Raw genomic sequence first — 63,328 nt, 5'->3', positions numbered from 1 at the left:
CTCTCATGAGAGATAAAAGTCTTAACACAGATTTCAAGTCTCTGCAAACTTTTGATGATCTCAGTGAAATTCATTGATTTAGCCTCTGTTGCTTTTATCCTACTAATAGTATCTTGCGGTGTGATCAGTCATTGCACAGAGGCGGGGGCATGTTGGGGTCACTAGCTGTAAGGGCCATTATTAATAGTAAGCTCTTTACAGATATGCAAATGGGCAATTTAGCAAACGAACATAATTATGAACATAATTATTTCTTCTTCCTTTTTGACTTTTTATACCCTTTTAAGCCAACTTGCTAATTAACCACCCAATTTGCAAAACCTCAGGCTGCAGATGCACATTCACAGAGGCAGGGTTAACTGGTTCACGTCCACACATTGATTCCAGTTGGTTTCTTTAGGTCATTTGGCAAACTCAGTCCAAACATTTGTTTTCATTCTTGTCATGTGTTCGCTATTCATCTTAGTCAACTTTATCTGCAGTGGATGGAAAATTGACTAGTGAGAGTTAGGGGTTGAGGTATATTCAGGTATATTGGGATGTCGGGTAAACTGGGACAGCATAAGAGAACAGCATTTAACTTCTCCCCTGAAAAGTGTAAGTGAAAGCAATTAGTGCGACATATTAGTAAGACGATGGATGGATTAGGGGAAGGGGAAGGTGTGTCACATGACATAATTCTAGTACCATCACAATAAGGGTTGTGATCAACATCACACAGTTGATCTCAAAAAGCATAGCTGTATTTTCAACCCTGTCCCTGAATGAATTACCATGTTAAGTAGAGAGCACTTCCTTCCTAACCTTGGCCCTGACTCCGCTTCGTTTCATTTTTACCCACAGGAGGTCTGAGTGGGACTGTGGCTTCACAAACCGGTTTTATGGGAGACATGTTGGGTGGGCAGCTCTATGTTCACATGTGTGTCTGTGCATAATTGCACGCCTGTGTGAGTGCATGACTCCACATCTGTACACCTTTTGTTTAGATGATGGTGTGTTTGTGCGTGTGTGTATGTGGTTTAACTCTGGTACAGGGCACTCTAGCACCATCTCTCCTGAGAAATAAAACAAAAAGGCCTTCTGTGCTGTGTCAACTTTAGGTCATACCATGCCCTTTATGTAGACCCCCCCTCCTCCTCCTCCTCCTTCCTTCCTCCGAACCTCTTGCTTTCTAGGTGCGGCAGCTATTTTCAGTGAAAAAGCTCCAAAAACCCACTGTAGGTGACCAGAATAGCACCAGGCAGCAGAGAGACAAACTTTGCAAGTAGCTGGTAAACAAAGTGGAACATTTTGCAGGAGGTTACCAAAACAACCACACCCACAAAATTCCCAACACTTGCTCAAGAGTTACTGGGAATCCCATACTGAGATAATAACCATATCCCAATGTAAGTCTCTGCTTAGACACAGTTGTCATTGTATCTCAGTCAGATCTCCATTCTCTGTGCTAGTCAGAGAGGCCTGTGGTTGGACTGATTTCCTCCCATTGTGGTCAGAATATTATTATAAAAGGGGGAAAAAAAACATTTGCACAGTCTTGATTTGTTATGGATAAATGAATATATTCTGTAGCTGTCAACCATTCCTGTTCACCTGAAGGCGCATGTCTTTGCTGTCACAGCTTGTCACTTGTGATTTCCATGTGTATGGCAATTACAGTGTTTGTTGGTGGCTGTTGGTGGGTCCTCTGGGCATCTATATCGCTGTATAATTTCATTCCCCTCTCCGCAGAGTAATTCTATCACCCTCAAAACCTAGACAGTGTATGGCACAAAGTAAAGGGGACATCCATAGATAAATACATGTTAGTGTACTTTGAATCTAATTTATGATGGTCACCTGCTCACAGGATGTCAACACAGATATTGTGATTGCTGCGTGTATGTTTTTTTTTTTGTGATCAACTTATTTTATTTATTTATTTCATAACCAAACGGCTGCATGTAAAGTTTGAGTGAAAAAAATAATTATTTGGTCAGGCAAGGATAAATCACCCTAACTATCTCAGATTCTTTGTGCTCTTGCATAGACTTCATAAATAGACAAAACTGGAAGAAAAACAGATCATATAGTGCCCCTGGTGGAAGGACAGAGTGTTTAATCAACGGCTACAGAGGGCCAATACTGCCACCTGAAGGAAAAGAGTGCACCTTCTATTTTTATCTGTGTTTAAATGTAGCCGTAGAACCATTTGCTGTGTGTAATGTATTGGAAACAATTTAAAATCACATTTTAATGATTGAGTACAATGTCTTGATTAAATGGGGCAAATATAACAAAACAACAAAACAAATATGCTCAATGCAAAGCAACCTCCTCCAGTAACTACTTGATAATGATGTAACAAACTATTTACAATGTGGGGATATTAAACTCAGTAGCCTGTCTCACAGTTTTATTCAAATGTGGATGGTTAATGCTCTGAAGTCCTTCATCTTAGGCCAAAGAATGAAAGAGATTACTGTCAAGTAAAATAAAAATTACCTTCAAACTGCACACTGCATCTATGTATTGGAAAAACTGTTTGTCAGAGGATACAGAACTAAGTGAAAAGAAATATGCCATTTGCTCCTTATTAAACTTTCTACAGGTTCATTATGTTGCCTTTTAAAAAGAGATCATTTCCCACTGACTGTGGGATCAGACATCAGATGTGAATGGTGCTAACTGAAAGGTCAGTCTGACTGAGCGATGATGTGCTATTCACTACCAACTGTCCTTCAGATGCCATTGAGCTTCACCAGAAAAGCTACTTTGCTCACTGTACTAGGCCTCTCCAAATGACCAAGTATGTAACTGTGTCAGTGTGATGCAGACGACTGCTAAAATAGAGCACATGCAACCCCAAAATAGCACAATACTTTATATCTGTGCCTGTGAGTGGGTGTTCAGTAATCACCTTGATTTCCACAGAACTCGTTTGCTGTGATAGGGCGACATTAAGAAAAGAGAGGCAGACAAATAGAGAGAATGAGAAAGATCTGCCATAAATGCAGACGATGATCTGTGAAGGATGAATGAAGGTAATGTGTACATGTTGGGTTCTGTTTTTTTCATACTAAAGCCATCAGCGCCTCCCTGTGGTCAAACAGCCGTACAGCAGCAGAGACGCTGACTTTGACACTGCAGTCGACTACACTGTTTATAAAAGAACATGCTAGCACAAAACTCGAAGAATAAACAGGCTGCAGCACTTGAGTGAGGTATTTCACTTATTTTTATTTTTCCTGAATTTACATAGAGCGAATTCAAAAGAAGTTCACTGATGTTCTCAGTGTAGGTAGCCATGTTAAAAGGAAGCTTCAAGTACATCAAAGAGGCAGCTTCGAGTGAGATCTTTTTGTTTTGTTTTGCTTCTGCTGAAATCCAATTCAAGAAGCAATTTAACATCATTTTGTTGTTTTTTCCATCTGGTTTTTACAGCAACATTTTCCTATTTCACAGTGCAAGCTTAATAAGATGCATAGAAACATAATGAGCTTGTGCCGGTAGTAGAGAGTTGCATCATTTAAAATCAAGTTACAAAATTACAGTGAATCTTTGGTTTACTCAAGAATTGGGAATGACAGAAAACCTAATATGTTACATTCTAAGTATTTAATCACACAAATATTTAACAATAAATACATAAATTAACACTAAATAATTAAGTCTTTTGTACATTATTATTACTGTACACCATTTTTATATTTTTGAAGAAAAAATGATCTTTTTCTCCTTTTGTAAAAACTGCTAGGACTGTACTGTAGGTCAACATAATGCATTCTGTACAGCTCTCATAATGGAGCCCCTAAAATAACACACATTCAAAACTAGTTACATTTGAACTTCTCAAACATGAAGAAACACGAAATATGATATAAAACACGACAAATAATTAGCATGCCCTTCAATGCAGGAAGGTGAAAACCGACGCCCCACTGAGATATTTGTTTGCCAAATGATGAAACTGTTTGAAATCACTGACAAGTCTCCTTAGTGAGCGACGTGACCAGAATGTAAAATCTGAACTGTTATATTTTACTAGTGATGGTTTTTCTCTGAAACAATAGTGCGGGACATGATGAGACGTTTCTAATCCTTCTTAACCCTGTCACCTAATCTTTGGCAGAACCGTCACGTCACCTCTATGATACCTCTTCTGTTCAAGAGGCTACATCTGGTTGTCGTTGTACTGCGGGCTGGGTTGGTACTGATTCTGCATGGCTCCTGCAGCGGCCCCCATGGCGGCCTCCTGGGCCGCTGCTTGGACGTGAGGGTTCTTCCAGGCTCCTGTGGTCCACTCCTCCTGAGCTTTGGTCATGCTGGCCCCACTGCCACGGTAGAAATTATGGATCTGCAGCAAGGCGAGATTGCAAATGATCAACAACAAAAGGTGAGTGGCTTTAATTGCTTTGGTTGATAGTATCACATATATTTTAAAGGCCATGTACTTTAATTTATTTTATTTTATTTAGATGTGATTGTGAACAACATAGTTATATTTGGTATGAATCATAAAACTCTGATAAAACAACTGGCAGATTGACTGTATAGAAGATATAGAAAATGATAACATATCAATTCACTGTTGACAAAAAACATCCCATAATTCTTCACTTCATAACACCTCTATAGATAAAAATCTTACCCTGGTGAGGGCGATGAAGGACAGTGAGGCCACAGCAGTAAACATGATAGTCGGGACCAGCATGATGAGTGCGATCAAAATATTATAGCTGAAGAAGGAGATAGTTGCCAGCCAGCCACTGAAGAAGACACACATTAACCATTAACCATTAAATTTAATCAAAACATTCATCAATTTCAGACTATGAACACAACATGATCCATTATCATCTGTTATTGGATCGTCTGGTATTTTTCATGATACCACACTGAACATCTGGACGTTAAATGCCAATAACTTTGTGGACTTTGAGTGTTGTGATACCAAGTTAAAAAGTTTTATAGCTCATACATGAGGCTATCCAATTGCACATGGTGACATTTATAAACTTTATGAAGGCTTTCATAAAAGTAATTTCTGATCATCAGCCTGAGTCAGGTGACATTTTGAGGAGTTTTTTAACGGCCTCTCAAAATCTAATAATAGGACTATCATAAATGTTATATGAGGGCAATTTCTGATGGTCCATCACTGTCATGTTAATGAAAGCAGCGGACAAGGTCTTGGTCTACACAACTGTTCTCGTTGCCTCGGCTCAAAACATTCCATTCAAAAGCACATTTTTATAGCTTTATTAAAACGACTTGTGATTTTTTTATTTAATTGCTTTAACAATGACTGAGCTACTTGAGTTTAACTTGACTCGTATGAGTTTCTTATCAAGCAACACGACTTCCTTTGATTAATTTACAACTGATTCACAGTTAACTTTTTCGTCAGTGAGATCTACAGTAGCATCACTCGACAAAGAGTTCTCCTTGACAAAACACTAAAGCTGTTTTTATGTGAGTTTATTTCTCCAAAGATTTTCTTTAAAAGAACTAAACATAAAAAGAAAATTATTAATTTATTGTAATCATTAATTGAAATAAAAATCTGAATCTTATTCCCTTTGTATTCTAAATGTTGGTTGTAAAATGCAACTTTTGAGAGAAATATACTGTGTGCATTTTGATTCTCTTACCACACTCCCCATCCTGGGATGCCGATGCTTTGGATGATGCTGATGCCAACTTGAGCCATGAACACGAAAAAGAACAGCATGAAGTTGAAGGAGCTGTCACTCCTGAGACAAAAAGAAAAAAAAGGCAAAATATATTCATACTTCCCAACTCAAATATACTATAACTAGTTCGCACATTTACATTTTGTTTTGTGTCATTATAGTCCCTTTATCTTAATTTGGTTTCAAGTGCTGTTAAGTGCTGTCTTGGACACACTGTGCTAACGTCCTCTCCCGGTGCCGTGCTGTGATGACACATGTGGCAGAGTGTGGCAGCAGCTCATTTCCTCTGTGAAGGTGCACCACTTCTTCCTGACCCCTCTCTAGGTTATACAATCTGCACTGCATTTTACAGCAGGGCATCATTCACTGTACTAGACAACACGTTGGCTTCGACTGTGCATAGTGGTCAGAGAACAAGAAAAATGTCCAAGCTTCACAGATAGAAGAATGATTAAAGATGATATTTCCTTTGGCAGCCCAGACGGTGGTCACATGTTAGTGCTGTATTGTGTGTCACTTCATAAGACAAGATCTCCTTGACAGCAGGGGAATACAAATTTACACAGCCCCTGGACAAAGGGGACAAAAGGTTGTTCTGGATGATCCATTTACTATCATCTTAATCTGTCTGGACCAATTAAAGTGTCTGATGCAGGCAAAATGAGCTCAAAGCCCCAATCTGAAATTTTCATTTTGTCGCCCTCACCCTGTTTGAATGCAGGCAGTATATACAGTACAGTATACAAATACTTGTATACTCCAAATACTCAGTGAAGCATTTCAGGCTGGTACATGTCATATTTTTTGCACAAAAAGTATGCACGGTATACATGTGCAGTCTGTTTGTTCTTTCTATTTAGAAAAGTATTTGGGCCTCTAGAGGAGAGAAAGTAAAGAAGTGGACCCACTGAGCCTCAGCGTCTTCACATAAGTGGCTTCCTTGTAGGAAGATTCTTGTCTATTGTATCTGTTGTAGTCTTCTGATGTGGCAAATTGGAACATATTAGTGTGAGAGTGCATAAAGAAGGAAAATCAAGTCAACATAAAGGTAGAAATACGAACATCAAAGGGAAATACAGTGTTCATAGTGGTACTATTTCTATATCCAATTTCTGTACACAAACATAGCTACAATGGTACAATGCACTGCAACATAAGAAAACCCATGTAAACACAAACAAATTCATACATTTTGACAGCACCTACTCTGCAAAAACTCAGAACAGAAGTGACACAAACAGCTAAAGGCTAAGGCAAAGCTAACAGGATACATATTTGCAATCTTCATGACTTCTTAAGTCAAGAGTCACTGAACAAAAGCGTGCTTCACAGTCTGTCATTTTTTGTCTGTCTGGAAACACTTCTACCTAGCCTACTGTGTTGTGAGTTTGTGTAGTGCAGTCTTACAATTACAGCTAGTGTGAGTTTTTGAAACACATGCATTGTCAAGTTGTTTTCTGACTTTCTGTCTTTGTATGTGTTTTCTTAAGCTGCAGTTTGAGCTCTCAGGGCTCTCAGGGCCACTGTACATAGATTCTATTATATTATGCCTCCATAAAACACATTAATATTTCTGTGTCATATCAATAATGTGTTATTACTGATTATTTATATTTAAAACAACTACAACAAAATCAAATTGCAGGAACACAAAACACAACTTTATAATGAGCGTGTTGTCGTAGACTTACTTGAAGGCCTTGTAGATGGGCCTGAACCAACAGACATAAGAGCAGGGGGTGAACATGATGAGCCAGATAATAGCCAGTCCAAAGTTGGTCACTCCACCTCCGCCAAACATCCAAGCAAAGCAGCCAACGAGATTCACCGCAAGCGTGGCACTGTTCACTGAAAGACCCCACAACAGAGACATTTCAGGCTCTGATGCAAGGAGTGATAATGATCCATTCAGTACACATTAACGCGCACATGCATAGAAGTGTTTAGAAAAAAAAGTGGAAAGGAAGACAGCCAGCATTAACATAATGTGAAATAGAAAATTATAATGCTTGACACACAAGTTGGCCTGTGCTCCCTGAATAGTCTTTTTATGTGTGTGTCCTTCTCAATGGATTCTCAGTAACCTTATGAATGTACAGTCTGCAACACTTTAGTTGCTCTTGGTTCTAAGTGGAGCGCTGCGCTTGGGTTTCATATTTCTTCTCTAAACTAGCAAAGAAGGCCAATCAACTTTAAATCTCGGTCTATAGAGAAAATTGCCTCGTGAGGAAATCTGAAGCAAAACACAGCTGCAACATGACAGCTATTAAGTAAATACTTCAGTTTTCCAAACACACAGCAGAGGGGGAAAAATGCTGGCTTCAAATGACTTTAATGCATGGAATGAGGAAGAAATGCTTAGTAAAACTGAATAATGCTGAGGTTTAAAAGCAACATGCATGCAATACCTGCACATAGTCACCTATGGCAACACAAGAGAAATAGATACAGAGGCAGATCGGGACTTTGAATACCTGCTTATGTTTATCGATTACATAAAATAGGACACCTGCAGAAAGAAAAGAAGTAATGATGGAGAGTTCAGAGCAAGAAATATATGATCATGGCTGTATGATTTTGTTGACAACGTCCTGCAAATAAATTACTGGCGGTTTACAGCAGATATATTGGAGTGCATTAATCGTCCACCAGTACCTTTGTTTTCAACATTTTCATGTTATTCTTTTATGGTTATTCAGCTTTGTTTTATATTCCTACCTGCTAAATGAATGTAACAGCACATACATCACTTTTCTTGCCACTCTTTCTCCCACTGGCTCTCTTACAGAGTTTCATGGACGAGCAGGGAGCTTCCAGAGCAGAGCAATATCACAAATATCACTGTACTGCTTGTTTATGGTGTAATAAACTTTGATGAAAGTGCTTCTGGCAAAAAATTGTTTAACACAATTTCAAAGTTAACAGCTTTCCTCAAACCTCGGCCATCTGGTCAGCGCTATGACTCATTAGCAAATAAACCAGTCAGGGTATCACAGTCACAGCCAATAAAAATAAAAATCTTTTTTGGACCAAAAGGACCCTTGTAAAACCATTGCCCTTCTGTTACATTGTTCTTATCATGAGCTAACCCCAGAGAAGAAGAGTCGTTTATGAGACCTGGAGGTGAATTCAGATGATTTCACTCTGTTTTAAGAGCTTCTTCCTTCTGTAGCAGACTGTGGCAGATGGCCTCTGCAGAACTAAATCATACCTGGAACTCCAAAGTTTATATGGCAGTTTTGATGTGAGGACAATGTAACACAATAAGTTGAATATCCCAAAAGTCACTCACGCATCCACAGATGGTACATTTTCTTGCACATGCTGCGGTGCTGCTCAGGGATCTCATCAAAGTCCTGATAGAAACATGGCTTGAGTGGAATGAATCCAGGCAGTGGAGGGAAGTTGGGCTCTGCAACATATAATTTCACATCTGTTAGATATTGCAGGTTGCATATAGCAATCTTTCTTTTATTCCAGTATATGTCTATGTAATTACAGACCTGCCATGTGGACACTGTGTCAAGTCTACCGCTTTGATTCACTCCTTCCTCAGTCTCTTGAGCCTGTCAAAGCAGAATAAACTGCAGGTTAGAGTGACTTATTTCTATAGGCCAGTGTGGTCATTTGCCGTTTATCTCACTCCACCTATATCGCCAAACTTTATGGGAAGAAATAAACGTGTGACAGAGAGTGCTATAAGCTACACCTACAGTAGACATCCTACAGGGGGATTTAATATGTGAGCCCTACAGGCATGTCTCAGTGGTTGGTAGTGATACGATTTCAAGTAACAAGTGAAAACACACACACACACACACACGCACACTCCGGGGGACCCGGTTGCAATCACATCCAAGCTGCATTTTGTTGGATGAAACGAGGCAGCAATTTTCGCTGCATGTGCGCAGACAATTGGACAGAGAGCCGGCCACCATGGCCAGGAATTACGGATTCCGAGGGAAACCTAATCTGCTTACCTCCTCCACAGAGTAGCCGCTTCTCTCTTTGACACTGCAAAGTTTCCGGCGAAGGCCACTGGTGCGCGTTGAAAAGTCTGCGCCTGCCAATCAGTCGATACAGTACCTACGTGCAACAATTAGGCTGTTATTATATTTTCTTATGAACGGTATAGATAGAGGAACAAATCCTGACTGTCCTGTCTCTCGACCAATCAGCCCGCTTCACTCTGCTGTCACTTTGATTCAGACCAATAGGCGGATTACTCTAATCCTCGGCGGTGTGTCATTGACCCAATCAGCGTTCAGATCTCTGTCCATGGTGCTGAAAGCGACTCACCGACTGAGGTAAACCCAGCATCGTGTGTCTGACGTTAAAAGGAAAACACGTAAAAAATAAATAAATAACATTAATACAAACATGTGTTTATAATACATGCGTTGATATTTTTCATTTCTTCACAATAAACAGGCATCAATTCCCCCCAAAAAAGTGTAGGTTATATTTGTATTTTCTGTTTCCACATATGACAACAAATAAAAGGAAACATAAGTAGCTACTGTAGTGTTGGGTAACTAAATACATCGACTCAACTACTGCATGAAACTGCAATTTTAATGTATTCCTATAAACCCAGTAGGTACTCTAATTTCATGCTACTTTATATTTCCACTTTATGACATTGTGTGACTAGTTCCGATTAAGATTTATTAAATTAAATTAAATTAAAACATTATCGTTTACATACTATGATTCCATGCATCATTAATAATGATCCAATAACAACTCTGACACTGCCTCTTCTGCATAGTGATCACTTCAACAAGACTTAGTACATGATGAAGTAGCCTACATGTTTGTTCCTTACTCTTCAAGGAAGGTCAAATATTCAAAGCAGAACGTTTTTTGTGTAGTGTTAGTGAATGGTTTTATAGTGTGTGTTATTACAACTCTCACCAACAGTTAAGGGCCTCAGATGTAACATTAAACTATCCTCCTAATACTCCTAATCAGTTTGGCTAATGTTCACACCAAAAACTCCAAACTGGAATATAAAATAAGAGTTTGTAATTGACCTAAATACTTTGTGGACTCTGGCTCACCAGCGGGGGTCACTGTTTTCACTGTTGAGAGGGAGTAAAGTGTAACCAAGCAAACCGTTTCTTCTGCACTTGGCTTTTTTTTTTTAACCATGTAATTTTCAGAATGGTAATCCATCACCAGCAGGGAATCAAATAATAATACAAGTAAAATAATAAGTTAAACTTTATACTTTTTGATGCAAAAATAATATTGAAGTAAATGGGATATACCATCCTCAGTGCTGATATTGCTCAGTGAGGCATTGTTTATGTCATTATGGATGCAAATATTATAGCTCAGTATGCATACAAATGTGCAAAATGGTTTATTAATTACCACCACTGTGTCGGTCAACTTAATTTATGATGTGACAGAAGGACTAGTGCAGGCTTAATTTTATTACATTTATGTTGTGACAGTGATAATTATTTATCTAGATTTAACTAACTGACTCACTAATTATATTAATTAGTATTTAAACTCTCTTTCTGGCATCAAACCACTTAATCCTAACTGTCAAGTCCGAGCATCTTTTAATAATTTCAGATTACACCACATGAACAATTTAATACCTAGATCACAACATATTCTACTTAATTAACCCAACCTGCTGTCTGGTTTCTCACACTTATCATGTGATTTGATTTGTTACTCAGACGATGATAACCACATCTCTCTACTGATTCATCTTCCTGAAAACCCAAATTACTTTTCCTCTGGGGATCATTTACATTATCATTGCAAATTCCCGCCAACAAGACAGACACAAAGTACTGTAATCAGCCCAAACGATTTGCCAGAGACACTGTTTCAATTCAATTAATTTTTTCTCTGGGCTTTTGTCCAAATCTAACTCACAATGAGGTTTCTGTAACTTTCTGTTTTCAATTTAACTATTAGTTAGTCTTTTGGGTAAAGTAGAACTATCTTGTAAAACTGTAAACTGTGAAAATAAGTTTGTGACTTCTCAGATCTTTTCTCCACTAATAAATTAGCGCTATATCAAGTGCAATAACTAGCCTGAACCATAAAATCAAGTGAAACTGCAAGGTGCTCCTACACAGATTGAAGAGTCAGAGCAGGACATAGCAATTTGGACTGTAAGTGGCTTTCAACAACCTTGTTGCACTCTGAACTGAATTGCAGCCTGCCTGAACATGGCTGGTACAAATAGACTGGCAGGACTGCTGTGTGACAAATCAAGTTTTCATTCATCCACCAGACTCTGTTGCCACTGAGCAGCTAATCCTGAGCAAGGGTGTGTTAAACAGCTGGTTCAAGGGCATCAGACTGAAATTCAGAGGTGTTGATCTGATACCATTATATAAACGTAAATGTTGCTATTACTAAAAGGGTTTTTTTTACTCAGTAATTCATTTCATTCTAATTTCATGTTTTGTTTTGTTTTTACTGACTTTCATTATAAGTTTTTCTTTTTCATTTTCAACATGATGGCTCTGATGGAAATGTTCAGTTGGTTGAATGAATTGGTCAATGAATAGGATGAGCAAACTTATCATGGCCACTTGATGCTTTATTTGGATTCTGAGAAGCCAGTTTTAACGTGTGCTTTTATGACTTGTGTTTTCATCACTTTTTGTGACTGTCCATTGGGACCATGAATAGTGTGTTTTCATTTACTTTCACCGTTTTTAGTGAATCGGCAATGCAAGACGGACAAGTCACTTTAAAGCAACATTGTGTAGTTTTTCAACCTTAAAATAGTGTTTCTAAACTCATTTAAGTGGTAGAAAAATGGTTTATAGGATCAATGGTGCCGCTGCTGCAGCATTGAGCAGGGTCGTGTCATCTGCAACTGCAATGTAACTTTCCTGTGCGGGTAGGAACACCACGGTCCTGGTACGCTGTAGATCCACTAAGCTCCAGAGCCTGAGCTCAAGCCCAGACTCCCTGCTCCTCTCACCCACATGAGCGCCCTGTGCTGGGCTGCATGGCCGGCCAGCCTCAGGCAGCCGGCGACTGCACCAACAACAAATTTACATAGGCTACTGTGCTTCCCTAGGAACGAGGTAGCAGACACAGTTGCTCTTCTCAACCAGAGTACCAGTACCACGAATCCTACATAGTGGGGCTTTAACAAAAAACTCATCCTGACAAAGGTCTGAAACATGTTCTCATTAAATGTTTTTGATGTTTTAAAGTCAGTTGCAGTTCAGTTGCTTTTCAACAAGACATTTAAGGCTGCAATACACCTGCATATTTGAAAAGGTTCCTATCCTACAAGCTAATATATAGAAATAGATAAAATGAAAATAAACAAAGTGAATCAAGCAAAAGCCATTGTTTTTTGCAATTATTTGATTAGGGTCCCACTCTCATTGACAATGAGAGTGCAATATTGGAAAACTAATGACGAAACATTCATGTCAATCTGATTATCTGAGAAGTGGGCGGTCACTGGGCTCATATTGTAGTTGTTGTTGTTGTTAAGCTGGCCTGGCTCTGAGGTTTACTGTAGATCTGTAACAAGTCCATAATCTAAGAACTAGCCAATGCCAAAGTACCTCTAAATATCTGAGCAGTTACAGTCTGGACCGGCAGAGGGAGATTGGCTCGAAACCAGAATTAAGTGCAATGCAGTGTCATTGGGGTGAGAAAGGATGAAAGCTGCACTGTACAACCCCATAAATTATCAGGTAATAAAACAAAATACATCTTTAATTAAATGTCAAATTACAGTCTGTCAAATCAAGGTCACTGGGGAGAGAGAGCTGGGAAAGCTTTCCTCTCTCACTCCCCCTTATCGCACACTGTCACTCCCGCCACTTTCTCATTTTTCTTCTCCTTTCTCCATTAATATTTATCAGAAGTAGTTTTAGTCTAGACAAGCTTCTGACAGGTTGTTCTAAGGCCATCGTGCCTTACACATAAATCCACAGAGGAGTGGGCTTAATGTGATCTCCCTTTGTTGTTTCTTTCTTTTGTTTGTCAGTCTTTCTTACTCTTAACCAGTGAGGCCACCATTTACAGCAGCGCTGAGATGAGCGCCTTTCTTTGACACCTTGCAGTCTTCAGCTGAAACACCAATTCAGAGTCTACTCTTTAAACTAATTATAACAAGGGCTGTGTCTTTCAGGGCGTAGTGGTCCTACTCTGTATTAACAGAGCCCACCTACTCCCTCCCACTCCAGCTCCACTAACAGTGCTTCACTCTGCATAGATTAGACTGGGAAAGTCAGATTTCCCGCCCCATAAGCTTTGCCAACACATTGATGCAACACAATGAGTCTTTTCTGGGCCCTCTTTGCTGCGCGCTTTGTCATTATGTTGGATGGGGTGTAGATAGAAAGCAGGATATTAAGTATCAAGAGAGACAGTGAGAGAATGAGAAGGGCAGGGGGGAGAGAGAAGGAGGATGGAGAGGCAAAGAGAGGAAATGAAGGGTGAGGGAACATCTCAGCATCAGCATTTATTGAACATCAGATAGAGAGTCTTATTTATTGAAGTGTATAGTTTTGTTTATATTCCCTCTAAATCGGTCAAGACTTATGAAATTTAAATTAAGTAAGAAGTTGACAGTTTACCCATGAGATACAGAGCATCAAACTTCTTTATTTGTATTATCATTTTAAAGCATAACATTTTGCTTTTGCTTTGCACCTGCAACGATACCCAAAACGTCATACATTGACATCATACATCACATTCACCCATTCACCACGACCCGAGCAGACTGGTGTCACGAGGTGTCTTGCCCAAGGACACTACGGCAGCAACCGGGACAGAGCGGGATTTGAACCCGCCAACCCTCTGATCATTGGACGACCCGCTCTACCACCATGTAGAGATATTGCAGCACCACTTGTATGCATACACACACACATCTGTCCACTTGTTTCATATTATTTGCCCTCATCACTGGGTGCAAATTCACTTTAAATGAGGTAAAAATAAGTGTCTGTTGTTCCACACTCAATATCACTGCTTGATGCTCTCAATTGCGGCCCAGTGCCAGTGCACCCCAGTGTCATTGTCCTCCGAAAGAAAAACCATTTGCCCAGTCACCCTCTAAGCCCATGTGCCACCTTTGTCTTAGTTTCTATGGAGACGCTTTCCTCCGGGCCAAGTATGCAGAGGGCACCCCTCCAGCGGAAGGAGGTGGAATAACATTGTGGCAAGGCAATCATACACCAACCTCATTTACATATCTAAACATGAACCATGGACCGTAGCGTGCAGTGTTTGTTCACTAAACATTTCACAGTAGTTGATTAAACCCATCTGGAAATGAAGGACACGTGATTATTGAAGATGAGTATTTTTTTTTTTACACAAAAGTTTAATTTGGAAATTGTGTGATAATACAGAAGTTAAAGAAAAAACGTTAAAAAGAAGGAACAGGGAGGGGTGTAGAAAATATCTGTCTTTGTACACAGAGTTCATTCAGCATTCTGATCATCGCGGCTCCCTTTGTACAGTTGACATGAATGATGCATGATGTGGTGGCTCCTCCGCACCTCCAGCTGGGGGCACTGTTCTTTCTGTCTGTCAGTGAGTCTGTGGTATTTTCTTACCTATTCAGGAGACACTGTGCTGTCAGATGGAGCTAGGTGTCCCTGACCTTGAGGAAGATGAAAAGCAACCACCACATGAGCTACTGTACTCAGCATTCAAATACACAAACCTCACAGGATCACCACAGTAATACAACAAGGACAAAAACATGGGGTGGAGCAAAGTGATCACTGACCTTTTATAAAATCCCTAACCTCACCACCGCTCAAGAATCTCTTTTTTGTGACGTCTTTTTTTTTTTTTTTTTTTTTTACAGCTGACCTCCAGTTTAATCAATAAAGTTTATACAGCAATATCACAGAACAAGCTCACTCCCACGGATACTTGTAAAATTGAAAGGCTACTAATTACCAGACCAAACCGAAACAGAATGGCAGCTATGCATCATTAACATATTTTACTGGGGCAGTAATTGTGGCAGTGACTGACTGCCACACAATCACGCTGACTGCTTTATAATCCAGCACTGATTCTCAAACAGTAGGACCCACTGCTGTGAGGATGACAGTAATGAAAATTACTGTTTCAAATAGCTGAAAGGCTCTTCTCAAACTCACAAGAACACATGTGCATACATCTTTGATCATTTATTTAACAGAAAAACTGGAATGTATATGGTTATAAATGGCACACAGCAGACTGAGGCAGTGGTGTACACCCCACATGTATGGTGAAGGATGAGTCATCTGACCATATCACTTCTTATACTGACCCGTGACCACTCAACTTTGAATTGTGCATTTTTCTTTGCAACAGGGGGTTTGCTTGCTGCACCTCTACCATAATATTCCTCTCTATTCAACTGTTGATGGGCTGTTTTTGCTGACACAGTCTGATCACATCCCACACTCACATTTTCAGTCTCCTGAGGTTGAGCTGCTCCTCTTTTCCACATATATTGCATGGTGAAGTCATGAGATGTGCGGCTAATGAACCTCATAATATCTCAATATACTGTACATTTATTTACAATTCAGCATTAAAAAGAGAAAAACACTAATTTGATGTCAAAATGTATAAAGTTTGGCCAATAATCTCTCAGTACAGTTATAACTCATCACAAAGCATACAGTGTGTGGTCTTTATGGATGGTCATGAATAATAAGTATGTCATAATCATAAAGCAGGACATATAATGTGCTATTAGCTCATGGAAAGATACCAAAAGAGCAAGTAATTACAATTGAACTATTCATTTTTTAGTTTCCTTTGTTTTAAGTTCTCCTTGTATACTCTCATCTCCTTTAGTGCAGATAGTGAAAAAAGTTAGACAAACTCTGAGCACATTCGTATATTATTCAAAGAAAGGTGAGATAATTAGTGTGAAATGTGCAAGTGAGTTTTTAATAATTTAATTTAAAGGTACAGTGTGTAAAATGGGGGGAAAACCGTGACATCAAGCGTTCAGATTCTAGTTTGCAGTGCTCACTCACTCGTTCGCACTCACCCCTCCCGTCGGCCTCCGAGGACAAAAAAACTTCTTTGCCACGACTGGGAGTATTTCAGGGGCATTAAACGATGAGGTGAAGAACTAAACCATTTTACGATGTGTGCTTCTTTCCTTCCGCCTTCTTCGTTGGTTCATTTATGAACGCTAAATTCGCGAAACCCTCTCTCTGGTTGGCTAGATTTTCCGTTCGGGCTGCTGTACCAATGGCGTCGCAAGATGGCGACACTCTCTAAAGCAAGACCCTTGCTATATACAGTATAATGAATAATTTTTGAGGCTACGAAAACAAAACACATTTTATTTAAAGCCTGTATATTGATCAGGGCAGATTGTATTTCTTTATCAGCTAAGTCAAAAATATTCTTATCCCATCAACTTATTTTAAGAAAAGTGTATCTTTATAGAAACATGAACATAGCACTTAGTAAGAGAAACATTTGGAGTGGACTGGAGTGCTGCAGAATAGCTCAGCTCATCTCCAACCAATTACAATATTGTCTGTATTAGAAAAATCAAATTTGTATTTCAGTGGAAAAACAGCAATACTAACGTACCTCTTACTGCCAAGAGAAACTACTAAAACCTCTTGCTGTTTGACTCAAGCCAAACAACTTTACTGTCCTAATTGGTCTCAGTGGGCAGAGCATCAAAAGTGTAAATAATTTTCTCAGCAATTGGCCTGCTCTGCCTTGGCGCACGCAATGCCTTCTTTCTTTGACTGTGAAAAGAAAGCTGTTGGAAGGCCGTTTTGTACAGAAATTCCTGGAGCACTCTGTTTTTATGTTTTACAAAACTGTTTAAAATATGGTAATGAAAGACCAGTGTTCAATCATAAAGCCACCAATCTCATAATTCATAATAACCAGAGCGCATGGCCAGTCTCGTCTGGTGGGGGTAACCGTTTGCAGATGGGGCTTCAACTGTTGCTGCAATATGCTCAGTTGGTATATGGATTGAACTAACCAGGTTGTTCATAATTAAGAACATAACTATGAGCAGGTTGAACTCTCCACTGGATCAGCTTTTGAGGTTGTGACGGGACACCAATTGTTTAATTTCAGTCTGTCTGGACTCTTGGCACTGCAATGTATCATATCCTGCACTGCACACTTGTACCGAGACGGATAGTGGCAACCAGCCAAACTCCCGGCAAATTGTGAAGTGTCAACATTTTATGATGAAATTGAACTAAAGCTATTTCTTTTAGATGGTTTGTGCACTGATATCATGGCACTTTTCGGTGATTTGCAAGCAGCTGGTAGTTTGTGTTCATTATTTTACGGCAGCTGGGGAAGAAAAAGGAGAGGCTGGGAAACTGCAGCTTGACCACAATCACAGAGGACACAGCAAAGCTATTAGTTTTCCAATGCAATCACATAATCCAATGGCCCAGACATTTGCTTCAATCAGACACCTGGGAGAGGCATCCATCCCATTTCATTTCATCAGCTCAAATCAATCTTATATCAGCATTAATGAATACATCGAGATGAGAAATCTGGCTGGACAAGCTATTATTATCAAAGGGAAGTCCTTCATTACTGCCCTTTATGGTTGCCTCTCTTTCTTCTCTATGTTGTAGTCATAATACAGAGCATCTATGCTCTTGCATAGATCCAATTTGAAAAAAAAGGAAAAGAAGGAGAAAGGAAAAATAAACTAAAAGATGCTGTTTTCAAAAGCACAGATGTACACCGAAATTCAAATAGCACAAGATGACTGCTTAATGATGTGGAATTGGCACTCTTTTCATGCCAACAAGCAATTTATGAGTGGATGTCACATCATCAAAAAGTGGATATGGCACATTGGGACTTCAAAGAACAATTCATTACAGTGTAACAAGTAGCAGCTTTGATGGATACGTGAGCTGCTATATCTGACTGGTAAAAGCCTTCGCTTTGTGTGTTTCTCCCCTGCTCTATCTGTGTGTTGTTGATTGTGAGGATGCTGCTGATATCGGTGATGCTGAGAGTGCTGCGCGAGAAGAGTCTTTGTCTAATCTGGGAAGGCTGGGCTCCAGCTGGCTCCTGCTATGTGGTTGCATGCAAAAGTCAGCGGGTCCCTTAGCACTCAGTGCAGGAGGCAGGCCGGTTGATTGATTGGGATGCACACCACCAACGCCCCCCTCTCCTCCTCCTCCGCCTCCTTCCCTTGCCCCATACACACCCATACACACACACACACACAAACACACCTCCTCCTCCTCCTCCTCATGCTTGTTCTTGCTCAGAAAGCACATGTGCCACTCCTGCTCTCCATTTTTGTTTAACCCAGACCTGCTTTATCACATGGAGGCATTAATGCAGCCAGGCATACATGTCCATGCATGTGCATTTAAACAAAGGTGCAGACTAACTCACATGCTGTATATAGCAGAAAATCTTAGAAAAACGAGGAGAAATTACATACGTTGTAAAAATGAACGAGTGCAGATTTTGCACGTTAGGAAAATAAGCTTTTCATTAAAACATGTGTTTCTGAATCTCATAAACAAGAGCAGTGCCTCCATCACTGAGTTCATTCAGGGCAACACATTGCCAATCTTTACAGATAACCGCCCAGCTAGACCATTCTCCACACTTGGTTTTGCTCCGGCAGAGAATGAGGCATTACCCAAACGAATTCATCGTCCCAGAGAGAGAGAGAGAGAGAGAGAGAGAGAGAAAAGAGAGAGAGAGAGCGCCTGGGGTAAAATATATTTTGACAATTTTTTTATTAAGTGTTTCTCCGGCGAATCCGCTTTGAATTGATCCTCCAAGTGTTGGTGAAAAGGCATGGAGCTGAACAAAAAGGGAGAGGAAGGGGTGTGTTAGAATCACCGACAGCTTTTCAGGACTCTAGCGACGACCTGCCAGCCAGTGTCTGGTGAACGCGCGCGTGCGTGTAGGTGCGCGCGCATGCGTGCGTACATGCCTGTGTGTGTGTGTGTGTGTGTGTGTGTGTGTGTGTGTGTGTGTGTGTGTGTGTGTGTGTGTGTGTGTGTGTGTGTGTGTGTGTGGACCAGCAGCCAACACACACTTAAAATTCGTTCGCAACATGGCGTTAGAGCGCCGAGAGACACGACGGCTCTCCCCCGTCTAATGCAACCATATTGTTAGGAAAGCCAGGGGACTGTTAACCAAAGAGACCTAAACATTCACAGAGACTCTTTCACGCACCGGCGGAGACAATAGCGGATTCCAACATATGCATGTCGCTATAACGGTATAGCTGGTTGTATAGACGCACGCTGCTACCCCACTGGTGGAAATCAAAGGCTGTACATGGCGGTGGAGAGTACAATTTGGCTGTTCTGTCTTCTTTCGCTGTTTTGTGGTCCATCCAAGCAAGGTAAAGCTTACTTTAATCATTTGTAGCTTTTTTTTTCTTCCAGTGGAGTGCATGTGTGAGCGAACGGGCCACTCTTATTACACTGAAGTGCAGTTACTCACAACATTTGTGGGCTGTGATAAAAGATACGGGGGAGAGCGACTGGGTGAATTTGCACCTTGCACGGTCCTTTCGCTCTATCCCCTCCGTACTAGTCTGTGCTCACCCCATGTGGCCTCTCCAGTGCCTATGAGGTAGTGGTGTACTGTTACTTCATGGGTGCCTCTTCCAGGACGCGCTGGAAGGTTTTGGCGTTATGAAGTTGCAGCACATTGCCCAAGGAGCAGCCCTGAATGTTGCCACAGGGTGGCCACAGGGATAATGAACCGGCCCGGGGGGAAGTTTGCGATCAAACAGAGGAGATGTGCTGCTCAACACGAGTGGACGCAAACCAGTCTCTAAATGTGTGGATTGCTTTGCCAAAAACTCTTTTTCTCTGACAGTTTAATAACCCTGATCCACTGTGCGCATGGCGTTTGGGTGTAGCCACTGGCTTGTAAAGTTGACCGACAGAAATGTGTGAAAAGGACTCACAATGTCATCAAAAGGAAAATAATTTAAATACACGGCTTTTGTGAAGAAAATCTGCAGGGGGAAAAAAAAGCAAATGTGTTTGAGGGGTGGTAGTGGAAGATGCACGGTAGCTCCAGAGAGTGGAAGCGGGCTGGTTAGTGGAGGAAAGTCTGCCCACACAGGCGACGACGAGTGGCCGCAGCATTTGCATGACAAAGACCTGTGCAGAATATCAGAGAAGGTTCGACAGTTAAATGCTCCTGGGGGGTCAGGATAAAGAAGATATTAGAAACAGTGAAGCTGTCATGTGGTCCTTTCCCTGAAACTCTTTCATGCAGGATTCCTGTAGAACAAAGGCTGCACATGTGTTTTGTCCCATCATCATCCCTGAGAACTTTTCTGCATTGGTGTTTGAAATCACAGCAGAACAAGCTACAGGTGAAGAGGAAGCAGGGGTGGTGGTTGGTTGTTGTTTTTATGCATCATTTTTCTTTTTTTGTTACATTGCTTTAAGGTGTGAAATGTGACCACCTGTCAGCAGACTGCCATACATACGTGAACTGTCATATTGTAGCTGTGTTGCTCTGCCTCCACGTTTAAGCATTGTGGTGGACAGGTTTGAAGTACTAAGCAGTAACATGTTTCCATGAGGACCAGTCAAGTGGGAGTGTGTCCTATATAGCAGTGTGCTTGTGTTTGTAGCAGCACTATTAAAAGTTTTCTCAGGTGTGATTTCACCCCTCTCTCATGTCTGGGGCTTGCTTGAGTCATACAGTAGACGTTCTGATGCTTCAACTCCAGTATGACGTGCGCTGCAGTGATGAGAACCAACAGTGATGAGATATAAAGGACTAATGTGCACAAGGATTGGTGCGGTGGTGAAAAGTCAAGTAGGATGAATATATCAGAATCTAAGTACTTTCTCGCATGCCCAGTAAGACCTCCCATCTCCCTCTGGGATATTGTGGAGTTTTATCACATAAGTTCTGTTATTCATTGTTCAATTATGCAAATAACGGCTTTGAAAGGGAGGCAACTAGAGGTATGCCTCCTTGACTTCCATCTGATATAGTAGTGGAAGGTCAGAGGATACGATTTATATAGAGTTAGATTACCATGCCCTGCAGACTCCAGCAGAGGCAGAATAAGGAATTACTCCCCTTGAGATCCTCCTGACAGCAGAGTGAGTGCCACACCGGGGGTGATCACATCCAGATGATGAAATCTTTGCAGGTAAATGGCGATTGTGATGGAGGTTGTCTGTGATAAGAGAGAGGAAGGAACTGATTTATTTCCACTGCGAGATTTATCACTGGAAGTTGGTGCGTTTTTGTCTGTTTTTCTGGTGTTTGAAAAGGCTTATGAAACAACACATTTAGCCCCCAAAAAAGATTAAAAGAACATTAAATGAATCACAGTCTAAAATCTACTGCAATATTTAAGAGCTACCATCAAAAAATGTTTTGCTCCAGAGCAAAATTTGCTTTTGCATTTATGAGCTCCACTGACAGCAGCATCATGCTCTGAGATCAAACCAACAGATTAGTATTAATCATGTGTTATTATTACATAATTGCATTAAATTGTCATTAGTCTGTGTCAAGACCAGTAAACATAGAAATGAGGGTGACTTGGCATGGGCATCTCTTTCTGTCTCCGCTTGTGTTTTGTTAGGTTCCCAAAACTGGAGCATGAATGTTGTGGGTGTTGGGAATCGGGGCTGGGGGCAGTTGTGGGACAGGGATGAATTGGCGGGTGCTGGTGGGGCGATTTTGAGGGCAAGGGCCATTGCTACATCCACAAACAAAGAGCTTGTTTTTTCCATTCTAAAGATCAAATGAAAATATGTCAGCCTCACTTAACGCATCACAAGCAAATGAATGAGTGTGAGTGCCGGGGTGTCTGTGTATTCACAGTCCTTACCGCTCAGTTATTAATGGACATAATAATAAATAAAATAAAAACATCTGCAGTCCTGTGGGATTTTATGAGGTAAAGAATGTTATTATTGTAACGCCTTTGGCCTTTGCACAAGAAAATTGTTAACACAGCAACAGTTGCATGTGAGGTGAGAGCATGAGGATGTCCACCGGTCAGACGCTGTGTACTGTTGGAAAACTTTTGTGTTGACATCCAACAGCTCACAGTAGCTGTCATTGCTACTTTGTTGTACTTGGCACTTTTTGTGGAACAGCAAGGGATGCTCAAACTCGCATTTTACTTTTCTGCACCGTCCGGCTCTACACTCACACAGTTACACTAGTGGGAGATGCTCGGTGCAACATGAGACTCTTGAAATTCCACATGAGCAGCATAGTGTGATAGTCCTTGATTAAAGAGAAAAATACCTCAAATTCATCTTCTTTCTCCTGCACAAAGTACCGTCTGTACTGTCTTGCATGTCAGTGTGGGAAGCTCAAGAGTAGCTACAGGAAACAGCAGACACAGACATGTAAACAACACAGAAAGGCAACACCCTCAGCAAACCATTTTTTATTGTAGTTCCAGATGTTATGAAGCATTTTAATTTTGAGCGGTATTTCAGGCCGTCTGTGGACTCAAAGGCTAATGCTCATTTTGTTAGAGCCCTTTTTTTGGTCTCTACCAACACAGGTGCCTGAGGGGAGTAACTGGCTTTTCTACTGTTAAAGCGCCACCGTGTTCACCAGCTAGTTATTACCTGTTTGAGCAGTGAGATTGAGACAAACCTAAAATAAGCTTAACAGTGAACTGAAACTCACTGTGAAGCTCTATAAAGCCAAGCGGAGCTGCAGATTTAAGTGTTACTAATCTGATAATTCTGTAACTTCATCATAACCAGCATCTGCTTTCATGTCATCCATAAAAAAATCCTAATATTTAATTGACAGCAAAAAGTAGCAACATTTGTTTAATCTACTTTTAAATATTTTTCACTTGAAGATTATTATTGCTTTATTATTAACATTTAGAATGATTAAGCTAAATTGCTTTTTGAAAAGCCCCTGAATGTTATTTTAAGCTCAGCTTCTGCCTCACTTCAACCACCAATTTATGTATTTCTGATTACGTTATGTTTTCATCACAGCTTCCTCATCCCTGTATTAAGTAACACTACACAGACAGACAGAATCACTTTCTCATAGCAAAAGAGCAAGGTTTAGTTTTATGCTCTTGAATTGCTTGTGAGGGATGAGCCTGCCTATTGGCAACACCACACTGCTACTGTCGTAACATAATCACCTTACTAGCTCTGTGCAGTCACTTCAGGGATGGATTAATTTATTTTATTTTATTGTGAAATAGATAGATAGATACACTCTGTTATTTACTCCTCCACTTCGCTCAGGTCAGACAGTGTCATCACTGCTGCTTGTTTCCTAAAATTGTATATTTCCATGGAGCACCTGAGGAAAATTAGCCATGGTAGTGAGGGAACTGTGTTTTGAGTCAACCATTTATCCCACACGCTGAACTTGGGTACCGGGGGGCAAAGTCTATTCTCTAGCTTAGATATTATGGAGATGTACAGTTACACAAGGGGTTCAGCTTGGCACAGTGGAAGATATTTTGAATACTGTGACAGTGTGTTACAAAAGTCTGAGCAAATTAAGTTAAAAATGTAAGTTCAAGTCTCACAGTGAAATGCACAAATACAAGTCGGCAGCACAGTAAAGTCATGGGTATCACGGTATCACTGACTGTGATTAGGTGGATTTTTTTTTTGCCCGTCATGTGGTAACTTTACATCTCCATGAGCTCTGTCTCTCCTGTGGTATATTTCGCTACTAGTGGGAAACCAAATTACTGAAGCGGCTTTAAACTTTCCTTGGTTTGGGCTCATGGCACTTGTTTTCTTCCAGCTGGTGCTTTTGAAGGTTTTTCTTCATCTTACATTTTCAGAACTGGAATTTCAATCAAGTTCATCAGCCAACTATTGCATGCCCACCAGAGGAGCTGTTGCTGTAACTCATACTTAAAATCCACTATGACTACAACAAACAGAGATCTTGTGGCAGGTTGAACTTCCTCAGCCTCTGCAGGGGGAACATCTTCTGCTCTCACTCATGCCTCCTCATGAACTCGACCGTGGTCTTGAATGTTTAAACTGTGTTCAGTTCCAGTTTGTTGTGTCTAGAGCAGAGAGCCAGCTGTTCAACCTCCCATATAGCGGCAGTTATGGAATATAAACATTTAATTTGGGACATATGTTGTCTGCACTGTGTCTTGCATAGGCCTTCATACTGTTTACATATGTATATCAGTGTGTAACTGATCTGTGTGTACACTGCATTTGTAGTTCCTATCTTGACGAGAGAATGCAGTGGTTAAATGAATAGAAAAAGCCATTAGACCTACAGTACTTTTATCTTTTTTTTTGTCTTCTTTTAGATTGTTAAGCCTCTCCTAAACACACCACCTTAATGGCTTCATGTTATTGTGTTTGTAATGTAACTGTAAATGATGCATTTATGCAAATGCGTAGTTTAATGACTATGTTCTAACTGTTGTTTGAACTTTTCCTGCGCTCCAGCTTACCACTTTCTGTTTTCGTATTCAGTAACACTGAACACACACACACACACACACACACACACACACTCCAATCTCTGGAGACATGAAACCAGAGTCGTCGGACAGCAGCGCCTGTGGAGAAAAGCTCATTACATATTAGCAGTAAATTAAGTATCTGCATGCGTGTGTTTGCCGAGGTACGTACCCGTGTGCCAGCCCGCTTGCTTGTTTGCTTGCTTGTGTGTGTGAGTGTGGGTGTGTCAGCTGCAATTTGTGCATCTTGATCTCCTCCCCAGAGAGTCCATGCTAAATTAGGATGCATATTATTTAAAGATGCCTTGGGCTGAGTTTCAACTGGGTATATTTGTGCAGTGAATATGTTGATTTTTATGGTGCCCTGTGTGTGCCTATTCATGCTGCCATGGAGGCAATCTCAAGCATGGAAGTGTTTGTATGAGGGGAAATGAAGTCTTGAGCTTGATTTTGTCTGCTATGAATTCAAATGATTTTCTGTCTTGGGATGTGCACGAATGTGTTCAATTTTTCTTTTCTTTCTGTATTGCTTTTTTAAAAAAATTTTTTGCAGTAAACATGATCTCATAAAAGTATCTGAAAATGACACCTAGCTCTAAAGTGAGACGATATACAGTATGACCAATTGACCATCCCAGGTCACAGTTTCTTTTTAAAATATATTTTTTTTCCCATTCAACACCTGTGACAGAGAATTCAAGAGTGTGATGAGCTGACATTTGAATTCATAGAAAAGCCTTGGGATCATGACTCAAACATTTCAAGGTTAGTCTGCCCAGTAAAGCAACCACCCTTCTAGACTTTAGCATGTGGGTCTCAATAATAGAAATGATCCATTTAGACTCTTTTCAATGACATAATCATGACGGGGTCAATAAAGTTAGAGCCTCAGCACAGGGATGGTGTTATGGTGTTTTGTGTCCCGCCCCTCAATCAAGTCGAGCTACATAACATGTATAAGGTGAAGATTATTTATTGCACCTCCATGTCTGAGGGAGAACAGCTCTGTGATTTTGCCATCTGGCCATTTTCCACCCCCCACCCCCCTTTTTTTTCAACAGAGGCACTGTTGCACACAAAAGCCACACTTCAGAGTCATCTATTCTAAAGTGCGTAAGAGCAATGTAATCTAGGCTGTGTGTTTCTGTTCACACTTGAGCCATGCTGAAATGTTACTGAAATGTTACAAGGCGGTCCTTTTCAGATGATGCCAGCATGTAAAACATATCCTCGAGGCTCTACGGTCATGTTCACTGCTCGGCGTTTTCACTGAGTTGCACCTCAGTTGCACATAGAGATCAAATGTTGGTGAGTCAGTCTATTTCCAAGTTGCTCTCCAGAAAAGCTGCTCTCTGTTAATTTGATTCCGGTAGCACAAATTAATATTACAACTGTGGTGATGCAACTACTGTACCGGCAGATTCAGCTATTTCATCCTGTTGGCTTACTAGGTCACTGGGGATTGCCACAGATTGAGACACACATCTGATATCTGTACATAATGGGATTTTGAGCAAATGCTCAGGCCAGGGTCGCAGTTGCACTGAAGGTGGTATCTTTTATATTATTTGGGTGGCATCCAGCACCAGCCTCTCTCCAAGATCTAATCATATAACCTCATTAAAATCCCAGCACCAGCTCCATCCACGGCCCTCACTCCACTGTCTGTCCTGAACATCATCTGCATTTAAACATTGATCAGTGAAGCAGCAGCAATACTTGAGTAATGAGGTTACTAAACATCATAGTAGCAAGTCAACCAGCTCCATATTGTTATGGTCATTATGTCATCAGGGGATCAGGGATTATTAAGATTTTTGAAGAAGTCACCTTATTATTATGGTAGGATTTGCTTCTGTGCATTCATTAATGTAGCTTTTATTCTTCTACAGTGTGTGTGTGTGTGTGTGTGCATTTGTGTGTGTCGTTATGAGAGATGCAGCAGACCGGTGGCGCTCACTTGGTCGACTAACCTGCATTCACATTCCTTCCATTCCTCCCTGCTGTCTGCTTGGTCACATGTGTTCCTCTGGAGGTGTCTCTCTCTCTCTCTGTGTGTAGGTAATTATAAATAAATATTGCAATGTCAACCCCCAGTTGTAGTTTAACTGAAGAGCTATGCTATATTAGTGAAAACATGTGGCAGAGGGTATGGAGTTCAAGGAATTTGCATGCATAGAAGTCAAAGGAGTGCTGTGCTTTAGCTCCTCATCCACGCAGCCACGATACAATAAAGAGCATACATTTATAAATCATTTGTGCATTCATACTGAGCGCACACGCCAATCCTTTGTCGTTCAAGTGCAGTTTATTGCTCAAAGATCACAGCACATCCCTCTCACATCAGTGATGGAGCATTTTTGAAGACCCAGCATGGGCATAATATGTAAATCCTGCTCAGCACAGTATGCCTGTCCTTGATGCATGCATGTACCAAATAGTGTCACATAACAGTCTCATTCATCATCCTGACCCTATGAGATGCTCAACCCTGATCCGCGCACACGAGCATTACAATGTACATGTGCCTCACTTCAAAGAGCAACGTTGAATAAGAAGGGAGTGTTAGACTCCAGCTTGTGTCTTCTCTCCTGTCTGTGCATCTTTGTTGTCCATTTTCTGTAGAACACCCTCCAGTATTTCCTTTTGTCCTGCACACTGAGAACCTTTGTGTTGCCAGTTTCATGCCCCACTGTCCCCCAGCGCACATTCCTGTACATTTAGTGTGCTGCTGCGTGAATAAACAGATTGTGATTTGGATCTCCCATGTTACTCCCATGTTAGTTTTATTGCTCGTTGTGTTGACTCATGCAAGTGGGCCTGGCCCTTGACATGGCCATGTGGAGGCCCCATGCTGCTGCCAGGCCCTGCCTGCAGGAACATTGCTCTGTGATTGGACGAATACAGGATGAATGAGGACTGTACATAGAGCAGGAGGCACGAGGGACTTGCACTCTCATTCTTTACCCTTCATTCTCAGTTTGGCTCCCTGTTTTCCCCTTGCTCATACACACAGACACATATATACAGTATAATGTATATGAAATGTGTTTGTCTCGTACAACCTCAATTTTTTTCATTGTATACTTTAATGTTGTTACACTGACAGTGAAGAAGCTCACTATATGATCTGACTGTAAGTGTATGCCAAGTTTTATAAATGCTCATTTTGGAAACTTATTTTTTCCACATTACTGTAAACAGTGGAACCTTTGTACAGCTCAGTGTGACATTAGGTGCACATACTAGTTACTATTACATGTTGGAAACTGGAGCTAAAAGATTTGTCAATTAACCAGTTGAGTAAATGAAGAATATGAATAAATGCATATATAAAACATATATGCATATATAGTTGTCTGTCTGACTAACATCTAATTGACAGCACTTGATTAATTGAGCAAAATATTCCAAATATTAATCAATACTGAAATTGAAACTATTTACTTTTATCTGTGTCATTAAATATACTTTTGGAAGGTTATTATATGGTATCTTTGATTTGATCGGGTTTAGGTTCAGATAAAATATGCCACTTGATCTGGAGGGCAGAGATCCCAAGCAGCAAAAAGAAAAAAAGGAAAAGGAAGATGCCATATGCCAAACATTTTTCCAACAGGGAAAATAATGCATCCACTCAAGTAAATAAAGTTTTCTATTAATACTTTAGCCCTGGGTATGTGTAAACTCCATTAGCCCTCCAATGCTCAAGGTCAGACTTAATGTTTTGATTCATTTTATTGGCTTTCTAATAGTAAACGTGAGTGTGCTCTTGTGGTGAGGATGACTTGCTGTGAGAACAACCCTGCAGTATCATCATGGGAGGAAACACAACTGGAACGGTTAACATCCGACACGGCAGCTGTTCAGATTGTTGAGTGACTCACAGGCTCACTGTGGATTCAGTGAAATGTTGAGCTCCCTGCGTGGAGCTTTGTTTAATTCTGCTCTGTTGTAATTCGGCAACATGGCAATTTAAGGCTCCAAAAAAGGGTTAAATGTTGCTTAAATGGTACTTCGCATGTTACTATAAAGAACCCAGCACCCAGGGAAATATCTCACCGGAGACGACACAATCTGGAATAAAAGCCTAAATGTTGAGACTTGTTCTTGCTGAGGCATTTCCACCTGGATACTGAAACATGAGAGTCTCTGTCTCCCTGTAGGGTTTTATTGCAGGCTGCCTCTCTCCTCAGATTATCACAACTGTGGTTTCAAACTATTGATTTATTCACATACTGGGTAGTTTTTTGGCCACAAGTGCATGTAAGTGCCAGGGCAATTTTTTCTTTGTTTTTATTGATGTCAGGTAAATGAATTAGCAAACAAAGACACTAGTTGAGCTCAGTTTAAGGTTTGGGTTGAGGCACCCACACACACACACACACACACACACACACACACACACACACACACACACACACACACACACACACAGTTTTCCTGCTGTAAACTGCTCAGTGCTATCAATCAGACCATCTGTCCCTGTCCACTCAGCCTGTATTTAGGTTTCAGTGCATAGTGATACAACCCTGTTTTTTCCGAGACAAGCACTGCCAACATGCACAATACAAGACATTGCTAATATCATTCAGGAACAACTCATAGCAATTATCTACTGCCGCTGTGTCAATTTAGAAGATGTACAAGGCAATCTGGTTATCACTGCATTTGAGTGCTTTAGTGGTTCCTCTTCACAAAAGCGACTGTAATCACATTTCGCTGCTCTCTTTCAATTGAGTCTCAAGGCTGCTCTAATCTTATCTGCTTTGCTCAGTCCTCTATTTCATCCCATAATTCAGAGTCTCTTTCTTTGTCTCATATCTCTTTCCATTTCTTGCCTCACATCTCCACCTTTTAAGTTTTAGACCTCTCCCAGTTTGGCTCTTGTTCATCACTTACTTTTTTATCCCCGCGAGCAGTGTCGGTTTATGGAGGATTGTCTAGGTGTTTTATTATTTATGGGACCCAAGGGATTACTTTAAGGATCTCTGGACATTTCCTCAAGCACCACCATGAGGTTGGTAACAGTTTGCAGGGGAATGGTATTGATAACTATTGGATGGTTTGTCATAACCTTTGGCACAGATAACCATGTTCAGCTGAGGGTGCATTGACTTTTTTCCTGACATCGGGTCAAACTTTTGTTTAACTCTCATTACATTCAGCCATAGTTCATGTAATAGGGGCTAATTTGCTAATGTTTGTGTGCTAAACATGTTATTATTGTCACTGTGATAGTCTTAGTATGATGACATTAGCAGATAGCTGAAAACACTGCTGTAACAAAATACTGTCACCTCAGAGGCATATGACTATTGGTCTTTTTAAATTTATTTCATTCTGGGTAATACTTGGGTTACTTGTGTTTCTTTTAACTCAATATGTCTCACCCCAAGTCTGGCCCACATACTCCAACTCAGCCAACATTTGAGAGTAAGAGCCAGAACCAGCCCAGATGTGGAAGTATTGTGGGCCAGAGTTGGGCCGAGCTACCAGGCACAATGCTGGGCCAGAAATGTAATTTTGCTTCCTGCGTCCTTATCTGCTGAACAGCATGTTGTCATTGTCAGTGGGAGGGTGTTGGCATGTTGACTTTAGCATTTAGTTTAAATTTACCAGACTCAGCTTCACAGAACTGCTAGCATGGTGGTAAAACATGCCTCTCTGTAGTATAAACCCATTCATTTCCACTGTATATCAACAGCCACATATACTGTATATGTAAAGGCTAGCATTAAGCTCATCAGCACAATATAATATCAGCAACAGTAGCATCTTGTATAGGCTACTTAAGCAGCATGAGGTAAAAAGAAAATTCTGTTCATTTCATGTAGCACTGGTTGTTGGACCCTTTTAGCCGACTCTCTTTGTACATATCTCTGGTTCCTAATAAGCATGAGGTATTGTATCACTTCAGGCTGTGGAAACCTGAGCTGTGGCCTCGGGGTCATGGGGTGTCCAGGCTCTGTTGACAATGAGCTGGGTCGGGTAAAATATTCGCTGTGTTGGGTCACTCTCCTGCTCCTGCTCCTCCTCTTTCTCCTTCTGTTTTCCCAAACTTTTTGTGAATAGGTGATCCATTAACAGAGATGGACTAGCGGAATAAGTGTTGATGGTATCAAGAGCACTGCCCTCCTCACTTTTCCATCTTCTCTGGCTCTTCTCCTTTTTTGCTCTGCCTGACTGACAGAGACAGTCTGTTTCTTTGTCTGTGCATTCCTTTTGTCTTTTTTTGTTTTTCATAGTGAAGAGGATAGCAAGTTAGGCTTTGATCTGTCCATTTATTCAGCTGACACATTACATTAGTATGGAGGTACACCAACCATGTGATTTGAATTCATAAGGATCATACCACCATTGTGTATTGTATAATCTATCCAAATGACTGTGGCACAATTAGAGAAAGTGTCACAGTCGTTACTGCTCAGGAAGAAGGGCAACACATTATTTATAGATGATTTGTTTGCTTCTTTTGTCATTTTTTTCATATTTTATAATCTCCTTGTTGTATGTTGGTCTCTATTTGATCATTTTTCCCTTTTGTAAACCGCTGTCCTCTCTCTACTTAGAGCAAGCTATGAACCTCTTGGCGCAGTGCCATCGCAATCCATTCACTACAGCTCAGCAAGACCGCACAGCCACTACTATCTCCCAGAGTGTGTACCCTGTCCTTTCCAGCAGCTCCCACTTGTCAGTAAACTGGCAAAATGGCCACTTCACAGATTCCCCCTCTTCACAGCATTGTGTCCTCATGAGACACTGACAGTTACAGAGCGGCTGTGTATGTGTTGGAGCGGGTGTTTATGTGTGTGTGGGTACATTACCATGTGAAAATGCATATGCGTTTTTGTGTGTGTGGTGCTCGTGGCTACAAATCCAGGGCAGTTGAGTCGAGTTTGAGTTTGTGTGTGAATATCAAGCATTTTATTCCCCAATGACATAACCACTACGTAAAATATGTGATATGGTGTGCTTTCCTTGCCTACTTTAAAGGATACTAGGTCATGGTACTTTGTCGTTCTAAAAATATCTCAGTAACTTTTTCTTGGATGAATGTCTATATTTTATTTTTATCTAATTAGTTTTACACAAGAACCATGCCAGACGGAAATTTGTATTTTTCCTACTTTTTTCATGTTGCCTACTATGCCTCCATCGATTTTTGTGAGGGAAAATGGCTTCCATATCAACGCAGAAGGATCCCCACTATTTGCCAAGTGAAACCACTGGTGGTGAGCTGGGAAATGGCTGCTAACGTTTTGTAATGACTTAATGAGACCTAATTAGTTGAAATGGGAGAGAGGAAGAGAGGAGCAGTCGAGGTGATCTGTGCCGTGGTGCGCTTGTGTGTGCAAGTGTTTCTCTTCTTACAACACTGTGTGCTTATTTGAGAGTTGTTCGAATGGCTTTTTGGGTGCATGTGGGTGCATGCATGTATATGTTGTCTCCATGGCAGGTGTGTGTGTGTGTGTGTGTCTGCCAGAGCAAAGTACAGCAGTGTTTTTCAGCATTAGGCAGCCTCTTCATCAGGAAATGATGGTGGGGGGTCAGGCCTCATTTAATCAAGGAAAAAATTCCATCTCCCATTAACTTAATTAATCCAACGCCACAGACGGAGAAGCTGAAAGAAACCTGCCAGTGTGTGAGTGTGTGTGTTCGTGTTTGATCCTCTGAGAAAATGTTTCTTTGGTGGCCTCTCAGAGATAAGTGTCAAATGAACTATAGAGGGGAAGTTTGAATGAGATGACCTGTAGGGCACACATGAAATGACTTAATTCACTGGATTTTTCCACCTACTGTGTAGAAAATTTTGGACTGAAAGCAATCCTTACAGTATATATAAACAATGTAATAGATTTCACTTTTTTTTGCCAAAATATCTGTCCAAGAGATCCAGTAGAAATGTTTACATTTTGAAAATATTCATCAAATAAAGGTTATATAATCTTACAAACATCCACCCGCCTGATATTAATTAATTACATTTTTAGAAATTTCCATAAAATCGTAACATTTTTCACTCTGAGTGGCATGATCTGCCACTATAGAATGAGTAATCAGTATGAGGCAGCCACACAGCCCACCTATCTCTTGTTAGACGGGTACTTTCGGACATTTCTTGGCTGACGTTCCAGTACTGTGTGTTTTCAGTTTGTATCAAATGATGCCTTTCCTCTGATTAAATGAGTTGTCTTCACAGGCAAACATGTAGAAGTTTGATTACGAGCCACTAAGTTTATGACTGTGTGGTGTAGGGATGTAATTTTTTTTTTTTGCCCTAGGACTTTGTCAAAACTTATATCTTACTAGTACTTTTGAGACTGAATAATTTCCTTATTCAGACTGGAGAGTGTGTGTGTGTGTGTGCGTCTGTGTGTGAGGCTGTGCACACACATAAATCTCCTGTCAGGTTTGCCTATGGAAGAAAACAGACAATAAGAATGTAGCATTATTCAAAACGAGCCATCTTGCTTCAAAGATGTTAAATTGCCCCTTTCAACCTGGAGGTGCTTCAGTCAAGAATCTAAAACTATATCATATAAAGGGGGAGAGTTTTAAACATAAGATTTCCATGTCAAATACAGACATTGCCCTGACAAAGAGAGCAAATACCTACTGTGAAATGGTGGAGACACTATGGATGCAGTGTTAACAGTGACATGCTTTAATTCACAATGTGTTATTGGACTTTCTACTAACCAAGTCCCTGAACATAGCTCTTTGAAAATGCAAGGTCTTCAGTTTTTGAATTCTTCCCCAATAAAATACAAAACACAAAAAATATATAACATTGCACACTAAAAGAAGCACATCTACAGTACAAGGTTCTTTTAGCTCTTCTTTTCTAGCATTTTTTTTGTATTGTATCGTCCATGTACATGGAAAAGGGGATCATCTGGTCATCAACAGATGTTGATGAATATTTATGACACAGTATGGGCTCATTAAAAGCATTAACAATAGATCATGTGTAGGATAATATGTGTAATATGGTGTAAGAAGTGCACTGAAGAGCTACTTTTTTTTCTCCTCATGGTTTTACCCATTATTATTCCACTCGGCCTCCACATGACAGATAATTAAGTGCCATCATGCCAGTTAAGATATGAAGTCAGTTCGGTTCTTTTATTTCTCATCTCTGCTTCTGTCTTGATCTTTCCCCTCTTCGTTTTTCATTAATTCTCCTTTTTTCCTAAAAGCTCTGCTTTGATGTTTTACTACTTCTCTCTCCACCTGGTTCTTCACAGAAATGAATTAACATGGTCTTTCAACAACACTTGCTTTTTTTTAAATGGAGAGAGAAAAAGAAAATGTATATGTGGTGGGATACATCCAAATAAAGATAGAGCATTTAGAAAATTATGAGAAGTGAGTAAGTAAGTAAATGTACAGTGCAGAAGGAAGAGTAAATTGATCTTGTTTTGCCTGAGACCATTGCATTCATTTGCATTTCTCATAATCTGCAATTTACTTTCAAAATGATGTGGTGTTTAATGATGTGCCTACAATTTTAGATAAGGATTAAATTGTTTAAAATAAACAGAGAAGTTTTAGCAGGGTAAAATGTCTGAGGTTGAACAACAACATCGCCTGTGACTGCAGTTTATGTGGCTCTCTGCTGCTCATCTCACACCAGCTCATCAACCTCTCTCTCTCCAGGACTTCCCCTCTCCCTCTGACTTTATTGTCCTGCTGCTGACATACAAATCTCTTCATGCTTCTACACCCATTTCATTTACAGAGCTCCTCCTCCTCGGAGTCTGGCCTCCTCTCTGTCCCCAAAACACCCTGCTCCTGGAATGCACCAGCCCTATCCATCTGTGCTGCCAACACTATTGATTCTGTAGAAGCAGTTATGGGCATAACAAAAGACAAAAATAGCCAAACATGACAAATTGTGCAGATGTACAGTAAGAAAGCAATAATAATCAGGTCAATGAATAAAAAACAGGCAGTAAATCAAGAAGTTGCACCAAGGCTCTGCTTATAAGTTCTTCACAGGTTTTATTGATGAGTGCACCAGATGAGTTAGAGAATGGATGATGAACTTAGATTGACTTAGTCATTTGCAGGTACACTGCACGGTTACTGTAACAAGCTTCTCTTCCCCTGTCCCACACAGAAAAGCCTGTTTCGGTGGAGCTAAGCTGCGGTGCCGGGCCTAGCCATGTAGTGTTGGAACCAGGTTCGCCCCTCTTGCTGGACTGCAATCTGGGGGCCAGCGACACGCCTTTCAATGTCACCTGGTTTCAGGATGGCAGGACCCTGCCTGTGGAGGGGGGCGATGACTATCTGCAGTATTTGGGGAACGGATCCCTCCTCCTGCTGCCGACCTCCAAGGATGGCCAGCCTGCCCAGGACGTGGAGGGGAGCTACAGCTGTGTGAGTGCCAGCGCCCTCGGAGCCCTCACCAGCCGGACCGTAAATGTACTCTTGGCAAGTAAGTGTCCGGCAACACCCACATTTTATTTTAGTGGTTACATTTAGGTGAGCTGGAAGTTATAAAGGTCTGTGATTTGGTTAGTCTTGGTGTGTGGGTTGGCCTGCATGGTCCAATCTGCATGACTTATGAACAGGATGTAGAAAATGTATGGAATATTACAGTATGTAAATGTATAGTTTTGACAAACATCAAACCATTTTATCTTTGGGGCTGACCATGCTAGCTATTTTCCATCTTTCCCAATGTTAATCTACTGGTTTAGTGGTATTTTTAGCAACATACTATATGAGAGCAGCATCACTGCAAGAAAACACAAAGCCCTCTTGGTTTAGTTGAACTACTCCTTTAATAATATCAATAATGGTGATACTGTAGCTTCAACTTTATTTTCATCACACACACTGTGTCTTTAAAGGTAGAATCTGGGGGGTTTTGCTAAAAAAAATAAACGCTAGACTTATACAAATGAAATCTGGCTTAATCATCACCTATGGGCTTCTAATCCTGTGTGGTGGTGACTGTGTCTGCAGAACTAACATCCGCCACTAGCACCCACTGCCAAGCTCACCACAACAACCCTCCTACTCGTTACAGCATAACACTACACAGCATACATTCGAGGCTATACCGTTACCGGTGATGGCCGGGTATTGACCCCCGGCTCCAGTGCTTCACTTGGACTATATTTCCTGTTCTTTGCAGTCCTGACTGCTGCTGCTGCTGCTGCTGCTGCTGCCAGGGGCATAAGGCTGCATAGTTGAGCCCGACAGGGGGGGCCCAGTTTGGATGTTTTTCTTAACAAACTGCAATGAAGAAACCTCCAGACTCTACCTTTAAGTGGTGGTCAAAATGTTGTATGTTATGGTTTGTGAGCTAATGAGATGGAAAAAAGCTTCTTTGATTCAGTGATCCACTTACAGCATTCAGGCAGAGCAATGAGATTTTTCTGATTTGTCAAGGGAATTTCTTTGCATGGATGGAGATGAACTTGGTTCTCCTCCACCGCAAATAGGAGACTTATCCTCCAGTGGAGCGCTAACAAGTGTCCTGGGAACAGGTACACTCTTAAACAATAGTCTGTTAAAAGCCACCGAGTGAAGGAGAAAGAGCGGCTGGAAAGGAAAAAAAATGAACAGGAAGATGCAAGTGTGAGGGACGAGAGGACAGGCTGCAGCTTTTTAATCGCTTCTCCACGGAGGCCTCTCTCTCTCATACTCCTAAGTGGTAGTCTTTATTTAGTCATTAGCTTTGTGTAAAATGAGACAGTATCCTCTGTGGATGCCCCTACTTTTGTCAGCTGTCACAGGCCTATTTATGAGGAACTCTTGTTTGAGGCACAATAAGAAGTAAAGGGGAGGGAGGGGCCGTGTTGGATGAATGGTGAGAAGTAGGAAAAGGTTGAAGAGAGTTTGGGGTGATGGTGAAAGGAAAGGCTTTAGAGACCATTAAGAATGACCTTCAGTTTGTGTGTGTGTGTGTGTGTGTGTGTGTGTGTGTGTGTGTGTGTGTGTGTGTGTGTGTGTGTGTGTGTGTGTGTGTGTGTGTGTGTGTGTTTGTGCATGCATCTGTATGTGTGTGTGTGGCTTTTGAATTAAATCAGCAGTGAGAGGCTATGAGATAGATGGGTCCAGCATGCAGGAGGTCGAAGCTGAACTGCCTCAACATTGACATTGAGCGGGCATTCTCATTTCCTACTGTGTCCTCACTACCAGAAATGAGACAGAGGAGAGAACATAGCAGAGATCACATCTGTGAAAACACATTATGAAAGCCACCTGCTCCAGTTTCCTTGTGGCGGTATATGATGCATGTGACCTTGTCTAAAAACATGTGAATGTGTCGGCGCTGGAGAAGAGACAGTGAAAGATATCCAATGTTTAAATGCAGAGAACAAAAATATTTAAATAGAATTACAGTGTTTCAGTTTGTAACTCATTTGAGCAGCACACTGTGTACACATCACATTTCCCAAATAAATCCATGGGTAATTGATGACGCTAGGATAAAAAAGCAGCTTTTAGTCTTGATTAGACCGATTAACCTTTGTAATTATCAGACTGCTGGTGAATGTCAATATTTCTTATTTCCTACCAGCGTTCTCAGTGCATTTCAATCAACAGCCTCATGCCATAACTGAAAAATGTGCCTTTCTCCTCCAGGCAACCAAACTGCTCTAGCTAACCCTGGTATCATCACAGCTTTATGTGCTTTGATATCATAATAGTCAAAGTAAAATAGATGGAAATGTAGATAAATGTTTTCTTATTTTTGTTTGCACAACTTTTGTTGCTTTATTCTCAGCATTTGTGACTTTATGCATCTCACATTAGAGTCACAATATTGCAATGAGATAGCTCGAGGCAAAAGTGGCTGTGTTCAAACCTGAAATAAATGTACCCTTCTTTAAAGGTAAAGGGATGAGGAGGAGATGGAATATTGTAGTTTAAACACAACTGAAACTATCTTTGAAGTAAACATTTTACCTCAACCAATTTAAATAGTAGAGAGAAATTTCAAATTGTGCATATTTTCCAGTTGCTTCCAGTGACACAACTATCTGTTGGGGTGGGGGGCATTCTTTATGGGTTTCCACACTGTTACTCTGCCTGAAAGCTGGGTAGCAACAGGGTCAAGGGTAGAATTATCTGCTTGCACAAGGGGAGGGGAAAATTGCTGCAATCTGATAGCCCTGGGGCCAAAGAGTGGGGCATAGATAGAGGGACAAAGACAGAGAGAGATTTGGGGTTAAGTCAAAGGCAGAAGACAGAGGGGGAAAATGAGTAATGAAGAAAGAAAAAAGGAGAGAGAACAACAAAAAAGAAAGACAGAGACTTTCTATGGAGCATATACGTAGACGGGGCACACACTGGTCCAAAGAGCTGCCTGTTACTGTTCCTTGAAAACACAGAAAGATCTTGTTGCTAGGAAACACCTGAACGTATTTTTGACCCTATGGCTTGATGTGTCACCTTTCCTGGGAGTGATACTATGAAAAATTGCCCTCGATGTCAGCACAAGCCCGGGCAGGACAGTGTCAGCTTTGAGAAATCTGTGAGTGTGTGCTCTGCATGGTGCCGGATGGATCTGCCATGGAATTTCTTTGCGGGCTGGGGACACTCACGGATTCCTGGGAAAAGACTAATATGATTATGCTTTGACAGAGCGGAGGTGGAAGCACAGCTAGTTGCCATTGTTCAGTCACAGCATGGGCAAAGTGCTTCCTCTGAACACCCCTCGCCCTCTTTGCATTAACATTTATGTCGCTGATCAGCTGTTGTTCGACACTCACAGTCACAGTCAGACCCACTTTCCCCACACAGTCCTTCCCCCCACCGCCTCCCCACACGCATGCACATAGATGCACACAGTGATCCAGTAATGTAATCACTAGAAGTCTGTGTACAGGCATTGATACACGCAATAGAGTAAACAGTGAGGTACAAGTAGCTCTGCACGCACGCATTCAAAATTACACACTCACACCACACGCTTGGTGAGTCTGGCACCCAGTCAGGTGCTCTCTGGCAGTGTTACAGGTGGTGTGTTTACATGAGGGCATCACAGTGTGTAATGGCTGGGGGTGGCGGGGGTTAATCATCGACTACTCTGCAACAGGCATCGCAAGTTTTTCTGAGATGAATCAAATGCATTCTGCTACTATGGTCGAGCGTGTGTTTGTGTGTGTGTCAGCCTGTGTGCTCATTGAGAAACTCTGTTCCTTCAGTGCAGTAGGAAAACACAGAAGGCCAGTTTGTTGCCATGACTAACAGCTGGTGTGATAGGGCTTAGGGGCTGTGTCTCCTCGAGCTTACAATGGTTTGAAGGGAGAGAAAAAAGCTGGGAAACTGAGAAATCTTGGAAAACTTGGAAATGGCTACTCCTCCATACAAACACTATTCTACGTCCTCTCTTCCATAGTTTTGTTTGTTTTTAAGTCAGATGACGTGTCAATGTGTCTCCACTCTTTATGCAGTTGTTGAGAAGCAGCTCTTTGTGTAGCGTTATCAGCCTTTTAGTCAATTCAAAAGTCAGTCCACCTTTTTTTTTCTGGCTGAAATATCTTGATGACTAAACTCTTCAGTTATGATGACTTCAGTAACTTCACCTGAAATAACACCAGTTTTGGTTTTTAATGAAATGTCTAAACAGGTTTTGGATTGGTTGCACAAACACATATGACTAGAAGCTAAAAAATGTGTACAGTCGTGGTGTCCAGAGGATGAATCCTAAGGACTGCACTGACTTTTCATCTAGCAGCACCTGCAAGTCTGAGTTTTTACATGCGTATCAATCACGTTAAAAAACTAAGCTTATCTCATGATGGTTCCCAGATGATCTCTCCTAATGACTGCATGCCTGTAGCTACACAATTAGGTTGACATTGTGGTTTTTATCTAAACGCCTTAACAACAACTTGATACAGATGTTAAAGTTGCCCTGTGGAGTTTTTCATACTTGCGCCATCTGCCGTGTTTTTTTTTCGAGTACTGCAACAATAACAGTCAGGGTGCGCCGGTGACGCAGACTGTGTTGTGTGGTGGAGAGGCATTCAGTGATCATCCTAATAACTCGTTTGGCAGTGGCTGTAATGTAACGGTCATATGTAAAAATTCCACAGGACAGCTTTAATGTTTCCTTCAGTGTGAAGTGTGACAAATTCATTAGTCCCTTTACTTTTTACTTTCTGGAATGATCATCAGTTGAAAACCTCGGTTTGTCCAATCTTAAACAAGAAACATTTGAATGACATCCATCAAGATCTGCAGTAGGCTACTTGCAGTTGCATTCATAAGGCAGCACAGTTTATTCAGTTGTGACAACAGCAGCCTTTCAAACATGGAGCAAGAAGTCCATAAGATCAAGATTGAACAGAAGGAAACTAAAAATCTTGCTGAAAATCGTGCTTTTTCAGTTGTGGCACCAAAGCTATGGAACGGCCTGCCGCAAGACAAGTACCATCGCTGCATGTTTTTAAAAAGCGCCTCAAAACCCACCTGTTCTCCATGGCCTTTGATTCCGCTTAAATTGATGCCTTTTAATCTGCTATTTATTTATTTATTTTTGACAAATTTTTACTTATGCGCTATGTTTTAAATTGTTTTATTGGTTTTATATACTGTAGCATTTTATTTTTATTGTTTTTATTCTGTTTCGTTTTTATGTACATTTTGTGTCTTATGTTGATTGTATATTTTATGTGTAATTTTGTACAGCACTTTGGTCCACTGGGTTTTTAAAGTGCTTTATAAATAAAGTTGGTATGGTATGATACAAAGTAGTGTCAAGTGTGCTGAGTAGCATCACACTGATGTCAAATGTCAGAATTGAAATTGGTAAACAAAACACATTTTACCCCTAAGTAAGATGTAAGAAAATAATAAATAGAAAAAAAGATATCTGAGTAATTTGTTCACACCTAATCACTTATGTAATAAAACAGAGCCTCCGCCTTGAGCAGTTCTTTGTAACGTGTGAATCAGATTTGTTTTTCCTGGGAGGTAGATTTCTGTATTTAGCACTGCACTAGCACTAATCTGTGTTTTCATACTATGCAGTTCTGCTCTGTATCAGTTCTGCAATTAGCCCCACGTAGAGAACATGCAGGAAGCATGAAGAATGACTTATGAATAGTGTTTTTGTATTAAGAAAATCTTTTTACTGTGTGGCTAATGTTAGTTTCCCTCCATTAATCCATACAGTAGAGCATTGGCTGTATATTTTCTAGCCCAGTTCTATCAGTGGGTATTTGCAGTCTGTTTTTTTTCTGTTACCTTCCTGCTTTCTTCCTGCCTTTGGTTGCCTTGTTCAGTCTTCTTTCTCAACACTCTCCTTTGATCCACCCCCCACTCTCTACTCCTTAGTCAGAGCTGGAGGCGAAGTGGCTGGGACAGCCAACCAGTTTTGTTCTCTTCTTCAACAGCCTGTTCAGGGTCAAAGGTTAGAGGCCCTCAGACAGTGCTCACTGCTGCTCCCTGGTGCTCAGCATTACCCACACTGGGGCACTTTTTCAGTCTGTGCGTGAATGTGCTGAGGCTGAGAAAATTGGAGCTCTGCCAAGACTCAACCTGGAGAGAGAAATAATCTAGGCGAGCCTGATTAAATCCTCAAATTTCTCCTAATCAGGACATTCAAGGGTATTTAAATGATCTGAACAAGTCTTTAATTAAATTACAATAATTTAAAAAGGTGCAATTTAAAAGCCCTTAAATGGTTTAAATACAATAATCAGAAGTCTGTGAAATAGAGATTCACAGACTTCAGATCCTGAATTTACAAGCTATTTTTAAAACAAACCAAATGAAACAATACAATACAATCACACCAATTGAATTGTTTAAACAATATCTGTGAATGGGGTCAGGTTTGTCCGTGGGTTGATGAGGCGTGAGTTGATAATTAGTATACGGACCTCTTAAACCTCGACCATTCTGGCTTTGCAATCAAAGTAATTTAATGTATTTGGTATGTGATCAGATGCCATTTACGTTTATGCACTGATGGAGAGGGAGTGATTATAGACCATGCCTTCAATGTAATTGCAGTCTGTCATATCACGAGTGACCTACATCAAACACAGTGTCCTATTCGTTATACCAGAGGCAGACAACATGACACAGATTTCAAATGATTAAAAAAGGTCGTTTGCACATGTGTTGGTTTAGATATAGGCTGTTTTTCTCTGTCTGTCCTCTGTTATCGTTTCTGCATTGATTGATACCCTCCCTGAGCTGTATCATTTCTTTGCCCCCAGGTCTTTCTAAGTTTCATCAGGAGCCATCGCCCCAAACAGTGCCGGCTGGAGGAGCTGCCCGCTTTGAGTGCCAGATTGAGGGAGTACCCACACCTGTTATTACCTGGGAAAAGAACAAAGTGGCTTTACCCGAGGAGACAAGGTAAGCCTTCTGTATCTGTATTTCTATCATCTTACACTAGTATTGCTGAATGAGCAATACAATAGTTTAGGTTCAGGATGTTTCAGGATATTAACATAGTTACTGTATTTTGAGAGCGTATTCTTCTTCTAGGTTTTACCTTTGTATGATTTCCCTCATTTATGTCTTGTCTATTATGTATTTCTCTTTTTTCTCATGAAGGAAGTTTAAATCATCATTTTATGAAATACATAGCTTAAGCTTAATGCGAGAAAAACACTCACATAGACAAGCTGTCATTTGAATTTTCTACAACAAAATATTAATTCCCAGTGATGTAAATGCCAGCTATTGTAGTTATCTTCTAGTTCATTTAACAGTTAAAAAAAACACTGGCATTGTGTTGCAGTTAAAGCATTGTGACCCACTAATTAGTCTTATATATATTATAAGTCTTATATTTATACCATGCTGAAATATGTGCCTATGCTTTTTTTTTTTTAGTTAAATAGCTTTTGATTTTCAAGGTGCTGTTGCTGATGCTGCCAACGTTGTCTCACATAATGATACTCAAAGCTCATTGAAGTATGAGCTTATGCAGTACCTGTCACCTGATTACATCAGGGAAAAAATGTTGAAGTGCAGATACAACGGGGTCACTCTGAGTAGGAGTTAACTTGTTGATTACACTCAAGTTTCTTTGCTCTAAGTGAAAATGGTCCAAGGACTTTGACATCTCTCTGATGTTCCCAGCTTTGAATGTGATTGTGTTGCATCCATTACATGAAAAGAAAACCATTCTGTTGTCAATTTTGACATAAAAAGGTCACCTGTATGTAATATAATGTACAGTAATGTAATGTAAGACAACATTGAATAACAACAAAAGCAATTAATAGACCGTCTAAATGCAGAACAATGTTCAAGTAAATATTGAAATATGTATCTGTCTTCTGCGCATTTACAGATAAAAAACCATTTCAAAAGGTATGCCTGTTGCCACATCCTCACCGCATCATCTCTCTCTGTCAGTTTTCTCTCACAGATATTTTCATTTACTCGGCCACTTAACAATATTGACATTTCACTGTTGCTTCACTGGCCCCATCGCCTTGGAATTTGTTTCCAGCCTTACTGCACAGGACTAAGTGCTAATGGCTGATGTAGCCCTGTGTGACCCGCAAACAGCAAGCTGCTTATAAGGTCTTATTGGTGGGATGTGCCTCTCCCACCTTGGTCGCCGTTAATGGCCTTTCACAAAGATGAGCCAGGATGGTTGATTTTTCAGTGCCTTTTCTTCTCTGTCCTCCCTCCTTCTCTTGCTCTGTGTCATCGCTATTATCCTTGTTCCATCTCTACATCTGCTTCCTTTCTACCACATTTTTTCAGTCTTTCTTCTATTATCTTTTTCTTTTTTTTCTCCACTGCTTCTTCCCTATTCCACCCCTCTTTCTTTTTTCTCACCTCTTCTCTACTCCCTTTCTCTTCCCCCCATGTGAGCAGGCTACAAGTGGTCACATTTTGGTGAGATTAATTGGCCGTGATAAAGGTGGTAAGAGCTTCTGGGATGGCAATATATCTATATCCTGATCTCCATAAGAGAGAGAGAGATTAAAGAAAATACATTAAATGTCAAGAGTAGAAACAGACTCAATGGTTATAGGGGCACAACACAAACATTGTGTATCTAGTTTTTTTTTTGTTAACTTGTAATTTAAGAGTCTGCGTACAAAAGCCTTGTTGCTGAGTGAAAAATGATGCACTCAGCAGCGGGGTCATCACAGAGCTGATCAGTTGGATGTTTCATGCTACAGGGCACAAAGCTATTTAATCATCAGTTGTTTTGTTTTTTTCCTTCCTCCTCTGCCCTGTGTGCAACAGGTTCATTTCCCTTCCCAACGGAGTGCTCCAGATTCTAGAGGTGACCCAGGAGGACGAGGGTGCCTACCGCTGTGTTGCGTCCAACTCTGCCAGGAAGGACATCAGTCAGGAAGCCAAGCTCACTGTCACCTCAGGTAAGGTCCGTTGCTGTGCTTTACACTGTTTGAATAGGCAGCCAGGGAGCTGCCACACCAGTCTCAAAGAGTGCCACTCTCTGCGTGCCCTTTGTGTGCTGTGAGTTTAAAATTACAATGACTCACCTAAGCTAAACTTTAAACTATTGTTGCAGGTAGATATTTTAGGATCATTATATTTCAATTGAATAGTAAAACAGTTTTGTGAAACAGATGTAATTGTGTATGATTTGTTAGACTTTGTTCTATTTGAGTCTGCTCCATTTAGTATGATGTTAGTATGATTATGCCAGGGCTACAGGCATACAAATAGCTGATAGATGGTGCAGTGTGTAGCCCAGTTCACTTCCTCATAATGCAAGCAGTACTGTAAGAATAGGAGAGAGTGGGTGTAATAAGATCAAAATAACACATTAATCTAACCACAGAGAATCACTTGAGCACCAGGGTCATCACTGTAATTTAGTGTTATGTTGTGGATAAGATACAGTAGCTGTATTTTATTGTGAAAACAAAATTGCTTCTGTTCTTGCTAAACTGGAATACATATAAACAAAGTTTAGATACAAGGTGATGTTCAGCTCACGGTTAAATATTTTTCAACTTGGCTCACTGAAGACGCTGAAGTTTTATAGGCACATCGCCAGTCTGAATTGATGTCTGACACTCACAAAAAGTAGAAAGGTCGTGCACATCCAATTAAAAAGGTGCTGCCCTCAAAAATAAATTTTGATAAAGAAAAAAGAAAAGAGGAGACCGCACATTTAAGCTCCCTTTATGTGCTTTTATTTAGCACATCCAACAACATCAGCAACATTTCGTGCGTACTGCTCTTCTTTGGACAGGTCTGAAGAAGAGCTCGAAACAAAATTTAGCACATCCAACAACATGACAGCAACATTTTGAGCGTACAGTACGCTTGAAATGTTGCTGATGTTGTTGGATCTGCTAAATAAAAGCACATAAGGGAGCTTAAATGTGCGGTCTCCTCTTTTCTTTTTTCTTTGTCTGACACTCACACACATTTTTTCTTGGGGACACTTTAGTTGTGTATGAAAACAAAATGAAGTAGTGTTCAGTTGTGTAATTACATGAATTTTATTTTATCAGCTCTGACAACACTGCTGGTCTTTGTCATTGTATATACAGTACAGTACTGTATATCTTTAGTTGTTCTCTTTCTGAAAGCATATTTTGTAAAGCACTTATGTTTGAAATAAAAGTGTCATACATTTACCTTGTCCATTTGCTGCAAAATGTGCAGTCTTAATAAACACTTATTCTCATTTATATTTTAAATGTGGTTTTACGTAAATGTCTGGCCCTGTGCTTTGATCACCTTGTGAGCCACTGATTAAGCTCTGTTGCTCTTAATAACTGCACATTTTTAGTGTGCTTCATGTTTAAAAGTGAGCAGGAAAAAATTATAATTTTACAATTCAGGTGAAAACGTAGTTTAAGTCATAAACAAGTAAGAAAATATTCAGTAATATATAGTCTAAGAATCTATTGTAATTGAGTGCATGATTACACAGAGATCTCATCTTCATCTTACACGCAGATGAAAAGAAAAGAAAATTTCAGTGTCATGTAAAACAATTTATAATGAAATGGCAATAACATGCTGAAATTGAATGAAAAATGCAGTCTGATTAGTGTACTGTGTGAAGAGCATCTGATATTAAACATACTATTTGTACTAGTGATGCAGTGAATCACTCGCTGTTGTCGTCAGGTGAGATTTCACCATTAGGCAACCCACAGTAAAGCCATGCCACATTATCTGCCTCTGCCACTAGTTAGTGAGAGCTCCGTCAACTTTAATTGGCTGCTCTGTGGAAACCATTGTATCCTTTTTGAGACACCACGTTTGTGTCTGTCAAAAGAAAGACAAAAAAGGGTGGGGGGATGGACAGATAAAGCCAGCACAAGTGAGTCAGATGCAGCACATTTACATTTAAAGTCTCTGCAGCCACCTTTCAAATCCTCAAGTTTTCATTTGCAATTCCAGTTATCCCTGGTGTCACTACAAATCAAGTTTAAATTTCACATCAGTTCAAATCTCATTTTAGTGATGTGTCTGTTGTCGTGCTTCAATCATCATTTGAATATGAAATGTACAGCAGAAGGGAAAGTATGCTCCCCTTTTTGCAAAGCTGATGCACTCCTCTTTGAATTTGAATCAACAATGAGAATTTTAAAAATTAGTATGCATTTTGTAGCCTACAGTATACAAGTGCTTAGAGATACTTTTTATATTGTGATATTGCAATATGGGTCATAATTTCAGTTTGAATTATTATTTTTGCATTTACTTTTCAGCAACAAAAAATTATGATGATTACATCAGGTGAATATGAATATTAGATAGAGGTATCTCTGTCGTGACATATTTTTCCGTAACATTGCAGCTCTTGCAATTTGTTGCAGTTTCAATAAAATTTCAATTAGCTGATCAGCCCTTATAGGTATGTCCTTTTGTCTCAGTCTCCTTGCTGCAATTATGGCACCCTTGGAAGAAAATACTTAAGGCTGTGTTATGAGCCATTGCATGAAACAGATGTCAGATCTAATGCCATGGCTTCACTCACTTTCTTCTGTGTTCTATGAATAGAATACCTCAACTCTCTCAGCTCTGACAGCTTGATGCTGATACTGTATCAAGTTCAAATACTTAACCTGAGAAGATGTGGATATGGAAAATATGAAACGTTCATCTGCCTCAAACATCCATCTTCTCAATATTTCCTTAACTACCCCTTTGTTTCTTACACATACAGTACTTTACACTGCATCACACCCATCATAGCTACAAACCCTGTGAAGGTGCGCTCTGCACTTCAGTCCTCACAAAGGAACGCTGAAACAGTTGAAGACCAATGCATAAGAAAGGGTTGCAGTATGTAATCTGAATATTTAATTCATAACTTGTTTACAGAAGCCTGTATAGCCTCTTTCTGGTGGCCATTAGCATTGTGTACTACTGAGATTGCCTGGGCTGAGCATAATAGCAAGGAAGACCTCTCACACCAGCAGTACCTTTGGGACTGGTACACACTCAAGAACTGAGTGTGTGGTCCCTTAAAACGATAAACAATACACTTTGACTGACACTGAAGAGATGTGTCTCATCTCCATAATTTGAGGTCATTCCATCAGCTGACTTAATGCTTTACCCTTTCTTTCACAAAGGGATGTTTTTTTCTTTTGTGTTCTCTTTTTCTACCTCCCATTCCTGTTTCCCAAAGCACCTCTTGGCACTATGAGGTGTCTGCCTTCACTTAGAAAAATGACCTCCTATCTCTGTCTCACCATCTCCCCTCGGTCAGCTCTTTCATTTGTGGTTCATTTGTGGTTCCGTGCAATATGAGCAGAGTGTTTTCATGAGGGGGGTTGTCAGGTGGGAACTGCTACCTGTATATAATCCTTTGTGCTGTGTGGAGTTTTCATCCTTTTTCAGCCAATGCTCTCACATCAGAGCCTCTCTAATAAAGGTTTCCCTAGCAGATTCAGCTCACATCCAAATCCACCATCCAAGCCTCAACCAGATACCAATCAGCCAACTACAGACTAGAGACTGTTTTGATGATGAAGTGAAATGCTGTGTCTATCTCTGAGTCAAATTTATCTGAAGTCAGGTCTTTAGGTCCTTTCTTACCATCTGATGTAGTGCACAGATTTTACGATACCACATTACCATTATGACAAGTTAGATGTCTGCATTAAATGCTAACTGTCCCTCAGTTGTGGAGGCTATGCTAGCCAATACTAATCAAAGGAATATAATATCAGGTCGTTAGTTCTCACCTGGATTGGCTTTTGGATTTTCCATTTTACTGTAGTGTTAGTAAACAAAGAAGGGTCAGAAGCTTCAGCAGTGATCGATGAAATATGAGGCACAACTGTGGCTCGAGGAATCAAACTGGGTTGCCATTTTGCTTCGCTTCACTGGGGAATGTTGAAGTCAGTGGATTGAAACTGTCAACTCTCCTGTTACAAGCACTACCTGATATTTATGATACTGAAGACTACACCTCTTTTGTTGCTGCAGGCCCGACCGAGGCTCTCAACAGAGTTGTGATTGTTGCACCACCTCAGAATGCCACGGTGGTGCTGGGCGGGCCGGCCGTGATGGAGTGTATGGCACAAGGCCAGCCGAAACCGCTGGTGTCCTGGAGCAGACAAGGTAATATTTGCAAGTGCTGTTACTCATTCTCGCTTTATTTGGTTTTTGCCTTTTATTGCACCTGCTGCACTTCAAAATATCTGCATCTTGCCCTGTAACTATCTGTTTTTCCCCCACACAAAGAACAAACTGTAATATGTCAGGACCAGATTTGCATATCTGTGGATGGTAAAGCTGTTGTTGCGATAGTAACTCTCTTTGCAAAACAGTCCCCTGCTCCTCAACCATGCTTTGGGCCATTCTTTACATAAGAACATTTGTCACACTGATTCATTCACACCTTTATAACTTTGATGCATTATAATACATGAACACACAAAAAGACAGACATACACTTGTTTTGTGGTGAGAATGAAATGTTTGGATACAGCCTGAGAATTGTCTGCATTAGCAATTCTTCCTTCATTCCCAATAAGTATTATAGTATTATACATTATTTAAATTCTCACAAACTGTAACACACTATGCAAATCACCACCTGCACTGCAAAGTGGTCTTGCCTGCTGCCGGCTGTATCTTTTTCAATTTCTCTACTGTATGTGCTATTGTGAGATAATTCACTTTATGAGGGATGATCAATGTCTTCAGAACATGTGACTATCCGACAAAATGGCGGATCAACTTAATAGTGGTCTATATGGTAAATAGTGAGTGATTTCTCTCGCAGTGTAGGAGTGTGTCAGTGCCGCTGGCTCTGTGAACGGAGACTGAGAAATCACAGAGCCACCTGTTGGTCAGCTTGTGTGATTACAGGTCAAATCCCCCTCTGCTCAAAGTGCTGTCTCTTTCCTTTGTGCTGTTTTTCTCAGGCAGCAGAAAGCCTGAGAAATTATCTCCACTCAAGTCAAAAATGTTTTTTCCATCTGTATGATCTGGCTCTGTCCTTTGTTGTTCTTTGTTGCTTTCTGCTTTCATCAGATGGAAAGCCCATTTCCACTGATGTGGTTGTCCTCGCAACAAACCTGGTGATTAGGGACACAAGGCGTCACCATGCCGGCGTCTATGTCTGCCGGGCCAACAAGCCCAAGACCAGGGAGTTTGTCATTGCTGCTGCTGAGCTGCATGTGCCTGGTAAGATTCATGTTAGTAGGCACTGTATGTAACAATAAATGACACATCTCTGAGAGCTGATTCATTGAGACTTCTTTCTGTCATCAGCTTTGTCTGAGGTCACCATGTAAATGAAGGCCTAGTGGGAACAAATAAAAGAATGAATCAAATAACTGTAACTTTAACATTATTCCTATCTATCTATGCATGACGGTTATATTTAAGTTATTCAATCCTTATAAATCCAGGGTTTAATGGCCAGTTTATCTGCTTTTAGATGTAAATGCCTTTCAGGCTGCCCTGTGTATGAAGCAGTTTGATGCTGATCACGACCTTTGACTGGATAAATGTACATGAACGTCCACATGTTCGAGTTGAGTCATAAAAAATAATGTAATAATTTAAAAGAAGAGAAAGAGAGGAATATTCATACATGTATGCTTGGGTAAGAGATAACTGTAAGATCTTAGCCAAATTTTTCATTTGTATTGTTACACTTGTAATTGCTACTGAGCAAAAATGCCAATGCTAATCCCTGATTAATCCATCTGAAAAAATGTCTTTCTGTCATGCTCAATCACATATATTTTGTACTTTTACTTTCCTCCTTAAATCTGTCTTTTAAAATTTCCAAAATTTAAAATTTTAAAACACTTTCCAAGTGCAATAATAACTTCTGTAGTGCACAAGTAAAAGCTTTATTCCCTACTTCCAATAGCCCCTCCAGTGATTCTCCAGCCCCCAGAGACAGTGTCCCTCTCCCGGGGAAACACAGCCAGGTTTGTGTGCAACAGTTCGGGGGAGCCTCCCCCTGTGTTACACTGGCTGAAGAACGGCCAACCCATCAAGTCATTTAGACGAGTGAAGACCCAAAACCCTGGAGTCCTGCTCATCAACCAGCTGGCACTGGAGGACGCGGGGTATTACCAGTGCATAGCTGACAATGGACTGGGCACGGCCTGTGCCACTGCCAAGCTGACAGTCATTGTAAGGGAAGGTCTGCCCAGCCCTCCTCGCCACCTGTCTGCTACGCCCTACTCCAGCACCACTGCCCTGCTCACCTGGGAGAAACCGGAGTACAATTCAGACCAGATCATCGGCTACTCTGTGCACTGCCAGCGCGCTGCAGGTGTGTCTCTATTCATAAGTATGTGTGTGTTACACATTTACACATTGATTTCAACATTTTTCTATCGTTTTATAGGCTCAGATAACGTTGAGTACCAGTTTGCAATGAACAACGACACCACAGAGTATCACTTCAAAGAGCTTCTTCCCCATACTGCATACACATTCTTTGTGGTGGCTTATTCTCCCATGGGTGCCAGTCGCCCATCCCTGCCTGTTACTGTGGAGATGCTGGAGGATGGTGAGTTAAACTGATACACAGGTAAAATAATGTCAGCATGGGAGACTTAACTTACTCACAGTCAGTAGGAAACACTGTTAGCTTGCCAACCTTGTAACATCTTTGTCATCAATTCATAAAGTGTTTTTTTGGTAAGCATTTAAAAAGTAGTAGTAGCAGCTTAGCTAGAGACATGGCACAAAGGTATTTTCTTACAGCTGTGCTAAAAAGTAGATTCAACATTTTATGTCATATGTTTTTGTAGAGGAAGACGATCAAATTTGACAAATTCTTTAAGATAACAAAGTATAGATTAGTTATAGACACACACACGTGTTTTACAGCTGCCCACATCCGTAGGCAGTGGCTTGAATGTGCATCATCAGACAGCTCAGTGTCTCCTCTTTTATTCCCTCTTGCAGTACCAAGTGTACCTCCTCAGCTGTCTATAGCCAGCACCTCCCCCACAGACATCAGGCTGATGTGGCATCCATTGTCCTCACAGCACAGTCGAGGAGCTGTTACCCGCTACCGGATTGAGTACAGCTCTCTGGATCAGGGTTGGTAACGCCTGCTGGACAATGCTGTCAATAAGATGATTTTACAGTAACTGCCAGTGAAAGAACATCTGTGGCACACTGAGGATAATTTGGGAGAGACTTCATTTCTTGACAGTATGAATAGTCTCCTTCACCTAGAAAGTCTGTGTGGCTCCTCTCTGTTTTTGGACAACAGTTCATATTACTGTAATTTAGAGCACATAACCCTCAAGTGCACAATATAATTATTTATACAATATTACAGTAAGCTAATGCAAAGTTGTTCAGAACAGAATCATTTATTCTGAATAACCATGCCTCCATGTACAAAGAGAGCAAACACACTCTGAAAGGAGCTTTTTTTTGTATCACAGGTTGTCCTTGAAAGACAGCAATTTATATGAAAAATTGCAGAAACAACACAGTAAAGAACAATTTGTCCCTGTGCATTTCATGTCATCAGTTGAATCATACCTTCCAAGAAAAGAAAAATAGCACTTTCTCTAAACATGATAGATAGATAGATAGATAGATAGATAGATAGATAGATAGATAGATAGATAGATAGATAGATAGATAGATAGATAGATAGATAGATAGATAGATAGATAGATAGATAGATAGATAGATAGATAGATAGATAGATAGATAATATACTGTATAATAATAATAATAATAATAATAATAATATTGATATAAGAGTGTGTGTATTTGATGCTCTCACAGCAGACAAAGTGTTCACAGTGGAGGTGGGGGGTAACGAGACTCAATTTACCCTGAGAGAGCTGCAGCCTAACCATGCCTACCGACTGAGAATAGCAGCTGGAACAGGTGTTGGCTTCGGGATCCCATCTGAGTGGGCCCAGCACCAAACATTAGCCCACTACAATCAAAGCGACCACAGCATGGGTAACGATGACACTACTAGATCTTGTTCATTTCTGAAATTCTGCAGTTCAGTCATTTTTGGTGTTAAAGTTAGCCCCACATACATGGTTGGCCATAAAATTTGATTAAAAAAAATTTTTTTTTACCTCTTCTCATGAAATGATTGTGACAATGTGATTTATTCTTGATAGATAAAGTGTATATCTTCTCAAAACTTTATTGATCAATCTCTTCCAAACATATCACTGCAAAAATTAAGCCAAAATTAACCTTTATAATAGGAATAAAAAGAGGAATGTGCTTTTAATTATTCCAACTTTATGGGCAACCTTGTATATCACATGCTTAAGACCAGCCGATGCACTGTTTGACTCATAGTGGATAAATATATCTGGGACGGTAACAATTTAAATTGTGACAGTTTTTGAGTGTCACAATTTTAACTATGATGCATCTTTATATATTTAATATTTAATTCTAGTTTGTAAAAAATTGTGCATTTAGCCATTTTAAAATGGGAGAAGAAAATAAATTATAAAAAGTGCTAAGATCAGTCTCAGTCTGTTATTATTTTTTATACGTTGAAAGCATCTACATTCACAACTTAATCACTTAACAGGCGCACAGTGGACATAGACTTTGTCACGAGGGTTGTTGTTGTTTTTTCTTTCTTCTTAGTGATCTTTGCCCCTACTGAGCTGAAGGTCAGAGCCAGAGTGAACACACTCAACGTGACCTGGCATCCCTCACCCAATCACACACTGGTCTCTGGTTACAAGCTGTCCTGTCGAGAGGTTGAGGCTGAGGAGTCAGCCAGTGGACAAAGGACCACACAAACCCACACCATCAGGCTCCGTAAGAGGGCTCGGTATCATCTGCTCACTGGGCTGGGTGAGTTGTCCATACGGGCCTATCAAATGCTCTGTGTTTTCCCAGATGTGTGTGTGATGTAATGACAAAACACCATGTCAGATATTTTTGTGCACTTCCAGTATTGCAAGCTTTGACAGTGGTATTGCTTCAATTCTGTGCAAGGGAAATGCTATTTTACCAGTGTCCTTGGCAAACTCAGTGTTGTATTTCTCCTTAAGGCTATTGCAAAAAAAAATATTTTTTTTTGAAGACAGGACAGGCACTCATAAATAATAATAGTTCATAATTTAGCATTTCATTGAAAGGCTGTCTTGCATTGTCATGATTCTTAGAAAAACAATAGAGAATGCACGCACATCCACAAAATCTAAAAGCTGGGTGCCAGACAAAAAAATGCATGAAATTGGCAAAACACAAAGTCCGCACACCAGCAGCAGCTCCAAGGTAACTGTTTATTATCACCTTTGTGAGTGATGTTCGGGTGAAACTCTTCTTCAGACATGAACCAGGTGAACAAACACAGCTCTAATTATACCCAAGTGGGAGGTCACCTGACAAATCATGTGATACAGTTTTTATGAAACATGCGAGTGCACATATTCCTTATTTGTATAATATGTGTGTGTACATATGTTTTTTATTGATAGATGTGAAATTTTTAATGACTGTTTATATATCTTTGTACTATGATTCTTAGAAATCCTGAGACCTTGGTTCAGGAAGCAGATGTAAAAGCTAAGAGTCTTAACTCACAAGAAAGACAAGAACACAAAAATCAAAGTAGAGAAACAAAGAAAAAAGGACCACACATAAAAGAAACCAGGCACGTGCCCCCGCCACGGTGAGAGACGGACCGAGGTGGCTGCGTGAAGAAGCAGTGATGCTGATGTGGTCACATAAAAAAAAAAAAAAGAGTCAGTCGGGGGCAGCTTGTTTACGGCCGGCCAACTCTGAAAGATGCAAGACACAATAATGAAAGAAATTAGGAGCAGCGTATAGCTCACCTCTTGGGCCAGCTCCCCCTGTAATCAAAACCTTTGTTCCAGTCTGGGTTCGGTCACTCCTATTAGTGTACAATTTCGGTGATAAATGTATTTTCTTTTCTCATCATCATTATGATCACTGCTATATATATATGATCCACCATATACTGTATATATATACAGTATAGAGCAGTGGTAGGCTATTTGCGCCCATTGTTAGGTGTAAGATGAGGGTCCAAAACACAATTAGCAGCAAAACAGGCAGATAAAGAACAGAGAGTGGAGAGCAAAGGCACATCACCTAAAGTCAACATGAAAGAGGGCAGTAGGAAACAGACTAGTGTGTACAAGCAGGGAGCTGATGAGAGAAGAGGTGAGCAGGCGAGCTGGGAGGAGGAGCAGACCAGCAGGCGCTGTTGAATGATTGAAAAGACGAACAGGCATCATAAGCATGAAGTACAAGTTCATAATCTTGGGCCTGGTGGTAATGTCTTGTCTTTGTGAGAGGCTGCCTAGCTTTAACCTACCTAACAGGTAGACCACATGTATGATTCTCTTTCACGCTTATTATTGTCCCTTTCCCTTTTTCTCATCCTCTTCCACTCTTCCTCTCACTGCCGTCTTCTCTGACTGCGTGATTGTGTGGGTCAGTCCCTGACCGGCAGTATGAGGTGAGGGTATGGGCATTCACCAAGCAGATAGATGGAGCAGCTGCAGTGTGGAAGGGAAGAACAGACAAAATCCAAGACAGACGTAAGATATCTCTTCACATGTGTGCATGAATAAATGAGTGTAAAAATGTAAAACAAATATTATTTAAACTTTCCAAGACTCAAGGTGGATAATGTGAATGTGTGTGTTTAAAGCACCGTTGCCGCCCATGCGTCCACCTCCGTTGCCCCCGAGCAGCATCCAAGCCACAGCCAACAGTTCCACCTCCATCTGGCTGCGCTGGGAGAAGCCGCGGTTCAGCAACGTACGTATCATCAACTACACCGTGCGCTGCAGCCCAGCGGGAACCACAAACGCCTCCCTGGTCTCCTACCACACCAGGTCAGTAGTAGGTACCAGGCACTGCTCTTCTCACAAAAAACTAGCTCCACTGTGTGTGCATGTGAACACTTCTTTGTTAATGACACACAAACACAGACTTACTTACATGATTTAACATCTAAAAATTGGCCACATGTTTGTCAGCCACTCTTGGCCAGTGCTTGGAGAATAGATGTACTAAAACCCTTGACTCAAGTGGGCATTTTGTCTTTTATTGGCAAAATCTGTTTGACTTTGAAGTCATTGAATTTTAGTCCTCTTTTTTAACAGCACCTTGGCTTCTGAATTTTCTTTCATTAAAATATTTTGTCCATCACCAAACATCCAAGTAGACCAGTACATTTATATCTCAGGAGAATTCAGTTATAATTTGAATAGAATTGGGTAGCTCTATTATTACCAATAATTTGTGTGGCAGTCAAAGAGGTGTCTTAAAAGGCATCACTTAAACCAGCACATAACATTGCTTCTGCATTCATAATGCCTCCTACACTTGTAAAAAAATTGCCTCGAGTCCAGGTATGGAGTTGTTTGGCTGGAAAGTTGCAGGTGATGAGAGGTATAAGTATAAGGTTAACAGAAATTATACACTAGAGCGGCCCACTGGCAGATTAAATCAAATATCTCTGTTGATGTAGAATATAGAATGTACAATGAATACTCAGGGCTCTCTCCTGTTTGTGTATTGCAGCTCTGCTCAGGAGATACTGCTCGGGGCGCTGAAGCCCTTCACCCGTTATGAGCTGGCAGTACAGTCTAATGGAGTGGATGTGGTGGGACCCTTCAGCGCAACAGTGGAGGAGTCCACTTTGTCTGACCGTGAGTCTGCACTCTGTTCCTGTCAATTTAGTCACTTGACTCTCCTTCCTGCTTTACTTTTTAATGATCCCACATTCAAAAAGCATTACTATTTCCCTGCAGGCTTTAAAACATGTTAAGTAATCAGCAGGCTTCTTGGGGGAGGTGAGCGCATTCTTACTGTACATGCATTTACTTGAATTCACACAAGAGTGTCCTACATGTCTTGTTTTACTATGGATAAATGAAAACCACAACCCTCAGCAGTGCCCTTGAAAAAATCACTTAACCTCCTCAAAGGGAACTACACAATAAATTGGAGCATTGTTATACCTTTGCCATCTGAAGATGTGTATAAATGTGTGATGAGGTGCAGTTTGAACAAACAGTTTTCTTTGATTTAGGGTTAAAGTAAAAAAGAAAAAAAGTCGAGCTTTCAATGCATTCATCGGCCATTCCCTTTGAAAGGACCTTTAAATTTAAACACCACTTTGATGCAATTATTTTAGAATTGCAAGGTAAAGGTACTGAATTTTTGCTTCCTTGAGCCTTCAAGTGCTGTAATGTGTTTGTGAGGATGTGCTTCAGAGTCGGTGCATGCAAGAGAATATATGCACACAGAGCTCGTCCTAACCTCCCAGGGGCTGCCCAGCTAATCAGCATTTTAAAATAGGTGTTGAGTCAATTGTCATGTCAATCCATTGCTTTCCATCATAGCAAGAAGTTTTACTAGAACCTAGACAGAGAGACTAGATTGTCATTGTCTTGTTTTAAAATTATGTGTGCCTATGAGGACGAGTGTCATCACGATATTGTCTGGACTGGTCCCCACAGAGGTTGCTGCTGGAAAGCACAAATTTAATTTTGTGCAGGATTATCTTTTCCAAGCTCAATGTTATAAACACTGTTGTTTATCAAACATAATAAATAGTTGTACATCATTCTCACTTTCTCCAGGCACAAAGTCACAGAATCAACCAATGCAAGTGGATGCAAACCAGACACAGTCACAGATAGAACAAGAGATGCACTGAGACATGCATGCAGCCTGGCTTGATAGAGAGAGAGTTGCACATGAACTTAACGTTGCTGTTATTTGCTGCCATCAAATTTAGGGAGATAACTCATTTAGCTGATTGCTGTTCTCAATTCAGCCCTCTTTTTGTGAAGAGGGCTGAGCATCTGCTTCATCCTCTCACTGAACTTGTAAATGCTGACACGTGCTCTGACATGAGGAGGGAGGGGCCTTTGTGTAATGTCCAGGACCCTACAGTTTTACCTACGTTAGGATTGGATTTAGGTTCTGTTTCAGGTTCCCTTGTGAGGCTGTTGATGTACTGTTGAGGGCCCTCTGGTGGCCACAGGGGCCTTAAGCAGGCCCTTAGTTCGCTTATGCATCAGGCTGTGTTTGTGTGACCACTTGTCCAAATCAGTGTGTCAGCTGGCAACTGGCCAATGAACATGGAAATTAGTGGTTGGCCTTGAACAGTGATAACTGGGTGTAATAAAACACCCAGGTGTAATGCTATCTCTTAAGTTGGCCGGCGACTCTATCTGCCAGCCAAGTCAGGGTGGTGAGTGTAGAGTGGATCGCCTTTAATGACATTATTATCACCAGTCACTCTGTCACATTCTCCCCTATCATCACCTGAGCCCCAGCCCATTCCCCCATTAGCCTGCTTGTCCCCTCTCTCCTGTACCCAGGTGACGAGGACATGAGGACGCAGATGGTTGTTGCACAACATGTCAAATCCCCCACAAAGACAATATACAATGTCCAGCTGTGAGAGCTTATCTCTGGGTTATAATTACTGACCCAATCCCCCTGTCTCCTTCAGGGCCCTCCACACCTCCAGAGGAGCTGCAGCTGAGTGCTCTGGACTCTTCCTCTGTTCTGGTGAGCTGGCGCCCTCCACTGGAGCCTAACGGTGTCATCGTGAGCTACATGATATTGTACAGTGGAAACCTCAGCCAGCCTGAGTACCTGTGGAGGAATCTCTCTCAGGACGGTAGGTGTTGGCTTGCATGGCTTGACTTGAATGTCTGAAACAAAACAATTTCCGTAATTGAATCTGGATCTTGACAACATTTCCCCATTGTTTGCTGTGTTTTTCAGGGAGTATTACCAGTGTGGAGGTCCAGGGCTTGTCCAGTGGCACCCATTACTTTTTTAAGTTGGGAGCATCCACTGAGGTGGGGCCAGGGCCTTATTCACCTGTAAAGGATGTTCACACTCCCCTTCAGCAATATGGTACATACTGTATTATGTTGTGCATGTAAAGGTGACAATAAGAAAATAAGTAATGGTAGTTTTAGGAGCACTAGTATCAGTAAGGGGGAGGGACAATAAGAGAGGAAATTTTAATGAATGGGAAAGAAACAAAAATCTTATCATGTGTTTTTTTGATGAATTTTCTATTCATGAATAATTAATGATTCTCTCATTACTTTCAGCAAAATTTAAGTAATACTGTAGTACTGCTCTTTTCTTTCTTTGTTGCTTAAGATTTTTCTCACACAGACACACACCCACACTGTTCTGTTCTCATGAGGACTTTCATTCACCTTCATTCATGCATTTAACACATTCTACCGTTAACATGAAAGCAAAAATGTAAAAGTGTCCTCATTTTGAATTTAACTGTAATTGGGCCTCGCAAAGATAGCACTATAAGGTTAAACACACGCACATTGTCTTTCCTACCAAAGTGGGTAATTTGTCTCTACCAGAAAAATCCAGCTCTGTGGGATGCTGTTATTTAGCCTCTTACATTAAAGTGCATTTTGAGGATAATGTTTATCAAAGGGGCAGCATCATCAGCGACCCACGGGGGAGATCTTTGAATTACTGCTCTCTGTACCTAACAAAATTGCTGTGAAAAGCACTTTCTTTACTCTACTTCTTTACTGTCATTTTGTGTTTGAGCATGCAATCTCATTATACACTTTTTTAATCAATCAGTCAGCATTTAAGTTTTACCTCTAACATTTAAATGCCCTTTTTGTCTTAAAATTGAGGGAGTGATACAAACTAAACCATTAGCTCCCATGTGAAAGACTCTTTAGCTTGAGCTTTTTTAAAACTCACTGACCTTACGCCTTCAAATAGTACCACAACAGTAACACCATATATACATCTTTGTATATGTATACACACATTCTCAATATATACATTAAGAATGCAATCTCATTTAGTTAAGCTCTTAATAAAAAGACAGAGTAACAGGTTTATTTTGTTCACATGGACAGTGAAAGTGTTGCCAGTATGCAGTGTGAATTGGACTGAGGTGGCTGGTGGGTGGGTGAGAGCTCCGGCCATCTGTTTCCTCTTCATGTCCAGACTGCCAAAGATACCCAGCATAAATGAATATCAATGACGGTCTGCTGTCCCAAGTTGGATATTGCTCTATATCACTTTGCCCAAGTGATTTTGTTCTAAATTAAGAAATCAATACGTTTTCAGTCTCTTTACGTCAGGTCTGAGTCAAATATTATTTAACCCTTGATATGATAATTCTTTGTATTTTTAAGATGGAGCTCTAGATTAAAGCCATAGCCTTTACATTTACATTTATTGTGAATAGCTCAAATATCAAAATGGGTTTGATATATTTGGGATTGGCAATGTTCCTGCCATGTGTAAACTCCTTATTTCTTCTTTTCCGTGTTGTCTGATATTGTAACAGAGCTGGACATCCATGCAGTGACAGGCATCATAGTCGGTGTATGTCTGGGTCTGATATGCATCCTGCTGTGCATGTGTTTTAGCTTTCGTAACAGCAAATCCAGGTATGTTAATACCACGGTGTCAGTTTTTATACTGTACTTATGAACCCATCTACCTTCCTAATTCATCTTACTCACAGAATATGTCACAAACAGAAAGCCCATATCACAAACCAGGTAACTATACTAAATTTAACTCGATGATGCCCCAAATCCTACAACAACCCTGTCATCTCTGCTCTACATAGGGAAATATCTGGGGGCCTGGACTCCACAGCTGTGACCCCTCAGTACAGGAGGGGAGGCTGCCCCATACCTTCTAACTTGCCAGAGTGCAATGATAGCCACGAGCTGGAAACACTGATGCCCCCAGGCAGTCAAGAGTCTGGTCAGCCGCTAGCAGAGCCCCCAGAGGAGCAGAGCCTGATGGCAAGTGCTAATCCAGGGGAAGGGGAGGATGGCGCTGCACCTGAACCCAAGGTCAAAACCTGCAGGGGGGAGGGGAACTCTTTTCCAGATGAGCCTTGGATATACTGTTTTTTTTATTTTAAATGTGGTGAATAGAAAGATAATCGTTCTAATTTTGATGCATCCATTGTGCCGTTCATCCTGCAGGCTGCTTGGAACGGCTCTGTGAGTCATAACTGGGCCAACAGAATCACTAGATACAGAGAGACCATAACAGAAGATTCTCCAACACTCATTAATGGAGCTTTCAACATGCTAATTAATGATAATGGCACGGTAAATAAATTAACTCAGTACAATTGCTTCCAGTAATGTATCAATTTCATTAGTATATTATATACCATATATATATCAAGCAGCTTTAGCATTAGCATCACTAAGCAAAATTTAAGATTTAACATTCTTTGTAAGTAGTTCATGAGTGCTTCTTAACTTTGAAGTATAGGCTACCATTGTAGTTACTGTAGGAAGGAATATGTTAGAGCAGTTTAATCCATTCTTTAGTTTTTGGCCTTGTATTTTAAAACTTTGACTGGACTAAAAAGTACACTGCCCACCAAAGTTTTCCTAATATCGTTCAGGGAGGTGGTTTAACAAAAAGTCTATTGTGATAGTTGCTTATGTCTAAAGTGCCTTAAGTAACAGTGACATTCTTTTGTTACAGGGCTCAGAGGATCATCTATGTACGTCCCTGTGCAGTAACCAGGTTGAGGCAGAAGTCATTGTTCACTCTGAGCTGTCAGATCCCGGGGGGGACAAAGACGAGGAGGGCAGCAAGAGGGAGAAGGATTCTAATGCAACAAGGGGACCCTCATTATCTGAGGACAGATATTCCCCTTTGAGCCAGCCAAGCTTACCAGGAGAGGAGGAACCGCTAGAAAAACTATCTCTGGCACAAAGTCCCTCAAGTTTCCATTCAGTTAAGTTGTTGGGTAATCACAACAGGGAGCTGGATATCGCAGGAGACCAGCCGGCGGTTGTAGACGTACAACCACAGCAGGACACGGGGCTGACCAATGGCTTCCACTCCCCAAAGACTGTGAGGTCGGTGTTGAGGTCGGAGCATCTGGAGAACGGGGACTCCAGACACTGCCCTCCTGCACCAGGGAAGGCCATCTCTGTCGGACTGTCCCCTTCCCCCTTTGTCAGCTCCGGCCTTGTCCACTCTACCTCAGCGGCACACAGTTATCTGTGCCCGTAGCATCTGCATGTAGGGCATCGACCCGTACAAACTTGGAGACATCAGACTGATTTTCTTTCAGTACAAAGTACCCAGGAAGAACCCCGAAGGATTATTTTTATGCACCTCATTATTGGATTTCTTTCTCTTCCTTGCAAAGTTTTTATAAGTACTTTGATTCCATTGTTTCATAGTGTATATACAGTCTACATATACAGTATATTTTTAGTGGTAGAGTACTGTATATGGATATGCGTTCTCTAGTATTGCAACCATACTTTCCTCTAGGTTTCTTTCCTATCCACAGGAAAGAACAGAAAGATTTCACTTAACCAAGCAGATGGAAGTGGATTGAACAAGGCTATTCCCACTGTGTCACACGTGGCTCTGTTCCACTCAGGAATGAGAAAAAAGCCTGCACCGTTCCCAGAGTGAGTGAGCACTTGGACAGGCTACAATCGTGGTTGGAAGGATCGGACGTGGAGGCTCGGTGGGTCTCTGTGGGCTACGCCATGTAGATGCTACTTTACTGTGGCACTAAGGAATAAGCCTTAAAGAGTATCTGCACACTCTGAGAGTGCAGAACACCTGTGTCTCTCTCCAGCCTCCTGCTGTCTCAGGGTGCACACATACACACACACACGCACACGCACACACACAAACACACACACACAAAGGTAACTGCATAGCTAATTCCACTTCCACAGCATCTCACAGAAACTCAATTGGTCACACATTTACACACATTTCCTGACTGGAGTGTGGGGGTCTCAGGTGCCTGAATATTTTAGGCGCATTTATAACCTCTGTATATTTCTATAGATTATTATATTCAAAATAAGTTCAAAACAGAAGTCAACATAAAGGAAAAAAATCACTCTAAATAAAAAAAAATATTGAGCATACAGATTTGGTACACATGAAGTTTTCCTTTCCAAAATGCCATATATCCAGGTGGTGTGATTTTGTAAACCAGGGACGCTCAGTTGAAAAATGAAGTATTTTGTTTCTTTTTTGTTCTTTCTTTTTTTTTTTAAAGACGGTGGATATCTCATTTTGGAATCAAAGTATTTACATATTCATGTCAACGCTGGTTTAATTATGTTGGTGGGAGATTTTTAAAAAAAACATCTATAAACCAATCTTCTGGATTATCTCCCAGTTAGGGATGCACCAATGTCCATACTGTCATCAGTGTGCTTTTTGTTGGACCCCACTGTCTCTTTTGGCTCAGTACAATTTTGATTTTAATATGAAATGCTTTCCATGTTTTTAATTTAAGAAAAAATCATCTTGACTCAACAATACTGATTCTTCTCTATAGGAAAATTCTACAAAGCGTCAGTCAGACCCACATACGTAAGGAGATGCAAAAAATAAATAAAATTGCTTCTTTTCTTTTCTTTTTTTTTTACTTTGACCCCCCTACTTTTGTTCCTTAAGTTTTGGATCATATTGCTCTTCCTAATTACTCAATGTATACAACTGAATGAGTCAGGATGGCTTTAAGTCTAAAAGGGGAACTGGTGCATCCCTACTCCTTATCAACAGCACTACCTCATTTCTTTTTAGGACGGTTTCCAGTGTGGTTTTAGTAGTGTTATGTAACTAGCACCTTTTTAAGATCTTTTTCTTAACTTGTCTGATTTGACAGTCTTTCATATTTGCAAAAATAATCGTCCGTACATACTGACTGTATGTTCTTGTGTTGTGTTCAACAAGAAATTATGTCGCTTTAGTGCATTGCAACCTCCTCTGAGATCGCCGTATGATTGTTTCACTCAGT

General features: G+C 40.7%; 2 protein-coding genes across 4 annotated transcripts; one reads left to right on the top strand and one right to left on the bottom strand.

The window, feature by feature from the left end:
- Positions 1–3,214: 3,214 nt before the first annotated feature.
- LOC146989867 (secretory carrier-associated membrane protein 5-like) lies at positions 3,215–9,854 on the bottom strand. The gene is made up of 7 exons (XM_085764972.1): positions 9,656–9,854; positions 9,179–9,241; positions 8,968–9,087; positions 7,367–7,523; positions 5,634–5,735; positions 4,631–4,748; positions 3,215–4,336 (listed from the first exon to the last, which is right to left on the bottom strand). Exons 2-7 carry the CDS (start codon positions 9,183–9,185, stop codon positions 4,154–4,156), a joined length of 687 nt encoding a protein of 228 aa, XP_085621098.1. The 5' UTR covers positions 9,186–9,241; positions 9,656–9,854; the 3' UTR covers positions 3,215–4,153.
- Positions 9,855–19,671: 9,817 nt separating this feature from the next.
- On the top strand, positions 19,672–62,672 carry igdcc4 (immunoglobulin superfamily, DCC subclass, member 4). Of its 3 annotated transcripts, none has more exons than XM_085764946.1 (20): positions 19,672–20,037; positions 35,243–35,560; positions 42,315–42,456; positions 44,317–44,450; positions 48,502–48,636; positions 49,555–49,707; positions 50,405–50,815; positions 50,891–51,055; positions 51,457–51,594; positions 52,300–52,482; positions 53,140–53,352; positions 54,969–55,070; positions 55,184–55,370; positions 56,062–56,189; positions 58,007–58,177; positions 58,285–58,419; positions 59,855–59,957; positions 60,143–60,374; positions 60,510–60,638; positions 61,027–62,672. In XM_085764946.1, exons 1-20 carry the CDS (start codon positions 19,971–19,973, stop codon positions 61,561–61,563), a joined length of 3,783 nt encoding a protein of 1,260 aa, XP_085621072.1. In that variant the 5' UTR covers positions 19,672–19,970; the 3' UTR covers positions 61,564–62,672. The 3 variants fall into 3 exon arrangements, with proteins under 3 accessions (XP_085621072.1, XP_085621079.1, XP_085621088.1); XM_085764953.1 differs by having other exon boundaries at positions 19,686–20,037; positions 60,143–60,323; XM_085764962.1 differs by lacking the exon at positions 60,510–60,638 and having other exon boundaries at positions 19,711–20,037; positions 61,027–61,806.
- Positions 62,673–63,328: the final 656 nt, after the last annotated feature.

This window comes from Trachurus japonicus, chromosome 3 (genome assembly GCF_045865225.1).
Source record: "Trachurus japonicus isolate A0001 chromosome 3, Traja_1.0".
Lineage (NCBI taxonomy): Eukaryota > Metazoa > Chordata > Actinopteri > Carangiformes > Carangidae > Trachurus > Trachurus japonicus.
This window is presented reverse-complemented; position numbering and strand designations above follow the sequence as displayed.

Coding starts and splice junctions, on each gene's coding strand:
- LOC146989867 (XM_085764972.1), bottom strand. Junction 5,736..7,366: donor CCCATCTACAAGGCCTTCAA/GTAAGTCTACGA, acceptor TTTTTGTCTCAG/GAGTGACAGCTCCTTCAACT. Junction 4,749..5,633: donor ATCCCAGGATGGGGAGTGTG/GTAAGAGAATCA, acceptor TGTCTTCTTCAG/TGGCTGGCTGGCAACTATCT.
- igdcc4 (XM_085764946.1), top strand. CDS start 19,971: ATGGCGGTGGAGAGTACAATTTGGCTGTTCTGTCTTCTTTCGCTGTTT. Junction 44,451..48,501: donor CAAGCTCACTGTCACCTCAG/GTAAGGTCCGTT, acceptor TTGTTGCTGCAG/GCCCGACCGAGGCTCTCAAC. Junction 55,371..56,061: donor CTGGTCTCCTACCACACCAG/GTCAGTAGTAGG, acceptor TGTGTATTGCAG/CTCTGCTCAGGAGATACTGC.